General features: G+C 38.3%; 1 protein-coding gene across 1 annotated transcript; it reads left to right on the forward strand.

Annotated features, from left to right (window-relative positions):
- Window positions 1–19,236: 19,236 nt before the first annotated feature.
- SLC28A3 (solute carrier family 28 member 3) lies at window positions 19,237–56,973 on the forward strand. The gene is made up of 18 exons (XM_058043683.1): window positions 19,237–19,293; window positions 26,916–27,020; window positions 30,931–31,013; window positions 33,504–33,595; window positions 34,990–35,179; window positions 37,036–37,180; window positions 38,477–38,590; window positions 39,967–40,044; window positions 44,506–44,586; window positions 45,550–45,630; window positions 46,628–46,753; window positions 47,066–47,196; window positions 47,961–48,129; window positions 49,745–49,942; window positions 52,525–52,606; window positions 53,431–53,529; window positions 55,347–55,470; window positions 56,871–56,973. Exons 1-18 carry the CDS (start codon window positions 19,237–19,239, stop codon window positions 56,971–56,973), a joined length of 2,058 nt encoding a protein of 685 aa, XP_057899666.1.
- The last annotated feature ends 7,612 nt before the right edge of the window (window positions 56,974–64,585 follow it).

Raw genomic sequence — 64,585 nt, forward strand, 5'->3', positions numbered from 1 at the left:
TCCATGGTGGCAAGGATGTCAATGACTTCCAGCTCCTCCTGCTTGCTGTCCATGCTGTGTGCATTGGTGTACGTGCAATTCAGTTGAGTTATCAGTGCTGTCACTTTGGAGAGGGGAGAAGCCCTAACTCCTATGTGAATATAAAATTAAATCTATGCCACCTTAATCTGGTCTTTCTATAGCAGCTACCAGGATAGAGCAAAAAAACACAACAGGAAAAGGTAAAAAATTGTTTTTCTTAAGGTAACTTTTTGGGGGTTTTTTTCCCCTGGCAGGGTAAAGTTTCTGATATAGTCAGGATTCTCTCAGACACCAGTAAATTGCACAAATCTAGAAACTCAGTCAATTTCTCAGTTTGGTTAGAAAAATATGGTGCTGTGCTCTCTGAGCTGTGCTCTCTGAGCTTGCAAGTGTTTTTACTTGGATGTTTTATGTTCTGCTCTCCTGTGCCTCCATAAATAAGACTCTAGAAGCCCATTTACTTCATTTGAGACATTTTAACAGAATATTGAACAAAGCATTATCTCCTCAAAGAGAACTGTTACATAATATATTTATGGATTTAAAAACTGATACATGCTCAGATTGTATAGATTTATGTGCTTGAGAAAGAAAGACCTAATGGATGTAATTTATAGTAAGTATGTGAGATTGATACCCTTGTTTATTGATGGCAATAATCTATTAATATTTGAAATACAGTTCTATTCCTATTATTTATATGTATTTTAGAACATAATTCATCTTTTTTCTATGATGGTTTATCCGTAACCTCTCCACATTTCTTCTAATTACATTTTTACAGTGACATATTTAAGGCTATACTGTATTTGTCTCCAAGTTTGAAATTCATTGGCAACCATAAATTCAGAACTTTAATACAGTGTTTTAATTTTTCTTAAGAGAGGAGAGCAGGTGTAGGTATGGAAAACCTCCAATTAAAAAAAAAAAATATGAAGCAAGGAATCAAAGGATTTTAAAGTCACGTCACACTCTTTATGGGGAGTGGGGGGAGGAGTAAAAGAGTACAATATACATTCTAGCTGCAAATATGTCTTTAAGACAAGATATCTGTACCATTTTTTTTCATCTTGCTCAGCTCAAAGTGCATAACACCAATATAAAATCAGAATTCCTTGTTGGGCTATTTGTCTTACAGATATACTTAAGCAGGATTTATAGCCAAAATCTGGGGTGAATGCATCCATATCTGAATCCATTCAGATGTGAAAATCAAGCTAGGAAAGGTATATTAACTCTCCTGCTTCACCTGAAATTTTGTAAGACATTGTTGGTTCTGTTTCTAAACTTGACCAGGATTGTTTGACTTCCACAAAAGCATGCTAGAAAGAATTCTTTGATAAGTACTGTCCAGTTGAATGTTGCAAGTACATTTTTTACACACAGACTCAAACCAAAGTTTGTTCACTGCTTTCTCTCAAAATACAGCCAAGAGAGACCACCTCATTTTTGTAAAAATAACGCAAATAAAGCAGTCACATAGGCATCAGAGAATCAGTTTGTAAGCCTCCTCTGATGAGATTCAAGCCATGAAAACACCCAATTGACCCTTTTCTATATCATCACAAGAGATATAGAGAAAATTAGGAGTATGAATTGGCATCTCTTTTTCCCACCAGCTTGAACAGTAAGCTACCTCTTTTTTGTCTGAGAAATTTTATACTTTCTCCCCAATCATGATATGTGCACAGGAGAAAACTCCTTGGAGACAAGCAAAAAGTTGAGGAGCACAGGTTGAAGACTCGTACCAGCAAGATTGTCTGCATGGAGGAGTTCTTTAAGATCAAGAATTGAGGTTAGTCTAACATATTAACATAGCCCCTACCAACTCCTCAACCCCTCTTCAAAGAGATAAAATTTCACCACATCCCTGCTGTCAGGTATTCCCTATTGATTTATTCAGGTTACAGTTTTTCTGGGGCATCACTCTGAAATACAGTGCCTTTACTTACTATAAAATGAGAGAAGGGCTTACAGCTCTAGGGATTATATTTTGGTCCTGCACCACACGTTTGACTTGCAGATGTTCATATTTATTGGTTAGAGTTGTCAATTTTAAGTGGCATCAGGTCAGCTCTTCATAGTACTCTCACAGAATATGCCAGAAGAGCACTAAACTTCAAGAGCAATCTGATGTGGACAGTTACCACCTTATATTGTACTGGTTCAGCATTTGGCTCACCTACAGTTTGTCTTTAATAAGGTGATAAGTCCTTAAATTAAAGATAAAAACTGTAGAGAGACCTTTGCTCTTCATAGATGTGCTACTTAGAGATTTCTCTTTTTCCATACCCCAGGTGCTAGCAACTGCTTTCTTGCTGTAGGTTGCTACCATTGCAATGCAGTGTGTGTGGATGATTCTTATTTCCCTGCCAGCAAACCAGCTGCATTAACTTCAACAGTTCATGTAATAATTTGAATTAACTTAGTTTATTTTGCCTGGTCTGAATTAGGAAGTATTCCAAGACCAGTTTAACAAGACACAATAGTGGGAGGTGGAAATTTCAAACAATCCAAGAAAGATACCCACAGGGAGTGAACAGTAACATCTTTAGCTGATGCTGCTGCACTCAAAAGGGAGCATCTGTCCATTATATAAAATGCGGTTTCAGAGTCAGTAATACTGGTGCTTTAAACTAGTGAATTACCAGACATTATCAATTTGATTTGAATCAGGTGTAGATATATAATTGTATTTTTATCAAATTAACCATAGCAAGCAATCCCCGATCCAATAGAAAGTTATGGCAAATTATGTTTGTTCCAAAATAAAATTTGCCTGCAGTACCACAAGCAAAATACATTAAAACCATTTTGTGAGGGGAAGGTAAACATATTATTTTGGTAGGTTTTATCATAGTACTGCAGCTTTTTTGATCCATATACGAGTACTGCACATCAAAATGACATCTCATGGAATCACAGTTTGAGAGAAGATTTTTCCAACCTGTTTTGGTTTGGTATTTTGGTTTTTTTCTTACTTATTTTAGGAGGATTCATGCCTCCTAGATTTTGAAGAGATCCCCTTACATGGAAGCAAAGGGAATTTCATAGAAAAAAAAGGGGAGAGGTGATCCCTGTGTGTCAATGAAGGTATGGAATCCATAGGAAAGATTTGGGTACCATTTATAGGAAATTCCTACAAATCATAGAAAAACTTGCAACAGCCTTGTTCATATGAAATATTGCCTTGTTTCTTAGGTAAGCCCATGATAATTAAACATGTTGAGATCACTGGGACCAGAGTCACAATGATCAGAGTTAGAAAGATCTCATAATGCGGTAATGGGCCACAGTCTCACACAAGGAAATTTTTGCACATTGCTTTGATTTTTATATTCTTGAGACTTGAATATTCTAAAAGCTTTCTCCTGAAGTTCAAGCCAAGAGCAAATTCTATTGCTGATGTCTTTATGAGTTTCATTGTTGATGGCATATGCAAGTAATGCAGTGATTGAGCACTGCTTCAAGAATTTTTGAAATTACACTGTGAAGATCAAACATTTCAACACTTCTATTATCAACATTATAATGCTGTATGGGGCAGATGACTGTACAGAAGACTTAGACTTACCTTAAATATTATTTGTCTTAACTGCTATCATTAGATTAAAATATCAGCTGAGGATGAGTCTAAATCAAAGCAATCAAGCCTATTGTTCTTGATGTAGAATGGAAACAAAACCCTGATTAGAATTTTGAATGATCACTGTAAAGTTAGAAAAATGTCTAGGATGAACAACTCTTGAACTACGCATGGTTTAAAATCCTGGCCAAGTTTCAGATCAATATTTTATCTCAACATTTAGACCAGACATTTAGACCATTTCAACAATATTGCAGCTCCTTTAACATCTAAGATTAAGGAAACTGATAAAACTAAATTAATCAGACTACTAAAGTGAAGTCAAGTGAATTCTGTATATGGAGAAAAGCCCTGCCCTTGTCATTTGTATAGATGTGCTGATGAACAGGTGAGTGGGTGGTTGCAAGAACACAAGTCTTCTCTGCTCATCCAAACCAGTTTTTAATTGACAAGGGAGACAAAGCTTTCTGCTTTCTGGCTGCTGGTTTTGGTCCTCTGTGCAAATTCTAAAGCTAAAAAAAAACCCCAAGCCAAAACCAAAACCAAAACCCAAAACTAGAACCCAGTGCACATTTAAAAACCTCCAAAACTCATAGCATCACTACCACCACCACCACCACTACTAATAATTTAAAAAAATAATCACAAAAAACCAAACAAACCGCTCACAAAAATTTGCAATCCAAAATCAACCCTATAATTTTAAATCTGTAGATTATTTTCTGTTTGTAAAACTGGGAAAACAAAGAACTAGTTTAGGACTGATATTTGCACTGCTAATATTCTAGCCTCTATTCTCTGAATTGTTTCTGTTTGCACTGTTTTTTTGGTTTTTTGTTCTATTGTTTGGGCAATGTGCGCTCAATTGTTTATTTCTATTTTTATTTCTGTATTTCCTAGAGGCACTAAGAGAATCTGGTTTGAGTAAATTAAGTTATCCAAGACGTTTAAAAACTTGCAGCCATTTTTTATGAGTCGGTTTTGCACTTTTAGTTTAAATTATTGGGAGATGCATACAGTGGACATCTTTTCAAATGAAGTCATTATCCTGTGTGTACTCAAGAAGATAATGGGACACTCCCTCAAGAAGATAATGGGACAGTCCCTCCAAAAATCCCTTTTACCATAAAATTGCAATGAATTTTTTCTGTTTGGATAATGCAACAAATAGTATTACATACTCTGGAGCACCATCTCCACCTGACTAATTCTTTATTCACTAGAGCAATTACTTTTTTTCCCTCAGTGAGCAGCTTTGTATCTTCTATGATTTGGAGTCTTAAGGAGGGTGGGGGCATCAGAGCTGGGGGGAGAGTTCCTGTTTTACTAGAAAGTGGAGAAGCTGACTAAATTGAAAAAAGAACTGTATTTCACAAAAATATTCCTGTCACCCACAGCAAATACATTACAAACCAATCTCAGTTTTTACAGCTCATTTTTGGAATGCATCAGTACTTTGGAATGCACAGTTCAGGACCTGCAACAACCCAGCTTTTACCCATGCAACCCAGGGCAACAGAGGCTTGGCTATATAGACCCACTTGGGAGGAGAGCAAGAAAAGATTACATGAGATACCAGGGTATAAATATATAATGGCTCTTAATAAATTATGTGGGTTTGTCTCACAATGGCCATAGTCATTACAGTTCCAGTATGAAGCAATAATCCACTCTCTAGAAGTGGTGCCTTGGGAGACAACAGCAACCACTGTTTCTGTGTTGTCGTTCTAGTATCCCAAATATTGACCTGTCTATGGAAAACAGTTGGCCAGGAGTTTCCATGGGAAATAGATTTTCACATAATTTTTTTAACTGTACTCTGTGAAAACTGAGTACAGTTTTCACAGAGTACAGTTTAAAAAAATACTGTATAATAACTGTAAAAACTAATATTATTCTTCATTAACAGAGTTCAACAAAACAGGCATATCCTCTCTGGACTCTAACAGCTAGCTCAGGGAAGGCACTAGAATCACCATGGGCTGCAGTTGCGGGATGGTATCATGTTCCTACCTCTTCAGAGCTGGAGAGAGCCGCAACTGTACATTTCAGAACACCTAGCTTCTCCCTGGGAGACCTGGAGCCAAGTTGAGAATGTGGATTCCCAAAGGAAATCATAAAAGAACTCTACAACTATACCCTAAATAAATTATTTGAATCACTGCTAACTGAAGGTCCTCAAATTCTTCATCCCACTGAAAATGCTAGAAAATTTATTTACTTTTTCCAGAGATAAGAGAATATTTTTTGAAATTTTCATGGAGGGGAATTTCAGTTGCCAGAGTGTTCTGAGCAAGATTACTCAGTGCATTGCTGTCTTCCTAAATCCAGCAATTGCTAGTCATTCCTTTGGGAAATGAAAAAGGGGCCAAAGCCCTCCTCTCTCTCCAAAGACACACACACACACACACACACGCACACATGCACACACACACACAAACACACACACACATACACACACACACATCTTAATACCTTCTGGAGCCGTAGTGATTTCAGTAAATGTTTTCAATGGGCCCTGTAACTTTTGAATTCTGATTAGATCAACTCCCAGCTCCCAGCAGTACTGCTTCACTTAGCATAAAATATTTATTAATTACCAAGGATTTCAAGGGGATGAGGAATAATTCAGCATGATAAAAACAACAACTACCAGAAGGAGAATGAACTTCCCATGTTGTAGGAGGGGAAAATTTCTGTTCATTGCTATTCAAATGAAAGCATATGGAAGGTTGACTTGACTGGACATGAAAATCCCCCAGCCTCATCACTACAATTATTAATAAGGGGATCAGGTTTGCAAAAGCAAGCAATATCAAATATATACTGCTTTATATCAACTAAAGACCTCTCTTAGCATTTGAGGGAGACTGAGTTGTTTTCTAAACCGATTTTTTTTAAATCTTGATGTCATTTGTTAGGAGAAAAATCCAGCATTTTAAGCATTGTGAAGAAAGCCATAATGTAATATGAATTTATTGCATATTGTAAAAACTATCTCATGAGACCAACAGGTTCACTCCTCTGAAATAAGCAGGAAAAGCAGAACTGAAACTGGGAGTAAGGGGACCTTAAAATATATTTTCATTCCAATTAACTGTAAAAAGTTGATTGCATTAAGGAAAGAAAATATCTACCCAGAATGCTTCATTGCTCAGTTTTACTGGGGCATCAGAATGCCGCTTTTACTAGTAGCATTGCTTTAATCTGCTGTTCATATGAACAAAAACAAACAAATAGACAAAACCAAAACAAAACTGAAACACAAGGATTTACACAAATTTTATTTGATAATAAGGTAGGTTTGATGCAAGTTTCAGAGCATAGAAGGGGTCAAAATTAGGTATTGGTATATATGTGCTAAGGTGGTTTCTGCATTCCTGCACACCGTAATCCTTGTATTGAGCCAAGGTGCACTTGCCAACTCCCCCTAGATGGTTTCTTGATACCTTTCTGCCTCTGCCATTTCTATGCAGCATTAGCAGGGGATTGCTTTGGTCATCTGTACAGGCTAGACACTCTCAGATAATTGCTTCCCAAAGTATCAGCAGGAAGCTGTGTAGGAGGCTGCTCATTACACCTGGGGACTGCTCTCACCTACTCACCTGTTCAGATATGAATGCAAGCATTCATATCATTCGTGTCTACAGCACCTGCAAGTTGACAAGTACTTCAGCCACTGCAGACTAATTGTAGTCCCTTGAAGACAATAATTATTAGAGGCTAATGCTGTCAAGAATCCTATCTTCACTTTAAATCAATAGAAACCAGATCAACTTTATTAGCTGTACTGTGATAGATTTCAAATCTGTTTACGTAACTTTTGTCCTGAGATCGAACAGTCAGGGTCAGTGAGAGCTCCCAAGGCAGAAAGTCAACAATAACTAGGAAAATGAAATAGTTAAAGGAAAATAGTTTTTGACAGCCGTGGCATTAGCACTGAAGAGACTAAATCATATTTATTGTCCTTCCACTCCTCTTCTGTGACTCCCTTCCGTCCTGCACCCCCTTTCCAAAATGCCTACAACTCTCCGGAGATTGCATTAAACAGAGCTAATGGAGGTACCGATGGAAGAACCCAGAGCAAATACTGCCATCAAGTGTCCAACAGACCTGTTAACAGTGCAGACTCTTCCATCTACGTCTGCTCATGGAGATGAGGGTGTTAACTCACAGCAGACATTGGTGGTGGATATTCAGATACAAATTCTCTCTGGTAAAAAGTCAAACGGTTAACAAATCTGACAGTACACGTCAATGGAAACCTATTCTCCTGGGGACAACAGAGATACATTAGAGTCCAGAAAGTGTAGCCAGGATGGGAAATCATTTTCCCTGTGTCTGGGCTTCTGTAGCTGTACAGTCTATTCTATTTCCTGGAATGCCTCAAAATTGAATTTAAGTGTTTTCTCTTGGTTCAGAACTTAGGTGTGCTATCAAGATCTTCAGCAGAAAGTGCACTTAAGCATGTGGGATCACTGCTGCCACCCTCATGGGCTGCCATTAATGTGGGTGTCCTAGTCAATGCACTGACCACAGTGCAACAACACCCTACAACATCCAAAACGATCTCCCAGCCCAAAAGACACCCCCAGGGCACTATTCACCCAAAGTCAGGAACCAGCTCCTGGGCCTTATCCCTTCTTCCCTCCTATTTACTTGGGAGGTCACATCACACTGCCTGCCTGGCTCTCTGACTCACTGGCAACAAACTTTTTTCCCCTCTTTATCTTTTGATCTTACTGCTCAATTGCAACAAAATCTAACTGAATGTATGTAGTTTTTGAAAATTGGTGATTTCCAGTGATAAAGAGAAACACTAGCTGAGTTTTATTAATCTTGTGAGATGGTTGATTCATAAAAATGGCAGGGAACACATGCTTTCTCATTAAAAATATTTATACTTCAATTTTTCACTGTTTATCATTTTAAGCAGGTAATGTACAAAGAGTTCTTCGCATTCATCAAAAAAAAGTGTTTCCTCCAATGATGTTAATTTCCACTGTGTAACTTACTATATGAACGATGTAAATAAAAGCTTTGAGGGAATTGTGTTCAAGCAATATTATTCGACAATAATCAGTCCAAAAAGCAGGAGCCAGAAAGTTTTCTGGTTAAACTGTCTTCAGAGAGGCTTGAAGGAGACTGATGGTGAACAGAAATTGTGCAGCTTCTTAAATCTTAGGAAGAACCAGGCAGAGTCTAGGAAGTTTAAAGGAAGAGAAAGAGATTAAAGAAATTGTGACATTAAAGGATTAGGAAAGCCAACTGAATTTATCAGGAATTTACAACAAATAAAGCTATAGATTAAAGCAAAACATGACTATATGGAGTAACCAAGGTAAAAACATAGAAGAGATTAATTAGAATACATAGCTTCAATATTACATGTGGCATAAAGGTGAAAACTGAAAGCCTGAATATGACATAGGAAGATAATCAGATAATCAATGTCTCTAAATGGAATCCAAGACTCTTAACAAGAATATAATTTTATGGGCAGCAGTGGGTTAATTATTCTGTGTGTATTCACTATCTGTACGATAGTAATTAGTACTACTGGCCATAGTTTGGGATCCTTATATTGACAAAGAGAGGAAATCCTTACTTAGGAAGGCTAGATATAAACAAGATAGGATTGATTAAATATAAGTGGTGAAAAAAGGAAGATTACAGTTAATCCAAGTAGTATAGATACCACAGCAAAACAAAAGGTGGGATTTCAATGTCACTGGAGAATGTGGGCAGGGAGCTGGCTGTTCCTCTGTCTCTATGAAGGATCTGGGACCAAGGATGACCTCTCTATTTGGGAGCTCTCACAAGCAGCAGGGGAATCTAGCACTCTCTTTCGAGTCAAACTTTGACTCTTGGCAGGAAAACGGATATGAATGTACACTAAAGAATGCACGTGTCAATATGCATGGACCAGATACTTTTTCATTATTTCGTCAGGGAATCGGTGTATACATATGAATCACGAGAAATAAGGAGAATAATGCTTGCATTCACGATTCAGACCTGAAAGACACCTCAAAAGACCGGTGCTTGCTAACACTGTCACTTTAGAATAAACAAACTTCCTGCTCTGACAGTTTCTGGTGTGTGGCCTATCTGGTGAACCTCACATATATTGTATTTCTACTACCAAGAAATGTTACTCCTCTGCTTAAAATTACATAATTTATTAGAGCTTGTTTCCCCTTTCCAAGAAAGAAAGGGGTCAGGAAGTGCACCTAGCCTTTCATAGTTCTGCACATCAATCACTACGAGGACTGTAATATGATTCCCACACAGTGTGGTATGGTGCTGCCTAACAATCTTATATACAGCTAGTGCAAGACAACTCTGCAAGGCAATTTGCTTCCAGTGGAATTTTCGAATATACTTTAAAGCACTTAAGTGTAATGCTTTGTAAAATGAATAATCCATCACAAATAATTAGAGCTGTCCTTAGAGGACTTGGCTAGTCAGGAACAGATGTGTTGTGTTTATCTTACTGGTTATGCATGGCCTGAAGAGTCAGTTTTTCTGAGAGAGAGTCTGACTGGGATGGTAGTTAGCAGTTCCAGAGGGTGTCAATGGACAGCCTGTTTAATGTGAAAGAAATCCACAAAGAAGGCAAGATTCGAAAAAGAAGTAGCAAGTACTTTTTCAGTGGTTAAAGGGACTTGTGACAAGCTGTTTACTTTCTTCCCCATGTGGTATTCACTATTGAACTGGCAATTGCTAGTTTTCTGCAACACAATATCTTTTCTCTCATTATGCTCTGCACCCGGTTCCATAATTAACTAGAACATCTTGCCCTCAGGTTGCAATTCCTTCCTGCTTTTAAACTAATTATGTACTTTTTAGTCCAACGGTAAACAAATTATTTTCCCCTTCGCTACTTTTAAGCTAGGTTTGACTCTTCATACATTCTGAATATGCCTGATTCACTCTACTATGTTGTGTTTGGATACTCAACAGAGGTTTGGAAATGGATCCTGAATGATTAGAATTTCACTTTCTTCATGGTACACTCTCACTTCTTAAAAAGGTCCCATTTATCCACCAGTAACATTCAAGGATCTCATAGACCTGTACAGGACAAAACACACGAAATTTAAAGACATGGAGAAATTGCAACCTGCATGAGGTCTGCCAAAATTCAAAGGAACTATATGGGAAATAAGAAGACTAAAGTGAACAGAATCTTCTGTGTAGAAGCTTTGTGCATATGTATCACTAAATTTCTAAAGTGTTTTTAGTTCAAGCTAGATAAACAAGCAAGTGTCATCAATCTTTGGATCTAGGTCACACAAGTCTGCTAGACAGCACTCTGTTGTTGAAAAATCTGGAAGAAAAATGACACTAGTGATAGGGTGAAATGAGATAGATTACTTTTTTCTGTCAGCAACATAATGAAAAATGTCTTTAGGATATGCTGTGTCGGTTTCATGAACAGATTACTCTATAAAGCAGTATTTTTTAAAAGACTCAAAAGGTCATTAGGTCAGGAAATATTTAGATGAAAGTGTACTAATGAACCAGCAGTACATACAGCCTGCAGTACAGAAACATTATAATAAGCTTTGGAGGTTTTTCTTTTTATGCACAGGCAAACGAGAGCTGCAAAAATGAGACTGCAAATCCAGATTTCCCACTGACAGATTAGTTTCACAAACACAGGATCCACTGGTGAAAGGAGGAATAATTCGCAGTACTGGCTGTCCAAATCCACTTATGCCCTGTTAAGCCCTTTGCGTTGACAGACAAGATGTAGTTTTCTGTCTCTTGAACCTTAAATGAATATCCCAAATTTCTTAGTGAGGAGTGGGAGATTAGAACACATGTTCTTAGGTATAATTCCAGGCTGGCTGTCTTGCAAGACAAGTTTGACTGTTTCCAAGATAAGCCAAACAGTGCAGGGGGTGGGTGAAACGGTCCTGCTGGGATGACACAGGGCACAAACACCTCCAGACTTCAATAGTCAGTAGATTTCAGCTGGAAGAACTGGTCTGGGAAGCTCTGCTGTGACGCTGGGGCAACCCAGAGATTTCCATATTGTTCTCTAAGCCGGGTCCTGCCTGAATGCAATCAGGATGATAACAGTTTATCTGTGTTAACAGCAGTATGTCAAGAGTGCTATTTAGCCACTGTTGACCTATTCTCATAACACTTCTCAGCTGCTACAAAGGCTTGAACTTCTAAGTATCCATTAACAATTCAAAAGATCATTTTAAATTGTGCTTCTCCCTCCCCTGGAGGCAGCAATTTTGAAAAATGCAGTGGAGTTCAAACCCAGTGCACATATTGTCCTTAGATGGTGTAGTATTTCAGAACCCTGGAATATATTTTCTATTCTGAAGCATATTTTACTCTGACTTCTGCATGTGGTCAATAAATTCAAAATACACAGATAGAAAAAATATTAAAAGGGTGTTTAATCATATTTATGTATTTCAACTAACCAACTTCTTAATATTCAAAGGGAAGAATTCTTTCTTGTAAAAGGTTTTAATGCTTCTATTCCTTTCAAATTGCATTCAGCACTCAAGAAATGACCTTTAATAGAATCATGCTGGGTGTTCCCATTGCATCAAGCAGAGAGATGCTGTATCATCTCTAGTGCACCTAGGGAACCAGTATGAGGGAGAGATTTAGTACAGTAACTTAGAGTTCAACCTCATTTTTCTTCAAGACTTTATCCTCCATGCTGGTCTCATTTTGGAAGATTTGCTCTTGCTGTAGACCTCTGGAATATTAGATCAAAACCTCAGTGTGTGCTTGCACCACTTTCAAGTCATCCACTCCACCAGAATTTATGTATGTAATTAAAGTAGTATTGTTTAGTGGAACTGTATGAGTATTTGCCATTCTCTCAGAGGAAGTATCAGCATCACACAAGCAAAAAAAATAAAATAAAATAAAATAAAACTCAACCAAAGCAAACACACAAACGAAAAGTAAAAATTAGTAAGAAATTTGCTCAAAAAGATTTTGTATTGTATAGCATTGCATGTCCTTGGCTAGGCCTTGTTACCTGTCCTATATAAAAAGTACTTCTAGTACTAGTACACCAAATTAAAGCTACTCAGACTAGCAGGTATCCTCTACCTCCCATGACGCTTTTGTGTTCTTAAGGAGCCCCTGACGCTAGAGATGCTGTAAATTAGAGCATAACCCTTAGCTCTGTTATTCCAAAAATAGAAACTTGCTGAACTGCCAGTGTGACGAGGTGATGATTTTTAATACAGGAAAAATAGGGCCATTTGCTGGCAGTTAAGACAGTCTTACAGAGACTTCAAGGTTAAATCTCTCATCAATGCTGCTGTTTTTCAAATCTAAGCAACCTGGACTGCAGTTGAAGGTACAGTGCTGTATAAAAATTCTCTAACTCACTTCGATGGTTCCAGCTCTATAAACTGTGCCGGTCGCCATTTTGACAGCAGTGAATCTTTGTTGTCTGCATAATGAGTGTCTCCGTAGAGAACCACACTGAGCACTGTATAATCACAGCAAATTACCTTGGATCCAATAACAATGAGCGATTTATCATTAAATGTAAGGAAAGTGAGTACAGAATTTTTTTACTCTCTCTTCATTCCCCAGCCAGTGATGGTTCCCACTGCCTGATTTAAGCTTCTACTTATCATCCTCTTGTAGTTCCAAGCTCCAGAAACCCTATTAAATGCGCAAAGAAAGCAATAATCACACAGAAGAATAAGTTTTGTGTTATGAATATAGCTTTTCTTGTAGACAGACATGTAAACACTTTCAGAACTTTTGCTAGGTTTTTCTGTTTTCTGATCTATGGCTGTCCTCTTTTTACTCCTTTTTAAATTCTTTATCCTAAGGAAAATGTTAATTTGTGCTGCTAAAGCTTAAAAATTGATACTACACTTGTGCTTATACTGCATGGCAGGATAACTACTTACATAGAAAACAGTTCAAGAAGTAGGTAAGTAGCATTGTTTGGATTGTAACAGTAACAAACAAATACACAACAGGTACTGAAGAAAAAAACAAACCACCAAATTCTCAGATTCTCACTTCACTTTTAAACAAGTAGTAATAGTTTATGTTGGTTTATACCAAATTGTTTTGTTTTAGGAACACTCTCAGACCTGTATGCACATTCACAGACCGAGTGCTAGTTACAAAAATGATTTCCTGTGATCTTTTGCACTGATAATGTAATGCTTTCATGGAGAACCAAATCTCTCAAACAGGACCCTCAGCCACTATGAAGATGGTGCAGGACTCCCCATTGCAAGCATTGCAATGGCATCTTCACTGGATCAGATCAGACTCCTGAATTGTGTAATTGAGAAATTTTTACAAGCCTAGTGATCCTGCTAGATTCTAGTCCTGTAAGCAGGATAATTACCCTAATAAGGGCACAATAAATTCCTATGGGCTAATTTTAAGTACCTACAAAACATAATTATCTTGGCAGTGGAGAAAAGATTTTATTATTCCTACATATGCTGGAACAGTTTCTAGTCGTTATTCAAATTGTCTTATCTATGCACATTTTGGCCCAGAGGAGCTCCCAGATTACTCAGTTCCTCCACCTAGGATATCCATTGACACCTTTCAATGTGCAGGTAGCGCCTGTAAACGTGTCTCAGCCTCATATGGAGGCTGCCAGAATAACGCTCTGGGAATCCAGCACCTGGGGAGATCCAGTGTCAACTAGGCAGTTGCTTTGAGACAAAGCAAGCTAGGAACTTGGTGAAGCAATTTGTCACAAACGAGTCCACTCTCTCACCCGCACAGAAACAAGCTGGGAAGTTCCCGCCAAGCACTACAGGTACACCCAGAGGCACACCTTTGTATACGCAGTCCTTGCAAATGCCACCTACACTACCCCTAGAATCACAGAAAGAATTTGAATTTCTTCCTTATATCACGATTATAAATTGACTTCCTGACGGGGTTGGTCATACCTGCCTTTGCAGGAAGTGCAACAAGTGATTGTACCTGTAATTCATTTTGCTCCTCAGAGGTCTAGTTTTCACAACAGGAGTGATTGGTTCTCTTGTTGACTCACTGTAGCATTTCATCCCACTGGGATGGAAATTTTGCAGAAAGGTAAATTTATTATAAAGTAAAAATAAACACCTGCCTAGGATTCCTTTTTTTTTTTTTTTTTTTTTTTTTTTTTTTTTTTTTTAACTTTACACAAGTATTTGCCACAAGGTCAAACACAATAGCCCTCAAAGCCCTTGACTTTCCTCTGAGAAGTCTTTCCCCCCAAATTCATTGCTTTTGTTAAACATGCACCTCTTTTGCAGTGCTTTCGTTCTGTGAAGGGGCAGCTTTAGTTCAGCTGGAAAGTATGCAAATGCTTCATTTCTACTGTCACAGAAAAACGAGGAAGTGAAAAAACCCAAGAGAAACCAGGAAGAAAGTAAGTCTGCTCAAATTCATACTGATTTCAAAAGATCTCAAAGGGGAGCTGCAAGACAGAGTAAGAGCTGGAGATTTACTGGGCCAGAGTTTATGACAAGTAAGAATCAAAAACTGAACTCAGAGCAGAGCCTGGGAGAAATGGAGGCAGCACCCGGCCACTCAGCCACCTCATTTACAGTCACTTTGTACAAACAAAACGATTTTTTAAAATGGAGATGCAGGGGTTTGTGTCCACATCTCATCGAACTTGGCACCATTTTGATTTTTTTAAACTGCTTTTATCTTATTAAGAGCTTTTCACTGTCTGCTTTTCCCTTAAAAATGTAAGAACAGTAGCTGAGAAAATGAAGGGGAAATGCCCTTTTCATAAAAACAAGTTCCAAAGTCACACTCTCCAAGAAAAGTTTGTGTTGAGGGACAATTTTACCCATAAAAAATTGTGTTTCCTGTCCCCAAGAGAGTAGTTTCTTCCCTTCACCCTTTATTCTCAAGATGATGTGGAGGTTGTAGTTTATCTTTGACACTGGTATGATAATATTTCTAAAAATTCAATAAGCCATACTGCAAACACCTGAAGCTTGTAGGTTATAGACATCAACAAAAAAAAAGTTTTTGGCCCAAGTTTTTTCAAATATGGAAGGCACCTTTTTCACTCAGAGAAGTCAGAAGAGGGATAAGCGGGACTGGCTAGATAAATAGCAAAATGTAACTACTTGCCAACAATTTGTCAATGGTAACCATGGTCTTTTTCATTCACCTTTCCTCTGAGGTGCAGTTTACTCAGAGCATATATGAAAAATTGGGATTTGATTAGCTCAATGCTTTTGAAATTTTTAACTGAAATGTTCTTGAAATCACAGCTGAGTAATATTAACAAAACTATACATAATGAATATGATCAATTAAGAATGTAAAAATTTTGAATTTTTGAACTTTGCAAGTTCTAACTATGAAAAAATGTTCAACAACGAAAAAAACCCAGCATGAATTTACTTTTTTAGATACCTTACTCATTTCTTCATAGCCCTGCTCATCTTCTCTATGCACCTAGCAAATTATTAAGAATCCTGTTGCTATATATTTGCCTGCTGTGTGTACAGTAAGCTGTGCTGTTGGTCAATATTTTTATATTACCCAAAAAACCTTTCTGGCTTTCACCAGTTTGTGTGCCAATTTCAGAGCAAATTGAGCATTGTGCTCTTACTTGAAGAACAAAGAGGTTCTGAATGCTTTACCATGTGACTAGGGTTTCATGGCGGAGTCATATAGCAGCGGTAAGGTTTCATTTCCTAGCAAAATATTTTATTTACTTGACACAGTATTCCATATCTTTGCCACTCAGACCTCTAAGCAAAAAGCTCAGCTGAAACCTCTCCTACTAACAAGATTTCTTGTTTCCTTCACCTGCATTAGAATACAAGGAAAAACATTCTGAGGGTGTGATAGCATTATTCTCCCTTAAAAATTTTCCAGGGAAGGAGAGAAACCACCTTTCCCATGTTTTAAGGAAAGAATTCAAGAAAATAGCTTGTTATATTCAAAGATTTTTTAAAAACATTAATTACAAAAGTTCATTCATTTTCTACATTTTGGTCATAGGTATGATGAAATAACAGTAGTTTGCTGTGTCAGCTCTACATAATATTGTAAAAATACCCAACACATTAACATTAAATTTTCTTTAGTCTGTATATGAAAAGTAGTTTCTGCTTTTCCAGATTGTTGTTTTAATACAATAGAATGCTTCCCTAATTTCTCAGGCCTGCCAACTGAAAAAGCAGCATTCTTTCAATAAATTCATAAACTTCTACCATTAAAAATGGAAGTGAGAAGCACCCAGAAAAAGTATTCCTTCAAATGAAAATAAACTTCCTCCATGTATTTTTCACATTAGGAAAAATATAAATCTCATATATGTATGTGAAATTCAGTGAGACAACTAGGCCTTTTGATTGGTCTTCCTCTAAATAAGACAAAGAGATTCCAGAGTTTATGCAGAAATAGTGGGATGGAACATAAAGTTTCTTATCACTGTTCTTTGGAAACAACACTAAGATTATTGTAATCTTTTTTTTCTCTGCTATTTGTTTGTAGAATTTTGGCAATTCATATTTGTTTCAGCCTAGCAACTAATCCATTCTTGCAAAAGCACACTAAAAATTAAGAATGTGTGTCTTTAATACTTTCTCGCAGCCAAAAGAATCACATAAGAGAAAAACAGATGTCCAGGTTGGTTATCAGTTGAAATGGTGACATGCAATATTCCTCAGACACGTAACATATCTTGATATATAAAAAACCATATCTTCAAGTAAGTATTTAAACTAACCAGGAACAGGAAGGGTTTAATGTAAATCAAACATTAAATATAATTCTGACTGATCATGTAAAAAAATATCAGTGAGTTATCTAATTTTCTTTAAATGCATGGTCCTCTGTCCACCAAAAAATAACAATATTTCATAGTTTTTATAGTGAGTTCAGGATTTTTCTTGGAGGTGTGGGTATTTTTGTTTTAAATATGCTGTGAATTTTCTAACATAAAATAAAATTCAAAGGAGGAAACCATGCTGAAATTATCGAATCAGTGTCATTCTGAGATTTTTTTTAAATGAGAAAAACTGTTTTAAAAATTATCTAATGGGTTATCTAATGGGGACAAGGAACTGTCTTGTAATAGTTAGGATGGTAGAACTTTCTTCCATCCATGCAAATGTAGATGACAGATTTTAAGATTGCATAGACTGGATTTGAAAATTATTCATTTCATTGTTTCCTCTACCTTCTTGTGGTAAAAGCATGCTCAAACTTGGAAGGGGAGTGGTGAGAGAAGGAAAAAAGGAAGGGAAAAAGCAGCTGAGGTATGCAGAAATCAGCAGGCAATTGTATAAAATCTTGTTAAAGATATTTGCAGTTATTTCTTGCTGAAGATTATTGTGCAGAAAGAAGTAATTAGTCAAAAAATGTCCTCTACTCACAGGGCAAATACAATTAGCAATAAACAAGTTGATTTCAAAACCTGGGTCTCCAAAAATATTCTGAACACTGCAAGCCTAAAAATCATTAAAAGCCATGCACTCCTGGCCAAAAAAAACCCAGCTAGTCCTCCCTTTTGAGCAATAGTTATAATATTCAGAAAGCACATATTGCCAACAGTATGATTTATAATACTGTAAAACAGTTGGAAGATTACTCAGAAAGATGCATCATCTTATTTTTCATGTAATTGTTCATTATTTTGAATGATATATTCAATCATGCCAATCCATTCTGGTTTTTTACGTAAAACAGGGCACAGTTTTTTGCTTTTCACAAGGTGAGACATAACTCATGACATTTTCCATCTGCATGTAAAAAGTTCTGAATGTAGGCAGCTAATGAATTCATAAATATACTTTGCTGTATTTCCAAGAAACAGAACACTGTCATTTTTGCTGTTCTTAATGGCAAAATTTTTATCCACACAAATCTTGTCTGACATTGGTGTCTGTAATAGTGCTAGTGTTTTCAGGACTTACACAGAACAAGCTGTATACACAAAACTCCATAGTCAACAAAAAACATGGGTAAGAGGTCCAATTGATAGTTTTAAGAACACCTATTTTCAATACTGCAAATAGCAAGCCTGAAAAGTATCATAAATACTCTTCAGTTAAAGGGGAGTAATCTGTGGACAGATAATCAAAAGACTCTCTGCAATGAAATACAAGATGCCAACTGAGCGTGGCTTTACCAGACTTGTCAGAGTTTTGAGTGTTATTCACATTCTCGTTTTTTTCTCCTGCTAGGTGAAGTCCCCAGCTACTATGAAAAATAAAGGTACCATAATGTCACAAAAATAATGGCTTGAGAGTACCTGTTAAAAAAGGACAAAAATTTGTTGGCCTTTCAAAATCTGTATATGGACGTTTTCATCCCACACAAGTGAGGAAAGACAGAAGTCATATAAGTACACACATTTGCCTGTGTAAACTCTGTTTTTTGGGCCTGCAGGTGTCCTCCATTCTTGTCTCTGAAGGCAGTTTTCCAGGCCGGCCAAAAGGGGCTGCGCTAGCAGAGCGAGAAGGTGGAGCTAAGTGGGAGTAAGGGTAACCTGAGAACGCCTCCAGCTAACTTGACTTTAAGTAGTACCGGTCCTGGGGATGGATTAACCAGGTCCTGGCTGATTCTGTCCTGTGCTGCAAGTAGCTTCCAGTATTCCAACGTTCACCCAAAAACTACATACCAGGCACATGGAGCTGACGGAGACCAACCGTGATCACCCAGGAGTGCACAATTTGGCCTTCCAGGTAAGTTTGGTTTCCTTTGCTTTCTGGGGAAGAGGAAGGAGTTAAAATCATTGAGCAATATTGAATTCAAACCCCGAACAAAGAAAAAGCATTTTCTGCCCTCTGCCTGCAGGTATTTTGCAACATTCTACGTGCTGATACCCTGCCAAAGTACTCTGCTTTTGTGAAAAAAAAGCTGAGCACAATTGACTTATTCAGGAATACGCTCTCCTCCGTGGTGTACAGCTAGTTTTGAAAAGTGTCCTGACTTGGTAACATTTCATAGGCTGGTGGATCTCTCAGCTGGCTCCCGTCTGCTCTATCAGTTGCTGATTTTTTCTGAGGATAGGTCATTTACAGTTCTGTTGAAGAGAAGGTCAGCATTATGCAGCAGACGCATAACTCATCAAAGCAATGTATTTCAATAATATGAGAAAAATTATAAAGTAATAATGTAACATAGTGGGGCATAACATTCTTCCATGCATAAAGTATTCACAATTGTCTTCTGCTCTTGAGAAGAGCGCAAAGAGAAGGAGCCCACCCAGATGATTTTTGCATTTTCTAGGCATAAAGTAATATTAACAGGCGTTTAAAAAATGCAGATTTCATAAGCGGAAGCACAACCCCCCGCAAACAAACAAACACCACAAAAAAAAAAAAAGAAAAAAACAACAACAACAAAGGTATTATTTATTTATTGTTTCCTGGTGGCCAGCATCCCTGTGCTTTCACTTGAATTAGAGCAGACACAAACAAAAACTTGCGAACCCGCAGCCGGGCTGGCTCTCTGTACTTTTTGCTGAAAGTAGAATAAGTCGGGGAGAGACAGTGGCTGTGAAATACTCTGAAGAGGGCTATATGAACAAAGCAGCTCCTTGCTCTCCTTTGCAGTCTCCGATCCTTACGCTGCTCCTGATCTCATCTAGCAGGAAGTGTGTTGCTGATGTGGGTATCTGCCGGCGCTATCCAAATAACACAGAAGCTTTGCAGATGCTAAGCATGTGAACTATTACATAACATCACCGACATTCAGCTGCTCTGTATATTTATTCATTGCGTATTCGGACAGAGAAGCCTGTCAGGGAATATTTACAGAATGTAGGCAAGAGAATTAACTCTTAAAACACGATAGCCCAGGGTTAGGCCTTTCTCCTGAGTAATCAGAGCGCTCTCAACTCATCTGTGCTTCGGAGCAGATGGATAAGAAATTTGAACTTGGGTCTCCATCAGTTCAAGTGAGCGAGATAAGAGGTTTTATCCTGTGTTTTCACACAAAATAAGTGACTAAACTAGTGTCGTCCGCTTCCTAAATCTGTACTTACAAACTCAAAAAGGAGAAGTCCCTAGCTGCAAAAGCTCGGTGTTAAACTCTCTTAAATGGCATAAGCTGAAAATCACCTTTTTCCTCTGAGATCTGTGTAGCACAGTATAGTAACCCGGGTTAACCCTCTGCCTTACGCAGCTAGCTTACCTGGGCCATTTTTATTTACTTCTACACTGTCTTATCTCTGTTTAAATATGTAAGTCACTCCCTAGAAAAAATAAGACACAGAAGGAAATAGGTAAAGTTCTGTATGTAAACAAATCACAGTAAAAGCCACTGTGAACTACCTAAAAACTGAACAGTCTCATCATGTCCCACTATTTCTTGTGTTTAAGCTTTCCTTGCACAAAGAGTGAACATTTAATTCCCCCGAAATAAATAGGTCTTTATGTATTAAGCCATGAGTATCTTACCTAAACCACAAAATAAAAAAGTGTTCTGGAAAAGGTTTAATTTAAACAATTTTAAGTATCTGTGTAGGTACCATTTTAAGTATCCATAGGTACCTTCAGATACACCTGAACCACTTAATGATTAATGCACATAGGGATAAAGTAACAGACAAGTAAATCCGAGTTAGACGATTTGTAAAGTAGACTAAGTTAGTATAACAGCTCTGAATGCAATACAAAGCAGCTCAAAGCTAAAAAATGATCGATAAAGGATCACATATCAGACCTTTATTAAGTCAAGAATGAGAAGCACTGTTCTTTCTGTTGAAAAGGGATGCTTAAGGGATGAAGAAGTTGTAATATAGAGTAGTCTGCTTTTTGATTTGCACAAATGGTCAAAGAGTGATAACTATGAGCTCTTCTCAAAATCTCGGTTGCTATTGATATGTAAACACACACATTCATTTGTACTGTTGTAGGATTTTCACTGCATCACCATTTTCAATGGTAGTGTAGTACACCCTCATTTAACAAATGTTAAATTTCAGACAGGATTGCATCCATGCAGCATGAAGTTACATTAATACCATTAATTGCATTTTTTAAAATGCCTGGTTCTGCAAAATACCAGCTACTTCTTTTATGCACTATGCAGTTTCCACTTGAGCATAATGTTGAAATTGCAGGTCCTGCATTGTTACTTTGTGATAATGCCAGTACCTGGGAGACTCAGAAGCAACTTTCCTCCTTATTAACGGCTCAAAATGATATCAAAAGACAACAGACGATAAATCCCAAACGTACACCTCTGCTGTTTCCCTCTTTGTCCCTCTCTTTTTGATATTAGGAGTATCTCAATTACCCACAGCCATCTTGGTGTAATACAATGGGTGAGATTTTTCTATGCGTTTTAAGAAGATACATAGCTTTCTTTACCCATACTGCCAGTTTTCCCTACCATGTTCCTACCCTTCAGCAATAAAGTATTTAACTTAATAAAATCCAATGCAGTTGTTAAGGCCTACATGCTAAAGTTGCCTGCTCTGGATGCTGCCTCATAGGTACAATCTATAGATTGCTGCACTGTTTATAATTCAGATTGTTAATTTTTTTACATCTTAAAAATGTTGTGTAATTTCAGGAACTTAGATCAATCATTATCCTCAATTCAGAAAATTGTTCCTGCTAAGTGTCTATGTACCAGCGTAACAGATTGTGTATCTATAGCTACAATAATGTCATACATAATGTGTGGAAATGCTGCTGTGTCTCTTGCCTTCAAGGTGGTTCAGTCAACCTCTCATACATGGCACTGGCTGGCTGGAGGACCACTACACGTGCCCACAGCTTCCTGCTCCAAAACTGTATCACTAATAATAACCCTAAAACTGAGATTGCACTTACCTAGCTTGTCTTTAGCCCTCAGTAAAGAGGCAAAACTTTTATCTAATCAGTTCTGATGATTCAGATCTCTGATAACATAAAACATCAAGGCACACTTACTCCATAAAGAATTATAAAAGATGCATCTTAAAAAGGAACAGTTGGTGGGATGAATAAACTGCCCTACAGTTAAAAGCAACACAGAGGGAAACATAAATACAGGGCAAAGGGAAGATAACAGCTAATAAATATTTATTGTTCACTGGCCTCCTATCCCTAGTGCATTAAACAGCTGTACCTGTTTCTGTATAAGGTACAGAAACACTCTTAAGAAATTGACTTGGCACTCTTTAAGAAGTTGACTTGAGGAAGGAGCCCCTTTAATATTCCGTCCTTTGCTCACAGTGAATAGGACATTTGTATTGCCATAAGGCGTGCATCCATTTAATTCAAACAAGCTTAAAGCATATCCTAAAAAGTACAATTTCTGTTTATTGCTATTTTTCACCGTTTCCTAGATACTCTTGTGTGGTTGGTTAATTAAGACTATAGATGTTATTCAGAACTTATATTCATGAGCATCCCTGTTATGTTTACCCTTAGAAATGAAGGTGGCATTGCACTGCATTATTCAACCAGATCCAGACAGGAAATTATGTAATCCTTTCCCACATTTTCAAAACTTGATTTCCAAAGCCATACTTTTTAAAATTTGTTTGGTTTTGGTTTTTTGTTTGTTTGTTTGTTTGTTTGTTTTTTGTTTAAAAAGCCCTGCATTTCAGGATAATAGCCAACTATCCTACCCTGAAAACCTAAAATTTTTTAAGGAAACAACAATGTACTCAGAGGTGGGGAGTTCTATTTACAGTCCTTTTCAAAACAGCCCACGATGATGTAGCCTGCTAAATTTATATCTGGCAGAACCTTTATCTTATCTGTTGTTTATACAACTCATTTGCTGTAGTTTAGTACATGGATAATGAACATTCATCCTTCCTGCCTTGTAGACTGAGTTTTATAATTCGACAGGTATTTATGAGTGCTGTGATTATTAATTTAAATAAATTCTTCCTCAATATTTAAAATGAGTTTAAACTCCAGAATCATGGCACTGGCTAACAAAAGATAGTACATTAGGGAAAACCTAGATGAATTGTGTTCAGAGTAGCTGAATGTTAAAGAAAAGCAAGTTTTAAACTGTAAACTAGATGGCTTCGCTTCTGCTGGGCAAATACAATAAAAAAATCTCTTGAGATGCAGCAGAATCTGACATTAGAACTTGAACTATTTTCTTTTGAAGCATCTGTTTTCCAGTCAGTTCCTTGAGTATCTTGATTCTAATCTCCAACATAACGTAAGAACCCACCCTTAAACCATAAACAGTTTAAGCAGCTGACTCAATGTCATGTTGGCCATCCTATTTTCCTCCCTAACTAGCATGAGCTAACATAACACCATCTACTCCAGAGTGTCTACTGTTGTTAAAAACACAATAGAAGTTCACAGCCCTTTGCAAAATCCATCCTACTTCAAAATCAAGGAGGAGATGGCAGGGAAGATCAATGAATGTAGTTGTGCAATTAGGTGAATGAATGTAGTTGTGAATGTAGGTGAATTAACAGCTCGTCAAGAGGGAACTAAACAAATATTGAAAGAGCATAGCAGTTGACACAGCTATGTCCTTGTAATTTAATCAAGTATTTTACAAGAGGGGAATCCAAGCTCTTAAAGTAAAGCAGTTTGTGAAAGCAGAAACAAGGTTTCAAAACAGTTGTCATATTACAAGCGTTCAAAATAGATGGGCCAATTCTGTAATCCTTCAACTGTGTACTAAAGCAAAGAGAATTTTCTGAGGCTTCTCTGTGAACTTCCTGCTCTCTCATGTCACCTGGAGGTTGAGCAGGTTCAGAAGTGAATTCACATGCTGCTGTACTGGCCTGTGCTCATAACAGGATTGTGCTAACTATAGTTCCTAAGGCCTGAACTCCCAGTTTCTCTTGCGCTGTTTTGTTCTCCAGACATTTACAGGGAGTTGAAAAGGATACTAGTAAATGAGGTAGAAGTTTTCTGCCTGTGCTGAGCTGCTTACCTATAGCAATCGGCAACAATAGGTGATAAGTCCAGACCAATATTTTGTTGAGGCGTTCCTTCAGTACCTCAGATACTAAGTAGGCAGGAAAGGGGAATAGGTAATTTTATTTGTCACTTGAATATTTCTGTTCTTATTAGAAATTAAAAATAGATTTTTTTTCTTAAAGCAGTAGGGTTAAATAAAATGTTTTCACCAAACAAAACAAAAAATTTTATAAAGGGGAGAATGAAGACACAGGTCTTAAAAAAATCACCTGTGAAATAAGGAAACTACTCAGCTTCATGGCACTCATTCAAAGACTATTCTAGTCAACAGAAATCTTACTAGAGTAAATGTGTTATCAATAGTAATTAACCAGTTTCTACTGAATCAGTAATAATCCAGAAATGTGATATAATCAGTTGAAATAGCAACTTTTAAAATTCACAGAGAAAGACACAATTCTATCAATCTGCAGCGTGGGCTACTGAGTTCCAGCAATTGTGTGATGCTCTTAATGGTTTTGTTACATTACTCATACATTCATATATTTTAATTATTCTATAAATGAAACTTCTTATGTAATTATTGCACTTGAGCAGTGGGTTCACCAAAGTGACTTCTAGAGGTGTCTTCCAATATAGATTATCCTTTACTTGTGTATTTCATGAACAGCAACTTGCATAATTATTATTTTTCACACATTTACTGAAAAAATTCTAGGAAATCTCTGCTTTTTCTACCTCAGCAACAAGTATAGAACTCTTGAAAGACAGCATTCTCAGGAGTGTGTGAGGGTGGGTGTATGTGAATTACAGAACACTTTGCATTTTGATTTTGCAATGCTGTCCTCTGTAGTTTTAATATATCTCAATGCTACAGTTAATCTCTGCTTCTTGTGACTTTGTTTTTAATTGCATGGAGTGTTCAGTAGTTCTGTTTGTTGCTGGCTGCAGGGGCAGCTATAACAAACCCCTCTGATAGTATGGTTAGCAGGCAAACAAGTGACAAGTGTTTCTGAAACAGAAATGTCTCTCTTAAGCGAAAGAAAAGATAGTCTTCACCTAGAAGTGAGGAAACTAATGTATCAAGGCCACAACACTTGAATAAAAAACCTCTTGTGACTCTCTCTTCTCTGAGACACAAAAAGTTACAAAAACACTTTGACTGAAACTGATTTTTTTTTTTTTGTGACGTTTAGAGGCAAAGTATCTTTAAGGAGAAGTGTTAGTAAGCATTGTTCTAGTTGCTTCTAAGGGCATGTTTCTGCAAAAAGGCAAAATTCAATTTATTTCTAGTAGTACTGCTTATTTCTGTCTTTAGAAGTTTTTATGAATTTACTATGATTCAGGTTATTTTGTATTGTTCATGTGAAAGTGATTGTTTTAATTGTAAATACTAATTTACTGAGTTTATTACCATGTAAATAATGAGACTTCATGCAATAAAGCCCAGTGAAATTATCATACTGTAACTGCTGCCATAAGAAACCACTGAAATACAAAACATTCACAACAATTGCAGATGTAAGTTATCTGAAGTTTTGTTTAGACAGCTTTCTTACAAAACCAGATGTTCTCAGACCATTAAAAAGAGTTAATTTATCCTTCAAAACATTAAGAAACAAGAAAATGGAGATTCAGGATTTATTTTAAAAATTAAAATTAATTGGGCTGGTTATGGCTGTCATCATCTCTCTGATAAAAGGTACAACTCAGAGGATTAATGTGATAAAGCTAACTCCTCTCTTTAAAGGTGCCCTGAGTGTTTTATTCTTTGAGTAATATAAATACACGTTCACATTTATTCCATCTGTGTAAAGAGCACAAATACTGGAGCAAAGGTACTAACAATTGGGGAAGGCCCCAAATAGTCCATTTTGCCCTTGGTGAGGAGAAGGCTTGGAATTTTATGAACTTGTTGAACCAGTCCTGAGGAAATGGGCAGGACAATTCACATGTGACTTTAGTCAAGAAAAAAGCAGATTCATTAGTTGAGCACCATTCATGGCCAAGGCACCTTTGTGCAGTCGTGCAGGGACTTGAACTGCCAAGCTTTGCACACCAAGTTTTGGGTTCCCTGTTGTGGTAAAGTAGCACAGAGAATTGTACAAAGATTTAGATACTGGAAGACCTGTAAGATCATTGATTTCAACCATTAATCTAGTACCACCATGTTCACCAATTAACCATGTCCCCAAAGTCCCACATCTACAGGTTTTGGGAAAGCTTCAGGCATGAATCTATCACTTCCCTGGGCACCCTGTGTTGCAATGCCTGACCACCCTTTCAGTGAAGAAATTTTTCCCAATATCTAATTTAAATCTTTCATGGTGCAACTTGAGGCCATTTCCTGTCACCCACTCACTTTCTTCCATGGTAGCCCAGGCCTCAGATTATAAATCAGTTCTTATTGCACACAAGAAAGGCTTTCAGCTTCTTATTTGAACCAATGTAATTTCTGGTCCTAGAATGACAGTGATGATGGTGGGGATGATACAAATCTGAAAGGCCTTGGAGACAATTCACAGACAATCAAGAATTCACAAAATAAAGGAACAGTGCATATTAATCAGGTATGTTTTTTCTTTTTTTTTTTTCTTTCTTCCAAATAACCTAATGAAAATTAGTAAACTTCAAAGTTAATGTTGGCAATGTATTAGTATATCCAAGGCAGATATTCTAACAAAATCTGAATATAATTTAAAATGTATAAACAGACAGACAAGTTCTATTCTCAAAAAATACATTAAAGAAAAAAAAAAGCATGTGTAGGGTTCAGAAAAAATGTACTCCAATGTCATAATGGCTTCATACATAATACAAAAGAGACACCAGAAATGGTAATCAAGGGGAAGACTGGATTAGGAGTTGCCCCACAGTTGCCCCATTTTCTCATAAGAAGGTGAAAAAAGAGAATCTGTAATCATTGGTTTTAGAGATGAATCCTTCAGTCAGACAAAGAATTCATATTACTAAATATCTAATAATAAATTAATATTGGATTATTAAATAAACATCCTAAATAGGGAAAATTTCAGACAAACACAAACTTGAGTAAATAGGTCCTGTGTAAAACTGACCAGAGAGGAAGAGAGCACAATGCAGATTACTGTAATAATAAGCACATTTATTTTGACTTCTTTTGACTGGATGTATGTTTAAGCCCATATACTGAGTATCCCACTATGAAAACATGAGAGTCAGGTTAAAAAAATCCACAGGTATTTCACCATTATTAGGTATTAATTATTTTCACATCCTCACTCCAGAAATAACTTGCTACTCTAAAAATTCTATTCTGTTGTAATCATATCTACTTGCCAAGTTTGGTAATGGTACTCAAATCAGCATATAAGAAATACTTGATGCAGTGGGTACTCATTTCTATCTTCTATTGTTTTCTTGAATATGGTCAGAGGCAACAAAGGCATGGTGCAAAGTAATGACTCTGCTCTCAGAGTTGAATTAATTTCAGATATACAGTGAGTGAAATAATCACTTAGACTGTCCAGATAAGCACTCCTGTAAACTAGATTGGAAGCTGAGATCCTAGGAGAGATTGGTGGTAGATAGTGTCTATACCTTCATCTTCAAAAAAGTTGGGGAAAAGGAAATTGTTGAAACAAAACAAAAAAAACCCCAACAAAAATAACTCAAAAAGGACTTTCAGAACTGATTGAAACTGTAGAAAATTGGAGAAAAGTACTGACATCTATGAAAGCTTTATTTTTATCTGAGAAACCAATTTCCCACTGAAAAAGTTCATCTGAAAACATTCTGCCACTACTTGGTGCAAGAGTATCAGAGATGTGTATATTTGCACCAGCAATTTCCCCAGTACACTGTGACAGAGGCATAAAAATTTATTTTGAGGGTCTTTACAGTATGGACTTAGCAGTGTCTCCCTTTGCTTGCAGAAGTTTACATGCTCCACATAGCCCTTCGGTAACTCTCAGCAAGGGCCAACACTCTGCATGAGCCAGACCTGGTATCATGTTTGGCCATGAAAAAAATAAAAGGGGTTTGTATCCATTCTCCAATTTCCTTTTGTATTTGCAAGTGACAACTTTCACACAAAGTTGTCTTTGATTTCAGATTTTCTCACATTTTAATGTCATTGTAGGAAAGCATTTGTGACAAGAGTGACATAGTAGTATTCTAAACATATTAAATACGTTGTGAACAATGTGAAAATATGTAGATTGATGCTTTTGTATTTTCAAAAGAAAAAATAGCTTATATTCTCAAAACAAACCATATATTTCAGAAATTCAGAGAGTCAGAATTCAGGCTGTGGGTGATCCAGGCACAGGGAGTATGTTGTGGCATGGGGAAAAGAGATAGAAGAGCATGACCTGGCCTAGGCAGTGCAAGAAGTGGTGGCAGTGGGAATGATGGTGGGGTTGAAAGCAACATCTATAGGACATGAGCTTCAAGCTGTGACCAGGAGAGTCAACACAGTGCCAAAGGGAGTGTAGCTGCCTGCAAACGTGAAAGCATGGCGCTTCCACCCAGAGGGCTGGGACTCTCTGGATTTTATAATGTAGGTTTGAAAAATCTGTGAGAAGCGCTGGTATGCAATATATTCCAAATTTAGTCTCAGGAATATTTACGTATTATCACCACTCAATGTCCTTCAGATAAGAAGCCTACCTAGTACATCCATTGAGAAGAGTACTGCCAGTTACCAAAAGTAACTTAGTAGGCATTTTTTCAGGTTTGTTTTATTTCACAGTCAAGACCAAAGAGCCAAAGAAACTGAGTTTAGTGAAGATGCAGTCATATGTTGCAGTGCAGCTCCATAGCACCCTGCAAAAACTGCAGTCAAGAGGACCAACAGACTCCTGCTGGTCTTTTGCTGAGCTTTGCCTAGGAGAACAAGCAGCAGCATCCATGTATATATTCCCCTGGTCTCACCTTGTGTTAGGTTCTGCCTTTGAGATCATTAAAGCCTGAAGATACTTGACAGGCTGAGAGAAATGTGGCTGTTCAGCTGGGAGAAGAGAAGTTCCAGGGTCCCACTGTGGTCTTTCAGCACTTACAGGGAGCTCACAAAAAATAAGGAAGAGGAACTCTTTATAGGGGCATGTAGTCATAGGACATGAGGGACTGGATTTAAATGGCAAAAGGGTAGGTCTAGATCAGATATCAGGAAGAAATTTTTTGCTGTGAGGATGATGAGATCCAGAATAATTTGCCCAGAGAAGTTGTGGATGCATCTGAAGGTGTTCAAAGTCAAATTGGTTGGGGCTTTGAGAAATCTGGTGTAGTGTGGGGTGTCCCTGCCCATGGGACTCTGATCTTTAATGATCATTAAAGTCCCTTCTAACCCAGGCCATTCCATGACTCTGTGGTTCAAGTCTCTCCCTGGCAACTAACTGAGAGTTTTCCAGGGCTTCTGGCAGCACCTGCAGCAGGACAGACAGCCAGAATGCAGGGGCCGGAGCAAGGTCTGTGGTGGGCCTTGCTTTCCACAACAGACTAGAGAATTGACTTACCATAAACTAAAGTGACAAAATAACAAAAGGTGAACTCACCTGCAGATTGTCACTGCTCCAAAAGTGGCTGAGTGCTGTGGGCCACTCTTGTGAAGAGGGTAGGACATGTCTGCCAGGCCAGGCCAGGACTGTCATCACCCTGGTCATGGCCAGACACTGCAGGCCGCTCAGCCAGTCACGGTGCTCAAAGGGAGAGGCGTGAGTGCCACATGCAGGTACGCTGCTGTCTTTGAACACAATGGTCGCCTGCCCCAGGCCCTGGCCACTCTGCAGGCCCCACCATGAGCATGGAGGTAAGTAGCCACAGGACAAGCTCCATCCTTGTGCCCCACTGGAGTGAGACGGGGGACGAGTGGCAGCGTGGGCATGACTGTCCCCACGGGTGTGCTGAGCAGCTTCGGGGCTATGCCCCTCCTGGCCCTCAAGGCAGTGCCCAGACAGGGTGCAGGGCAGCTTGTAGTCGTACAAAAGCTTTAACAGTGCCATGATTATGTGGACTTGGGCAACAATTTTTCTTAAGAATAATATTCTCAGCTTAGTTAAATTTTTAAAACACTAAGCATTGCTCAGTTTAACCAGTCTCCATATACAAAAGTTCCATCATATTCAAGTTCTGCAAAGAGACAAGCAACAAAACCTGGGGGTGTCTATAGGAGGTGCTGGGCAAGCTGGCTAATTCACAACCTATAAGCAGTACAGGGCCTCCAGCTATGAGGCCCTGCCCTCTTCAATGCTGAGTAATGCTGGTATTTTTCCCTCCTTTGTTTCCCTTTTGAAAAATGGTATGGATGGCTTGGGAAACTCCTCAGCTGGTCTAAACACTGCTCACAGATTTGGTGGCAGTGGGAGTGCTGGAGCCATGAATGCAGTGGAGGCAGGAAATTCTAGAGGCTGCTTCAGCTAGCTGCCAATGGGGATGCTTTTTTGCACCTTACCTAAGAAGCATAAACCCTTCTGACAACCTCGACACTGATCTGCTTTCCAGGGGGATGAATACATCAATATTGAGAGTGATCTGCATGAAAACAAACGTGCCTCCATGGATGATGAGCAACCGCGCCTGAAAGGGTAATGTGTTTTTGGCTGAGCACGTCTTCCACTCCATCCTGGCCTAAGCAAAAAGCTGCCAGTGTTTATGCTTCTGGAGTGACAGCTCTAAATTTCACTGCCATGCCCCTATGCTACACAGACCTTTGTATTGCCTAGCAATTTTTGTAATACAGAAACACAGCTTGTTTAAAATTATTTTACCTTACAGATGACATCTGTGATTGTGGAACTATCCTTTTAAAGCCTGGCAAATTAAGGGAGCAATATTTCTTTTCTTGTACAATAACTTCTTTTCCAATATTTCTAGAGCAGTGTCTTTTACACAGAGGTCTTAAAGAGTGGTCTCTTTTAGGAAGTTGAAGATTCACTAGTGTCTTTCATCTGCATAGCCATTTGCTCCAGCACAAAGTAGGAACAGAACAGCTGTGAAGAAAGCCATTTTAATGGAACAAAAGTTTTGCTTTGTGTTTGCTCTACTTCCAAGTGATCACAGAGTGAAAGCACACATCCACATTTTACTTGAGGATTAGGTTCTTCTGTGAAAGCTGTAAACCCTGTTTTAAGGCATTAAAAAGTTAAGACACAATTACTTAAAATCATATTAAATGTTCATGTGTGTCACTGATTTCTTTCAACAGATAGTACTGAATAGCCTGCAGTCTAAGACATGGCCCTTTTGAAAGATCAGTCTGTTGATAACACAGATTCACTGCTAGTGCAAAGTTTTAGCATTCACTTAAGTGCATGCACAACAGAAAATTGATTTCTGAGTTACAAAATGCAAGCAAGAATAGTTTTGACATATATAAATATTTTACATTAATGTGCTAAAGTGAGATCTGTTTTTTCAACATCTTCAGTTATATTTCAAGCCTATAGGATCAGCTTTTAGAAAAGAATGTTTCCTTAGTAAATTAACCAAATTTCATAAGGAACATATTTTTTCTGCCACTTTTCGGAACATTACTTTTGTGCTTAAATATTTTAAGATATTGTGGTACCAAAGTCATAAAAGCCTAAATTAATAAAGGAAAAAGGAGAGAGAGAGATGTTCGATAAAAGAAGAAATTACAAAAAATTGTAATCTGAAAGTAAGAATTTTAAATCCCAAAGGGCTCATAAGTAGCAGTAACAGTATTTTTTTCCCTTTTCTTGGGTGATGGAACCATACATTTGATAAAGTAGCTGCCTTTTTCATCTATTTGTCACTCATTTCTCCTTTTTCCTTTTCCTGTTGTATCTAATCTTTCTGCTGAGATTGGGTAGATAACCTAATGTTCTTACAAGTTAGAAAAAAAAGTGCTCTGATTTGTGAAGCTACAGGAATTCCCAGAACTGAAAATGAAGCATCAAAAGCAATCAGGATTTCTCCGAGAACCTATTACTCTCTGTACTTGTGAAGGTGTGTGCTCCTGCTCTGTTCTTCAGTGTACTGATATAATTTAAATTAATATTTCTTGTTTCTCTCAAATTTATTTTACATTAATTGAGTTTTTTTGAGTGCAGAAAATAAGAGTATTCATGCTGGATTTCAGTGTGCATCTAAGTCCAGCTGCTGTTTATTTTCCAAACAAGTACAGTCCGGATAATTAGCATCTCTAAATATAACATTGCCTTTATGGACTGGGAATGCAAGAGACTGCTTCAGAGATGTGCCTCTCTAAAGCAGTGCCTCTGAGATGAAAGAGACATAGCTGTAATTTTTTCCAGCTTGCACAATACAAAGGTGTTTTTTTAGCCACTGCTTCTGTAATTGATATAAGTCCACGTTACCAGCATATTTAGCATTGGAAACCTCTGTTGAATTAACTCCTTTAACCGCTATTTCTCTAAATTTCTACCTACTTCATGAAATCATGCTGTTACCTTTAGTGAGGAAGTGAAATATTTTATCATTGGAAGAACTGATACTAGAGCATGACATTCAAATATAATAAACCATTTTAACTTCCATGAGATGATGAGATGAAAAGTTAGTGCAATAACAACCAAATTTTAAAAGGTACAGAGACATCTATGCAGGCTGTAGTAAGGTTTTAGATAGGTACTGGTTATTTTACACACACACAAATGCAGCCTTAGGCCTTCACAGTTACAGTAATAACACTATTCCACATCATAATGCTGGGCTGGCTGTATTAACAGATTTTGTGGCTCTAGTAATGGACACTGAATCTTATAACTGCACACTCACTTTGCACCAACCCTATTAACAGATCTCTTCACAGAAGAGCTGCACTTCAGAGGGTAGCAGAACTGGCCTGCTGACTTTGGCCCTTTATGTAGATGACAGATTGTCCCATTAGATATCTGCCATATTTTCTTTTTCACCTGTCCAATATTGACCCACAGAAGTCTCTCTCAAAAGGAACTTTATATTTGGCACTTCGAGATCCAAATATAATCCTCTCCAAATTCAGTGAACTTCAGTGGAGAAATTTTAACCAATTTACACAATTTTCTTCTGGAAAAGCTTACATGTCTATTCTTTTGGGATTTTTTTCCTAGGCAATTAGAAAAAAGGTATGATGAAGTCTATGAATTTTGCAAGAAACATAAAACCAGAATTCATTATGTGGTCTACGGAATTTTAATAACAGGTACAGTATATTACCCCCAGGATTGCTGAAGCCTTATTTATTTACCTGTATGAGGTTATAGGCTGCCCTGTCTTTGTCCAGCATAAAAACTCTTGACTCTCTTTAAAGATGTATTTCAAAGTAGTTAAGAATTTAGTCACAGAGAAAATTCCAGATTGCAAAACCTTCACTCATTCTCAAACATAACAAAAGCACAAATCTTGCTAAACTGCTTCTCCAGCATGTTTAAAGTCTGACTAGCAATTACACTTGCGATAGCAGCATATTTCAGACTTTGGGTCCACTCCATTACCAGCTGACTCCAAAATTACAGTTTCAGTAACTTGCCCAAGATCATGAAATCACTTTAAAAACTGTCAGGCACCAAATAGGACCGAACTTAAGTCCTCTGGCTGGAAATGAAAGCTTTCTTTGCTCACCCATATCACTCCATATTCACTGCAATTTTTTTCTGGAGTAAATGTATGACATACTTATGACAGTATGCACTACAAAATCATTCAAATATTCTTCTTTCTCCCTTTCCTAATTAGCCTGTACGTTGTTTTGTTCCCTTCTACTTCACCAAGTTTGTTTTTGAGGTCTTCCTACTTGAACATTGAGAACACAGACACTTTAAATATGTCCATGAGTATACCAGGAGGTGGCTATAAAGTGTTGTTTGCATGTTGAGTATCCTGCCCTCATAACTAATCTTGTCTTGCTTTATCATAGAACAGACTTATTCTTGCTCCAGAAAGTGAGTGACTTCTAAGAATATGTCAGGATTTCATTAATTCCATAAAAACCAACTTGCACTACAAAAATCAGTAGTCCTTCCTCTTTATTTGCCACAGATAAAATCCAATCATTCTTTACAAGAACAGAATTTTTTTTGGCCAGCATTTAGCTGCAGTGCAGTGAACCTGTCAAATAAATAATTTCATAGATACTTTATGAAATAAGTTATTTTTAAGCTTCACAATTACTTGAGGTCATCAAATCAGTCAAATGACATATGTTTATAGTGTTTGTTTCTAGTTTTATTGGATAAACTCATCCTCTTTTGAAAAAAAAGAGCATGACTCATGGTCCTAATTCATAACTTTTACACAGGAAAAAGTTCTTGTAGATGCGTTTCACTTTTCTGAGTGATTAACATGCTTCATAGGAACTTACCTTGGCAAAATAATATATTCTGCTTTGACAGAATGCAAGCCACCTTTCGTATCAATGAGCATATCATAAGTAACAAAACTATCCAAAAAATTTTTCAGTATTTAGGCTGAGAGCCAGAAAAGCACCAAAAAGATAAACACAGGCCTGACTTTGATCACCTCTTATAAATTTAAAATTTCATCCTGTTTTAAAAAAGACCAACCTAACTGACATATATGTTCTTGTTTCTGTGACAGCATACTTGGCAGTAGTTATTGCAGCCTGCACTTTGAATTTTCAGAGAGCTTTGCCACTCTTTGTCATCACTGTCCTCGCCATCTTCTTCATCTCCTGGGATTTTTTTATAGCTAAGTATGAAGACAGAATTGCTGCATTCTTTTCCCCTGGAGACCGATATCTGAAAAAACAGTGGTTTTGGCTGAAATGGTAAATATTAATTACTGTCTATTATGTAGAAGGAGAATGCACTAGTCAGGTTACCCCTATGATTTTATGTCAGCTTACTTCCCCATAAGAAGAGGGAGATGGGTAAATCACACATATCTCATAAAAATCACAGAATAATTCAGTATTTACCAGGAAATATCAGAAACACATTCAGGATTTCAATGCAGTAGCTAGGGATCAAAAGTCTTAGCAGAAAGCATAGGAGAAATACCACAAATTGAGGTGGGAAAAATTTGTGGTTGAATGAGAATATGTTCACAAAAATTCATGTGTGTTGCAGCCTTTTGCATTCATTCTGAAAACCAGAAAGTTCTTCACTGTTCACAGAGCTGTTAGTTTCATGTAAACCGTAATTCTAACATTTACAAACTGCTAAAGATTAGAGTCTATTATCTAGACACTGCTTTTCCACAGAAATTTTTACTTGACCTTCAGGAATCAAAACCTGCCAGCCAGATTTAATGTCATAATAAGATTGTATGACCTTACATATCCTTTGGGATAGTAGACATTCATCTGGTAGATATATAGTAGATAATTAGACCTGTCAGACACTTATTTCAAGTATTCCTGAGCAGTGACCGGGGATCTTGAAGTTATCCCTGGCAAAATAAGGAGAAAAAGGGGTCTCATAGACAAAAAAAAAAAAAAACATATGAAATATCATTAAAAAGAAAAACAAAATTGGCCAGCTATTTCAGCTTGGTCACCTACTAGCTGAGAAAGAAAGAGTTTTAAGGAGGAGTCATTCTCAATTCAGGATAATGTCCTAGATTGTTCTTCAGATTTAGAAATGGCTTTGCTAAGAAAGCTGTTTTAAAGATTGTGGTCCTGCTCAGCAGCCATATTACAGAGCAGTCACACAGAGGCATTTCCATTAGATGATCTGGCAGCCTCTCTGGGAGAAAGAGCAAAAGGAACAGGAGAGCCCTGAGGAACAGATGGAACAAATGGGGGCAGTGAGTGCTGTATTACCTGAGCTGCAGTCTTTAAATTGTACATATCACAGGTTAGGTGCTTAACTGTTTTCTTCCAACAGAGAGAAAGTCTCTCAGGTGTAGGAAGGGTTAGTCAGCATTGCAATGGCCAAGCCATTTTGAGGAATTCGCTTGCAATGTTTTTAATCCCCATCTAAAGATCAAACTTATGTATCTAGGTACCACCGAAATCAGAGAAACCTTACTCTTAGACAAAACTGGCATTAAAGACTTGGGACAGTGCTTCCTCTCCATATAGGGATGATGTATTGTGTTGCCTTCCAGACTGTTACAATAATTACCTTCAATAAATAAGCTTAATGTGGTTCTGGTAGTGGTAACCATAGAAACACTGAAACACAGAAATACCTGTCATTGTTTTTGAGATAGCTGAACAGTCTACAAATGGTTACAAAGAAAAGAGCTGTTCATAACCTGCTCCTCAGTAGAGTGTGTTTCATAGGCACACCAGCTAAACAGCACAGTGCAATTATAAATACCACAGCCTCTCTTGCCCAGAACTAACGATTCAACAAAGAAAAGGAAGGGAAAGGAAAGGAAGACAAAGTGAGAAAGGAAGATATCACATTTCATTTAATAGAAATACCACTCAGACTAGAGTCACTCATGGTTTTTTTGGGTTTCCTCCCATACTTTTCTTCCAGATGCCACCAAAGGATATTGCCAGAGGCACATCAGCAAAGGCAGATTCTTGCTTGTGTAGAGCTACAGTTTCAGTGCAATACATTGTGCAAAGAGTTTATTCACAAACATAGATGTAAATGTTCTGGGTATGGGAAGGGAAATGATTATCCCAAACATCTGATTCAGGATATTGTGATGCTTTTTATTTCCTAGGGCGTTGTGTGCAGCTCTTATTATAATGATCATCTGCTGGCTCATCTTTGACACGACGAAACGAGGATCCCGTCAGCTAATCTCTTTTGGTGGGCTTGTGATGTATGTCATCCTGATGCTTATCTTTTCCAAATATCCAACCCAAGTGAGTATTTATTCCATGATGCACCTTTTGGGATTTTTTTTTTATTCTGTATCTAAAAAGCTATTCCCCTACCCTAGCACCAAACCTAGTAAGAGTAACAGAATTTGGGAAAGTAAGAATATAGCCTTGCCTGAGGCCAAGCACTGTGTTTAACTTCTGAGGAAAGTAATTTTGCTGTTGAGGACCATGTATGGGGCTGTACCAACACCTGTCTCACTATTTGGGAACCTGCTGTCCACCTTCTGTTCCAGCTCTGATACAGTTCAAACTGGAAACTTCTCCATGCTTTCACCCACAGGAGCCTCACCACAGTCCTCAGCACATCACAGTCACTTATTTGAGGACATTGTTATCACATCAGTACAAATTGCCTGGAACCAGAGATATGATAGACTTATTTTCCACTGCAAATTCAGCAGCTGGGGCTAAGCTGATGTCCTCACTTTTTGCTCCTCCACTCCCATAGGATCAAAAATGCCATTTATTTTAATTTTCCATGAGAAATGTCCACTCTATTTTGCTGTAGTATTACAAAGGGCTTCATTCAGTCACCACAATTACCACTTCAGCTTTTACTTCTGTTTGCATGCCTCATATACCTCTGCATTCTTTCTTTAATCATACATACATTGTTCAGGTCACCAAGTTTTCCCAATACTTACCATGACTTCCATCAATGCTGAGACTTTCTTAACAGGTGAAGTCCTCTCAACAAGGACTAATGAACTTGCCATATCCTTTGCAACAGCTGCTGTCCCCAACTGAGGTGAAACTCATACTCTAAATGCTTTGTGCTCTCCCATGAGCCCTCATTGCAACTAATTGGTTTGTGTTACTCAAATATGATCTGATTAAATTAGAGAATGCCATCATAACTCTTTGTTTTGTAAGTGATTTGATTCAATTTTCACAAAACAAAGATGTTTTCTGAGGCAGCAGAACAGGAATCATCAGTGCAGTGAAGAGGAACTCATCATAAGCAGCCATAGTTTCTCCTATGACTGCCTTAATAAGATGGATCACAACATAAAACTGAGCAGTTCTCAAGTATCAAAAGTCTTTAAAGCTAGGGGACATAAGCAGAGTTGAAATTACCCAAGGATAAACCCTGTAGCAAAATCTCCTTATGCTTTGTCCAGATATGTGAAGATTCAAGTCCCCTACAACCTGTTTTGGCAGCTGCTCCCATTCTGCAGTATAGTCAGGCTACCCCCGCACATTATTTAAAAAAACATCCAAAGTAAACTATTATTTATTTAAATAACAAGCAGTTTCTTTATTTTTCTGTCTATCTAGGTTGCTTGGAGACCAGTATTTTCAGGAATAGGAATGCAGTTTATTCTTGGGATTCTTATTCTGAGGACCAAAGTGGGTTTTGATGTACTTAACTGGCTAGGCATTCAGATCCAGGTAAGTTATTGAGCAAAATCTTTGCTTGTTTAATGTAATTTTTTGTCTTGAGAGTCTTACATTATACAAGCAGGCTGTTCAAGGATCCATTTGTCCCTTGATTTTTTCTTCTCTTGAGAAAAAATGGATTCTCAGAAAGGTTATTGACTTCCTGAGTTCAACCTTCTCTTTTTTTTTTTTTTTTTTTGTTCAGTTAATACAATGGTCAGAGTAATACCATTTATTAATGGCTTTGCCATCATTGGCCTGAAGTTATAAATTGGCATTCTTGAAACACAAATTTCGGTTGTGTCAAGGCACTCTTAGGAACTCTTAGAAATTGCTCAACTCCAAATCATCCTTGCAATAAACACAATATGCTGAAAAGCCTTGGGATTCAGGGCACAACCCTAATTATCTTCAGAGCAGCAACATTCCTGGCAACAGAGACATTTCATAGTCCTCATGACATATAAGAAAATTAATTCAGCTATATACAGGTGGCAAAATCCAAATTTGCATGCTGGAAGAGGTCTCTAGAAACTGGACAGGATCCATTCGCAGGCAGCCCTGCAGACACAAAGTTTTTAAAAAGTCAGTTACTGTAAGGTAGTGAATAAGCAATATCCAAAATATACATCAGAGACGTACAATTCTGAAGGACTTTCAGACTTTTCACCTCACGGATACTATTCTCACAGCTTTTCTTCACAGGTAATTAAGGACATGTAAAACCAGACAGAGCAGAATGTACTGTCTCTGTGCAGGAGTAAAGGCACAGATCTGATGTCTGTCTAATCTACAGGCAGTGGGAATCATCTGGGTTTTATCACCAGGTTCTCAGTCTCTGAGTGAAGCAGGTCTGGTGCCCCCTTTTGATAGCTTCATGTTATCAAGTCTTACAGTCTATCCTGTCAGAACTAATTACTGTAGCTATTATAAACTGTACTTTAACTCCATTTTAAACTGTATCAGTAATGCATATATTTTCCTCAGAAGTAAAAAATTCAGAATTTGAACTAGAAGATTCCTTCAGGCTACTCTTAGCTACACCTTTCAAAATTCATTACTTCAGCTGTCAAATCTCTATTTTAAGCTATATAATTCATTGTACTTATTTGCATCAGATGGAGCATAGAACTGCACCACAGTATTGGAATTAAAAAGTGAATTTTTTTCCAGTATAGTTTATGGCCTCTATTGTGTCGGGTACTCAACAGGACAGAGCAGATACCCTCAGTTCAGCCAAATAAAGTCAGCAAGGCTTGGACCCCTACAAATCAGAGCTCAAGCTTCTGGGACCTCACCATATTTCTGCAAGATAACTAGCAGTACTTTGTATGGTTTTGGCAGGTACCCAGAGCTTATGGCTAATTTACTTTGCTTTCTGTCCCCAGACTTTTCTGGAGTACTCTGATGCAGGTGCCAAGTTTGTGTTTGGTGACAAATACACGGATCATTTCTTTGCTTTTAAGGTAAGATGGTTGCTATACACCCTATGTGGCAGATAAACAATGGTAAGAGGAACAGTATAGCTGGGAAATAAATTGTGTGGCTTGTGATACCTATGTAGTCACCTGAGAAATCAACAGGTAAACTATTCCTTATTATGTGATACTCTGAATAGAAAATTTGGGAACACTTTAATTCGCTGCCAAACACTGAGTTAGATTGCACTTATTTAGTCTAATTATAACAAAATGTATTGCATGTTTACAGAACTTCAGAATATTTTTCTACAAGGAATAGTTTAAAAGGCTTGTTCCTGGCCACTGACAGAAATACTACCTCCTGCCTATCTTCTCCATCTCTCCATGACTAAAAGTGCTCTGCCATGCCACACTGTTGTACCCTTAAGTGCTGTACAGATCACTGCTTCACAGACTTTCCCCTGAAGAAGTGGAGAGGCCAGATGTGTATTTATTCATGCCTGGGGGAAGAGCTGGAAGCTGCATAAGCAGGAAGAATTATATGATATTACTAAGATCACAGAGGAATTTCCCATCTCTCTCTTAAGAGACCTTATTGGGAAATAGCTGGAATACAGTTTATCTGCTCTGTGCTCTGTAATCTGCTCTAGCATCTTTCCTGGTTTTGCTCTCAGAAGTTCATGCCACTATGCCTGCTTAGGCTGGAATCATGAACATACAAAGCAAAAGGAACCCCAAACCAATGCAAATAGCAAATAAAGAAACATCAAATAAATATGAGAAATGTATTAGGACTTACTTGAAGATCATTCTTTTGATATTTCAGATATCTGACCATGGGTTTACATGCCTTTTCTTATTTTTTTCTTGTGGTGATATTCCAACCTAGATGCTCTGCAAACTTCGCTCTTTCATTACTTGAGAGAGAAGGTGCCATCTGTAAAATGGCTTGCTACTAAGAACAGTCAGGACAGTTTAGAAGGGAAAAAAATTTAGGCATTTTGTCAATAAATATGAATTATATTTTAAGAGTAGTTCTTTTGTACCTTTTGTTTCACTTTCCAGGTGTTCCTACCTTTACTTTGGGAGGTATTTATTTTACTTATTTGAGTGCTTAAATATTTGTTTCTCTACTACATGTTTTAGGGATTAAATTATTTAATTCCATCCCCCTCCCTTGCCTCCCTCTTCCCCCCCACCCCTCGTAATTTTTCTCATGGTTTTTAGCAATGCTTTTTGAATGTGATCTTTTCAAGGTGGTTCTGAGTACTCACTGATAATGCAAAATACTTTGCGTACTAAAGCCATTACTAGGGACTAGACAGCCAAAAGTTTGCTTCTGTGTAGGAAAACATATATCAGTCTTATCCTATGGTTCAAGCCAGCAAAACCATGGAATTCCTAGACCTTGTTTCTATAACAAGTACAAGTAGATTATTCTTATATTGAAAAACAAGAAAACCAGTTGGTTTCCAGAGCTGCATGTATATAAGAATATATGTATAGTAAATGAAATATAAATATGGTAAATGGAATTGCAGACAAGTGTACAGCAATATCAACGTGCTCTATCTCCTTCCTCTCTAGACAGGGAATTCCCTCTTCCAAAAACAGTGAGTGACATCAGCCTGTTCTCTCTTGAAACACTTGTTATTTATTTATTTAGTTGGTCCAAAGTGCTTTTTTTTGTCTTTTAGATATTTTATGGGTTTGCACGTAGTGATGAGCTCTTCGAATCTTGCCCCAAGATATTTCAAAGCATCGTCCATAAGACAATGCTTAGCTCCTCAGGGATTAGATGAGGGACAGGATATGTCTGTCGGAGTCCAGTTGTATCCATACTGCATCCTCAGCAATATGCAGGGACACATCAGTTTTCTGCCAGGTGAAGTGGACACGTTACCAGAGTGGACACATCCCAGTTGTGCATATGCACACTCGTGTATATGTTCTAACAAGTTCTGTCAGTCCCAGAGTGTCTTTGAGCACACGGCTCTGGAAGCACTAGTTAGTAAAAAATGCACATATTTGCATGCATAAACCAGTTTTATTTTAAATATGTATTTGGGCAGGCAGATGCAGAGTTTCAGAGTTCTGAAAAAATACTCACTTGCCCACATAAATAAGCACTTCCAAGTACTTAAGTAAATGGAAAAGACCTTTTGGTATTAAGTCTTCTATCCTGTTGACTACAAAAGACAAAGTTTGCTTTGAGCAAGAATGAAATTAGGCTTCTGTTAAATTTCTAGCTTCTTTTTTACACCAGGAGAACTATGGTTTCCTGAGAAAAGCTTTGCTTTCAAGGTCAAAATTTAGGAGTGTATGAAAAAGCAGGATATTTCTTAAACTTCAATAGCAACTTATTTAAGGGAAAATAGGGAAAAAGTTAAACATCAAGCCACAAATAGGAAGGGAGTTAAGAGCAGCCAACAATTTTAACTTCCTCCTCTGTATGGTAATAACAAAAGAAAAGGCAGAGGAGAAAGATACTAATTTTACTACACTAAACTGTCTGCTGTTACTGCATGGCAAACTGTCCCTGCAGAATTGAAAAAGGTTCAAGGAACCAAGCCAGAGAAAGCAGCATTATATTAACTTGTTGAACAGCACGACAGTATTGGTTAATTGCACTCTGTCCTTTCAGTGAAAGGCTCTGATCATCAAAATTGAGTTTCTAAATGTTTATCAAAATTGTTTATAGGACCAACTCTCCTCTAGAAAGACACAGAGTCTATGTATTGAAAAGATCTGAACTAACAAAGTGGTTTGTTGTTTTCCATTCTGTTACTTGATTTTATTTATAATGCATTATGTCATTAGTGAACACACATGAAAGCTTCCTAGTGTTCGTGGTTGTGGGAAAATGACTGCGGGCCCTGTGCACTGGTAACTGGGGATACACTTAGACGAAACTGAGGGGTTATATTCGCATTTGAGCAGGAGTTGTATTATAGGGTAAATCACAATTGCTGCTTTCTGGATGGAATATGGTTGATGCATTACTTGAAACCCTTCCAGAATGATTCCCCATCATCTGTTGAGGGGGATGGAATGGAAGGTGGAGTGGAGTGGAGGCACCACAGCCAGATTCTGTGGAAATCCTTGCAGGGAAGGGAAGTCGGTTGTACTTTGTAGCTGATAAACCACATATCAGCTTATAAACAGCATACCAGGGAAAGAGGGGAAGATGTCCCACTGCTGAGCCAGCAACTGTGGCAAAATCCCTCTCCTTGGACAAACTTTCTTCATTAATGCCTAATAATAATATTAATGTACATCTCCATGTCAAAGTTACCTGCTCCTGATGTACAAACACCCTCGCAGGAATGCACCCTACATTCTTTTTCACTGTATCTTTAAAAGCAACGGGAGAGAATTTTATGCTAATCAGTAACAAATGTATGTATGACTAGAGTCACTCAAACTCCACATAAACATAAAGAAATAATATATAAGTAAGTTGAGAACAGGGGAAAGTTAAGGAAAACTCCATCTTAACTGCTGGGATCAGTCAATGGGCTGAACCTGTCTTCTTCCCCGTAGGGACACCTGTAAACTTGTAAGAACCAGGCTCTATGTGCCCTGAATATTTAACTTGGGATTAGAGCCTACCTGTGTATTCCTTCAAGTATATTTTGGCAGCCAGTTACAATCAGCAAAAATCTTCTAACCTAAACATGTCACAATCTTATATTAATAAGAGTGTTATTCCTGAAATTATATTATTTATGGGTGCTGGCAGTTGGTAGTGGGTAATACACTCTAGTAAAGGGCAAGACCTACTGAGAGGACTCCCTCACGCTGGAGGTGTGTTTCTCCAAGACAGTCACACCACTTTCCAATCCAGCAGGACTGCTCAGTTAAGGGTCTCCCTAAAGGGATGCTGAAAAACTGGTCAGCTACAAGGGTCTCAACTTTCCTGGGACACTGACAGACAAATTAAATGCTATGGGGCAAATAAGTCTCTCCACACTAAGGGTCTAGGAAGCCTCCCCTTTTCACAGGACAGTGGTACTGTTTTATTTGTAACTAATCTGTCTGACTATTTTGGACCTTTTGGGGACAGATTTTTCTTTTTGTTGTATACTAGGACAGAAGTGGTGGTGTCCTGTGTATTTCACATACCTGAGAATCAGGTCATATTGATTTTATTCAGGGTGAAACCCAGTCAGAGTGGTTTTTGATAGCCCATCAGAGAGTGGGTTAGGCCCATCAGAGAGTAGGTTAGTTTTTCAGTATCCACTGTGAGAGACCTATATTCACTTTTTGTATTTAGTAAATATATACCTTTAAATAGATTCTTTTTAAAGGATGTAAATGTTTAAATTGACTTAAACATGGCTATAAACTCAGGTATATTATGCTAAGCAAAACAGTTTCTAAACAATCGCAGTTGTGTTAGAAAGCTATGCAGATAAATGAAGTTTATTTAATTATAACACAAACAGGAAGGTCAGGAAGGAAACAACTGTAGAAGTTTTAATGATCTTCTGTCTTTGTCATCAGGTATTGCCAATTGTGGTTTTCTTCAGTACGGTTATGTCTATGCTTTACCACATTGGATTCATGCAGTGGCTTGTTGGAAAGGTACGCAATTTTGCCAATTAGATGCTCATTTGGCTGGTGTGGAAAATATTTTGAACACATGCAGAGGAGCCATAGCCTGGAAATATTTCCAAATGTTACCATTGCAAAATCTTGATTGGCACTCTCAGTCTGGTTTCATTGATTATGTCATATTAATTGTTAGATTTGCCTGATTAGCTTTAGCGTTACTCAGATGCTATGTTTGCTTAAATCTTCCTTTCTGCCTGCCCTTCTCCCAGCCCTTAAAGTGCAGGATGGAGATTAAATCACAGGGAATATATTTCTGCTAAGTATTTCAGTAGCAATTGCATATACCTTCCTATCACAGATAAGATCAAAGCAGGTTCTTCACCTCACTCTCTAAGTGTTCATTTCTGTCAGCATCTATGTCTTGTGCTACTTTCTACTAATATAAGATCATGTCCACTTTCTGTCGTCTCTGTCCAATAAACCCGTCATATGAGGGAAAAGATCTTCCTCTATGGTGGTAGTTAAACCTAATTTGAAGATATTCTTAAATTAACAGTTCTTTGCCTTTTACATTCACACAATTGTTATAAAGGCATCATGAACATCGCCTAGCTGACATTAGTGTGCTAAAATTGTAATGAGGCATTTTTAGCCTTAATCTAAGTTTCACATTTTTTCCTTTCATATGATCCAAGTATTTTTGGACAAGAATATAAGTAATAAGAACACATCAAAATATCTGCTTTGTTTAATTTAGTTTAACATTTTTATGCCCAGAGGAGCCTGGAGTACTTTCAGTTCTGTTAAATTACTTCTCTTTTGTCTTATTTTAACATGTACCAATTACATGAATGTGCTGTACCTTTAAGCTGAAATCATTAACTGGGAAAGTATTGTAACATGTCTCTGAACTCTTAGATTGATATGGTTAACTGGAGAAAGGCATGGAACAGGCAGAACAAATTTTTGTTTCTTTTTTTAAAATAATTTTAGGTTGGTTGGATAATGCATGTCTTCATGGGAACAACTCCTGTTGAGTCTCTGGTAGCTGCGGGTAACATATTTGTGGGACAGGTGAGCTGGAGCACACAGAAACATGCTAACATGTAACAATATTACAGAATTTAGGGAAATAATGCTGCTCATTGAACAGTTGTGTATTAAGAAAAACAATCTCTTTCAAAGCTAGGGTTCCACTACATCAAGTCTGATGATCGGTTTCCAAAATTGCAGTATGTTCATATATTGGCAGTGATGCACAGTGGAAAGGCTTTGGGAAGCAATAGGTTTTCCCAAGAGAAGTTCAAGCATAAATGTAGATAATAGATCTCCCTGCTAGACTACTCCAAAGCTATGAACCAATAACAATTTCAGGGGGTTTTCTTGGTTGAAAAGGCAAGCGGTATGAAGAGATGGCATACAAAGCAGGCAAGGGCAGGAGAGAGAGGCAATGAGGAAAACTAAGGTCCAGGGCTAGCAGTATAAAGCCTTGTTCACAAAAAGAGTGGTCAGCATCTAACAGTTCGCTTTAATGGGAAATATTAAACCCACATTTACAATAATGTCTGTCCCAAGCTTAGAAGAAATGCAGAAAATCAACAATTAACATCCAGGCCCAAATGCACTATTAACATGATATTTAGCAGTGGTGCATCACCACATCACACTGCTTCAAGATTTAGAGTGGCACCATTGCATGACAGTGCCTCCAGGATGTGCGTACACACATGCCAGAGGAGCGTGTTTCACTTGACTAACAGCCTTGTCTGTGCTCAGACCTGTAGCTGTCCCTAAGTCACTCAGAATTGGAATAGAATTTCTTGGCAGCTTCATTGTGCTTTTTAGGGAGACAGCAGAACGAACCAGCCAGAATTGTCTTCAGACGTTCTCTTTCTTGGGATAAAAAAGCCCCAGTCTATTGAAATTGGAGTACTTGCTAGCACTAGGATTAACTTAGTCAAAGATACCCAAGAAAGTATGATTCAGACACTCATTTTTCTGCCCTTAATAAAAGAAATATTTGGGCTTTTATTAAGGATTTCTTAATTTGGTGCTTGTTTTTCACTTCCAGACAGAGTCTCCTCTCCTGGTACGGCCCTACTTACCATATATCACCAAATCTGAACTCCATGCAGTCATGACAGCAGGATTCTCAACTATTGCTGGAAGTGTCTTAGGAGCATATATTTCTTTTGGGGTAAGACAGGGGAAAAGAACTAGAAAATAAATGGTTTATTGAAATCTTCTACATATTTCACCCAGCTGCAATGCTTTGAAAGTATCCCTCAATCATTCCCACTGTTTGGGTTTTTTTGTCCCTGAAGGAATTAGCCACAAAAATCCTTGGTCTTCTGACAGCTCATTCTCTTCATTTCCTTATGAGCAATATGAACTTTTAATGACATCCTGTAGAGAAATCATACAAACAACTAAAAAAATTAATTGCATTCCTACGTGTTTGTGCATACTATGGTTATCATGGAGTACTTTCTTTCCCCTGGAATTCTAGGTTTCCTCCTCCCACCTACTGACTGCTTCTGTTATGTCAGCACCAGCATCATTAGCTGTCTCCAAATTATTCTGGCCTGAAACTGAAAAGCCCCTGGTAACTCTGAGGAGTGGCATACAAATGGCAAAAAGGTAAGCTGATCTAGGTACTAGTTAATACCACTGCAAAAATGAGGTCTGGATAATAACTGCTCACACATAAATTTTAGGAGCATTATGTGGTAGATGTTCAAGCAAGAAATTAATTAAAGACTAAATGCTGCAAATGGTTGATTTATGAATTCAGGTGAGTGTGCCCCATTAAAATCTAACATATGCCAAGGACCTGGGCCAAACTGTAAACTCCAAAGAAAGAGGGAAATGCCTACTTGAGGTGACCTGCCAGGAGGTTTTCCCTTTTGTAATGTTATTGTCTTTTTTCTGTAATGAATCTGCAAATGCAAACATGTAAAAAGCAAAGACAAAGCAATAATTTCACAATAGCAGCAAATATTTTGCCCATCTGCAGGCACACTTCTCTTGGCAATGACAGGCAAAGCAAAAAGGCTTCTAAGGATGTGCTTCTGAATGACCCAAGCATTTCTGCAAGGGCTGTGTGGGAGAAGAGCAGTGTCCATTGCCTAGTACGAGCAGTGCTACAGTTTTGACATCTTGCTCAACCCTGAATGTACCACAATTGATCCTCAGGGCACCACAAGCATATGCTTCAAGTGTCTGCCATGAGGATTGACAGGAAAAGCCTACTTCACATCATCATTCCTCTTCATTATTTTCTCTATGAGTGTACAGACGGCTTTAGTACTAGAATTCTAATCAAGTGCGTGTACGTTTTAGTTCTGTTATTTGTTCTTGAATTTAAAGATGTTCACACTCTGGTTTTCTCTTCCTTGGCAAAGTGAATCAAAGAATCTGCTAGAAGCAGCCAGCCAGGGTGCCTCTACCTCCATCGGGCTGGTAGCAAACATCGCCGTGAACGTGATCTCCTTCCTGGCCCTGCTGAGCTTCCTTGACTCAGCCCTTTCTTGGGTGGGCAACTTGTTTGACTATCCACAGCTGACCTTTGAGGTATGATCTCCAAGTTATTCATGCAGCTGACATACACGCATAATTTGTGTTTCTCAAATTTAAGTGCTTGTGTGGTTTGTTTGTTGTTGTTTCTTGTACTCATTTTGTATTTTAACATGATCTAAATCCATCTTTTATTTGCATGTTCTGAACAATTTCTTAACAGTTAAAGTAAAATTGTTGCCATTTAAGTATTTCTGTTTCTATTAGTCCACCTGCTGTTTCCCTCTGTGGTGTTCTTGCTAACTCCCAGGGTATGTTTATACAGAGCAGGCTAGCACCTGCCTCCTCTGACTTGGCAGTGCTGCACATCTGTCAGCTACATGCTTGCCAAGCCATTAACATCTCCTGCAGCTAAACATAAAAGTGCCTTTATCTTCAAAAGGTCCCATCAATCCCTTAATGCTTGCTGTGTTCACTTATATGGGGACACTGGGGAAAGACCAGACTTGCCTGAAACCAGACTTACTCCATATCAGTTAGTTCTCAATACAATTACAAAGTGAAACCATACCCAAATCACTCAACAGAGCAAATGTTTGAACCTAGGTCAATATGTCATTTTTGACCCAATGCAATCACCTAGTTTCAGTGGTTATGGCCCTTTTTTTTTGCAAGACCCTAATAAAAGCCCTGGGAGAAACACAGATATTATTTGTGTTAAAGGTGCTGCTGAAATGAATGGCCACTCATAACAGATATGGCTTCAGCACCACTAAGTTATTACCCTGCTAATCTTTCACAGATCTCTCACTGCACCCCAGACACCCACAGCTGGGGAGAGTCACAAGTACACATGCCTTAGGCATACTCGTGCAGGGGCTGGTATTTTCATAACTGCTGGGTGGTGTAAGATTTGGACAGGCAGATAGTCCACGAGGAATTGAGGCACACAGACATGATGCATGCAGTCAATTTTCCCTTGGGAGACACTAATGCATAACCTTCTCTGAGCAGAGAAACCAGCCAGAAATAGTAACTGCTTTAAGACCTCCATTACATTCTCTGACCACAATCTGACCAAAAACTTTCACAGTTGGAGCTATTTTCTCTCATATAGAAACAATCTATACTGTGACATGGGATTACTTTTTCAATTTGCATAAAACTTATAATGCCAGGGAAAAATAGGTACAGCTTTAATTGTGTCAGATGCACAGCTTTTATGCAGAGACAACTCTTTTGTTTACAGCAGTTGGAGTCCAATAACCTGATAATTAGGCGTGTTCATTAACACATTTGATTTAATCTAGCAGAAGAATTAGAATCCTCAGTTCTCCTTTTAGTTCAATCTTCCTTCTTTTTGTCAAACACTGTGTCCAATTTGAAGCCATTATTGAGTGAAAAGATGGCACAGAAACCTTTGTTTTATTTTACATATAAAATTAGGGACATATAAATATTTTGTTATATCTAGAGTCTTGATTAATGTTTTAAAAGGTACTCAAGCATGCCTGACAATTAAAAACTCTCCCAGAGTTCATGGCAGCAAAAATTGAAGGCCAATTTTCCTCTGCTAAAATAAAACCTTCCTTATTTTAAGTTTAGAAAAGTTACTGTCTGATATTGCTTTCTGACATTTATTTTGACCTGCTTTTTCTTATACATTCTGCAGAACATTTGTGCTTATGTCTTCATGCCATTCTCTTTCATGATGGGAGTAGACTGGGAAGACAGTTTCATTGTCGGTGGACTACTAGGGTACAAAACTTTCTTCAATGAATTTTTGGCTTATGAGCGCCTTTCAAAACTGATTCAAAACCGAGAAAAGGGTGGAAGCATGTACATTAATGGTGTGAAACAGTATATGACAGTAAGTAACATTTTTCTGTCCTACAGATTTATTTGATCAAATACTTCAACGTTGAAATGACTTATTATTTAATATGGGCATAAAATGGTTGCATATTACTCTAAGGTATGTCTTTGAGCAACAGAGTTAAGTTATGAAAGTGCAGCATTGCTCTGTGCAGTTGCTGTGACTCTCATTGCCCTAGCTGTCTTGAACAAGCATAGAGACAGAAGGGCGTGGGTTTAGGGAACATGCAGTGTCCCACAGGACACCACTCTTAAGACAGAGGCTGTCTTCAAGGCAAGTTTCTTCTTACCTGATTCTCAATACTTCTCTATGAGCTACTCTCCCTGAGGAAGAACTCGAGGATCCTCCTGCCCTCAAAGGTTTGTCCAAGCATTAAACTTGAAGAGAGGCATCCAGTAAGCTCTAGCAGGGGGCATTACTGGCACACCTTTGCTGTAGGCTATTGTTCCCTCTGCAGAGGGCAGTAATAAAAGACATGTAGTACATGCCATACACCTCCCTTGCAACACTGAGTCCAACCAGTCTGTCTCAATCAAGCTTTCCAGCCTTGTCCCACCTCTCATTCACAGTTTACCCAACAGACATGTAGCTCCTACTACAGCACCCTGAGAAAGGCAATGCTAAGGGCATCTTGCATGTGTGCATGGGGCCAAAGGTCATTCAGTGATCAAAGCTGACCTTTGTGGACATGACTGCTCTACTATCTGGCATTCACACACATGGCCCATGCTGAATTCGTCTCAAGCACAGGCAACAAAAACCATGATATCCAACTTTACACATCCATTGACCCTTCTTTCTTAAACCAAGACAGATTGTCACTGTAGAGAAACCCTTTAGATCAGAAAGTATTTTGTACAGCACTTACGTGATTCTTTGAATCAGATGGGATGCTGTGGACATCTCTTATATTAAAAACCAAAAACAAATTCCTGATCATTTGCATTCCTGATTACCAGAAGATAATTCACACGTGGAGGTAGAAAGCCAAGCAGTCCAATCAAATGTTCACATCCTTGTCTGAGCATCCATTACCAGTGTTCCTGGAATTCCTGGCAATAGAACTCTGGGCTAGAATGATCTTTGATGTGCCCTGCTATAACTGTGCTTCCTTGTACTAAATGAATGACACTGAATTCCTGCATGAGTGAATAAGGGTTTATTTTAGTATGGAATGCAGCCTCAAAACACAGATCTTAGGAACTCTATTTAACTTTTTTTTTTCCTGCATAAGATATCATATAGGAGTTTCACATTCACTTCTAATACCTATAAGGAGCTGTATTAACTTCCATAGTGAAAAGCTCTGAGAAACATAAACAATTTTAATTCATAATGCTGGTAAAAATTGGCTGAAAACCATTATAATTACAGCACAACAGTTTAGGTGAAGGTGTGCTTGGCATCTGTTTTTAATTTCCCTTCAGTTTCAGAGCTCTCTAATTCATTCACACACAGATATTCTCTCAGACTGAGCAAACAAGTGTCTTCACCTGAGTCATTAATTACATGGCTTCCTGTTTTCAGAGCTAGGAGAGTGCAAATGAAAGCAGGGTACACAGAGCTTTTTCTAGGAAAAGCTGGTAGAGTGGGTACTTGAAAAACATTTTCCTGCATTTGTACAGATTGATTGAAAGTATCTACAAATTGATGTTCATAAAAGAGGAATTAAACCAGAGGAACTTCTAATAAACAGGAAACCTTCTAGAACACTCACTCATTTTAACCTAAACCACAGTAAATAGGAATTCGGAGTTGCCAGGGGGACAAAAATCCATTTGCTGAGATATGTTGCCTCCTTTCTCAAAATGTCTGAACTACATTTATCTGAAGGCTTGCAAGGTTTGTAGGCAAACCTTGCAAGCCTCCTGATTTCACCTAAAGGACCATTTTATGTCCTGTGAACGGTCCCTCCCTGGAGGCAAAGGCCAACCTTGTATCTACTCCGAGGTACAGGCTTAGTTGGTGTTACCCAAGGGGAGAAAAGTGGCAGAAGTCAGTACAGAAATAAGCTGTTAATGGGGATTCCAAATTCATAATGTCAATCTCTGCCTGTCAACACGCGCTTCCTAGGAGACAAATTTGTCTTCTTTGCACGGCGTGGAGAATGCACAAAGTAGCTTTGTACAGAGCCCTCTGCTTCTTCAGGGTCAAAGAATTCAGGGATGCATACCAAAACTTGAGGTTTCAAAAGAGTTTTATAGAGGCATCCAGCTGTGAAAAACAAGTTGAGTTATTGCTCTCTGACTCATACTTTCAGAAAATAGCAGTTAAATTGCCACTAGTAAGATAAGATTTTTTTGTCTTTAATTACTACTACTCACTTCAAAAAGGCACAACAATATATGTGAAAGATAAAATCATTGCATAGTTTGTCATTCCTCACATGGGTAGTGGGTATCAAAGCCTGTGACATTCAACAAGGGAACAAGTCTACCTTTCTGAAAGCCACACCTTGGGCAGCAACCAAGCAAAACAGTTATTTTTGTACTCAGAGCCACAGCGCCATGTTTTTAGACCTTTAAATTACAATGAACTGTTTCAAACCACTCAGAGGGTGTGTCTTTGTTTTTCAGGTTCGCTCTGAAGTCATTGCCACCTATGCTCTCTGTGGATTTGCCAACTTTGGCTCCCTGGGACTGGTAATAGGAGGCCTGAGTAAGAACCACTCTCACAGACAATTTGTTTGTTGAGCAAATCCCAAAGAAAGCACCAAAAGGAAAAGGCTGGGGGTGAAGCTTAGCAGCATTAGGGGCTGAGCAGTTGCTCTGCCAAAACCTAGCCCTCAATTGTGAATGTAAGGGCACCCAGAGGGGGGGTACAGGATTTGGTGGGAAGTACTGGGAGAAGCGCTGAAGACAAGGGGAAGGAACCAAGCCCTTTTCATAGCCTTCCCTCTTTAGACCTCAAACACGAACCTGAGCCACTACTGCCCATGAGCTTCAGGAGGAGCAGGTCAACTCCATAGCATGCTGGTGTGACAGATGAATTTGGTTATTTTCTGTAAAAATATCACATATATGCAGTAAGCTTACAGGGAAAGAATTTTAAAAGAAGGTTTTCAGATCTCAGCGGAAAAAGAAAAATTGAAAAACCATCTGAGTTCCTCACCAGGCAGCCAGAATTGCTGGCAGTCATCTTTGCCCTGGAGCCACAGTGGGCTCAGCAGTGGGGCAGTGTAGAGCAGCAAAACCCAGCTATGGGGCCAGACTCTTCTGAAGGGCGCAATCATCCAGCACTGACATGCAAACTGCCAAAGAAAACAAAAGTTACCATTTTGAATATAAGCAATCCTGTTAACAGCGAGAGCCAACACTGGCACTTGGCCTTCAAAGAACCCACTAAAAAATGTCCCATTTTCCCTCCATGTTTCCCTTAGTTTAAACTGCAGGGTGGAAAATTACTCCTGCAGGGGCAGAAGCTGGTAGATTCACCTTCCTTATATGTATTTCTGTTTGACATACGCTTTGTATTTCTTCTAGCAAGCATTGCTCCCTCAAAAAAGAAGGAAATAGCTGACGGTGCTTTCAGAGCGATGATTGCAGGAACGGTGGCCTGTTTCATGACGGCCTGTGTGGCAGGTACAGTGCTCAGGTTTGGTGTCCCCTACGGCCAGTGACCACCATGGGGCACTGCACCAGCACCATACTATATCCTCCTAGGCTGCCTCAGACACAAGTTTTTTTTTTTGCTTGGCAGGATTAAAAGTTGATATGAGACAAAAGTTTCTTGAAAACTAGAATTTGAAAAGATGTGAATATTTCAGTTCTTCTATTATGTCTGTGTTATTAGGAGAGGGGTATGGTGTTTTAATGGGGGAGTTTTTTGGGGTTTTTTGTTGGTCTTTGTTGTTGTTGTTTTGTGGTTTTTTTGTTGATTTATTTGTCTGTGCAGAATATGTGACTTATAAACAAAGCAATTTGTAGATGAATTGCAATCCCTCCTCTGCACCACTAGATACAGGAATAGAGAACCAATTTTGGAAAGTTTTGAACTAAATTTGGAAAAGAAACAGGAAAATGGAATGAAAGAGTGTAAAAGAGTAACAAAGGAGAACAACTCTTTGTCATAATGTTAAGTCAATATTTTGAGGGGACAATATTTCCACAGAGCACTTAGGCTTGTGAAACAGTCCTAAAATGGGACTCCACAGCTGATCATTATTTTCAAAACTTCAGCTTTAATTTGAGTGAAAAGTCACAATGCAACAGACATTTAAGGGAGTAAATTAAAAAGAACGAAGTAATTATTCAGAAGATTAATTCATTTATATGTTTCAGTAGATTATAAATTTATCCTCAGTACTTCACAATCCCTTTTCCAGCTCTCTTTCCTGAGCATGTGATATACAAAATTAGTATGACATGGAATGATGAAGGTTAAAGGTCATATTTCAACAGTGAAGAAAGATCTTGGTATTTTATGTAGCTAAAACCACTATGTTCGTTTCTACCCCAACTTCTCTATGCCTTGGTGTTCATGGTAGCAACAGAAACATACAGATTTTAAAGCTGAGCCCACACTATTTTCTGAAGGCTACAGAACAAACTTGAAATAACATTAGTCTCATAGCCGTCCATAATATTTTAATACATGACACTACTCTGCATAACTGAGGAACCAGGAAGCTCTACTAAAATATGTCATTTCACAATACTGATCTTAAGAATAATATTGTGAACAGCCACTGAGAAAATCTCTCTAAAATAATAGAATCTGCTTTGGAATGAAAATTGCATTCCACCCACTCCTGCCACGGCAAATGCTTTTCTTATGCTCAGGAGAAAGTAGAAAAGCCAAGCAATTTCTATTATCCCAGTTAAGATAAGAATGTATTAAAAACATATCCAAGTTCTACAACATTACATATAGAAGGAGGTATCACTTTCATACTTTTGTGTTTCCATTATTCCAGTGACTGATGACATTAGTATTAGTAGGAAATTTTAAAGAATATGTAGCAAAGCAAACTCAATTTAAAACAAAATAAGAAGTTCTGTATTTACTTGCACTTCTATAAATGCAGCATAGCTTCTTCTTAGTTAATGAAAACACACTGGCCCAGCAATGAGAAAGGCTCTACTACACAATATTAATATCATTAAAGGAGGCAGAAAACCAAAATGTATCCAAGTGTGTATCCATTGCTGTACTTTAATTCCTACATATAAAAAGTAGATAAATTGTTATGGTTGCTACTTAATTCAGTTTTTAAAAATGATTCAGATTAGAAGTCCTGCAGTTCAAAGGTTTTGACCTTGTACCTTTACATAACCACCTCAAATGGTGATTTTGCGTCAGACAGAATGGTTTTTTTGATCATGGCTTCATGACTCACATTCTCAAATCTTATCTTCCTCTTCATTATTTATTAAGAAAATTGTAACTTACTTCACAGGAATGCTGACTGTCCCTAGTCTGGAAGCTTCTTGCCACATCTTGTTAGGAAATGCTTCCAACTTCACAGATTTCCCTGCCAACAGCACAGAGCTAGTTGAATGCTGCCAGCAACTCTTCACCAGGTATTGAGAACCCTTTATCCTCTGGGAGTAAAATTTAGGAAGCTCATATCTTCTCTGAAAACCTAATGTTATTTTTATTTTTTGTATTTGGCTTTTTTTCTTTGGCATCTGCTTTCAGTGAATTAGTGTCTTTTAGAGGAATGGCTATTTTAGTGCTTTTGAATTGTCTTCCTCTTCTGGGGCATTTTTCCATTGCATGACAAACACCTGCACAATCAACAGAAAATTCAAAATATCTTTGAATTTTGAAATTTTCTCCTCATGAGAGGAGGGTCAAGCACTGATCTCTCCTCTTTGGTGTGACCAGTTACAGGACCTGAGGGAATGGCCTGAAGCTGTGTCAGGGGAGGGTTAGGTTGAGTATTAGAAAGAGGTTCTTCCCCCAGAGGGTGTTTGGGCACAGAACAGGATCCCCAATGAAATGGTCACAGCACCAGCCTGACGGAGTTCAAGGAGCATTTGGACAATGCTCTCAGACTCTTGGAGATTATGCTCTGTGCAGGGCCAGGAGTTGGCCCTCGATGATTCTTGGTTTATCTCAAACACTAAGAAAATAAATCAAATATTTGAACTAATATCAAGGTAACCTAGTATTTGAGGTTAGCAATAGCTGAAAAAAAGTGAGGAGCCTTTCCCTTCCTTCCCTCTTCTGTCTATAGTGTGACTAAAGATAATAATAATCAGGCTTGTTTATGTTGAAAACTTTACATGCATTTAAAGTAGAAAAATATTTCAAGATAAAGTATTTAGGTTATGGCAAGAACCTTTCAAATTGTCCTAGTATGCTTCCTTTTTTTCTTTCTTCTCCTTTTTTTTTCTTTTTTCAAAACTAATTACTTTAGAAATAAATGCTCTTAATTCATCATTTTTTCTTGCTATTGAAAATAGAAGAACTTACACAACAGATATCATGTCTGGGTACATTCAATCATTGTTATTTCTTCATTACTACAGCTTTTCCTCATAACACTAATTTCATATCTACCATGTTGCTACAAAGACAAGAACCTGCTCTATTTTTAGCAGAATCAGTGTTAAGCAGATGCTTTGAAAATGTAAAAATATTGAATAGGGAAATGAAGGACTCAATCATTTCAGTTATCTAGGTAGATGTACCAGAGGCATGAGGACTTGCTACAAAAAACCAAAAGTTATTCTGATAGAAAGGCAGAACATCTGGATGTGGCACTTGGCTGGAGTTGGGAAAGTCTTCTCTCTATTTTGTTTCTCAGGAAAATTTTAATACATCTAAAGTTGCTTTGGAGAAAGCGTGTGTTGCCGTGTGTGTGTGTGTGTGTGTGTGTGTACATACATATACTGCAGAGAGAGATTCTCATGACAAAATTCTGTGATTCTGTGAAAAGGAGTTTTATCTGATTTCTGCTTTATTTCTCCCGCAGTGCAAATCATTCAGAGGAGATCTTTCCCAGAGGAAACTACAGTCTCAATTCCTGGAAAGTGTGTTGCCAAATACTCAGTCAACCTGCTTTTCATTGCACTTAGGTTAAGTTTGAATCTTTTTGACAGGATTGATCATAAATAAGAACTGTGTTCCTTGGAAGAGAGGAAATAAAAAAATTGCTTTACTACAATGAATGTGAATTTTCCCCATGCAATCTTTATTTTTCATCTCTTACCAGCCCAATTCCTCTACTTGGCTGGAATTATTTATAAATTAAACTGGCATAAATGGAAGACACCTCTTGCTGCAGAACTCTTCTCCCACTACAAAACAGAATAGAAGAACATTTCTAAGTCTGAGTCTCCTGCTTTTATTTCTACCCCGAAACTAACTAATTTGCCAGATTAAATTGCTATAAGCATGAAGAAAGTCACATTCAGAAGATTTGGCTGCCACTTACAGATAGCTATGAACTAGAAATAATATTCAGAGTTACCATCAATTTCTAATACTATTTCTGCCCTTTTTGATGGCAAAGAAGTCTTTACTGTTTACTGCATGAAGAGAAATGACTTTTCTGCAAAAGAAAATGCAGAGAAATTACTTTTCTGCAGAGAGATCTGCATTTTGTGCAGACATAATTCTATACATCCACATATATAGATATATACATATATATATATATATATATATATATATATATATATATATATATATATATATATATATATATATATATATATATATATATATATATTCCTACCAATACCTAGGTGGCTATAGCTGCACATGAACTGAGCTGCAGACCTGTCCTACCTCATCAGCTTGGCCACTGAAGCACCCAAACCGGGAGCTAGCAACCCTGCCACAGTCCTCCTTCTGCCCACAGGAGTGCAGGAAGTTGGTCACTCTTTACAGTTAACTCATATGAATGAAAATGTCCAGCCTCCAAGTTTCCTATATTAATTCTTTTAAATCTATGTTTTTAACCATTGTGAAAATTGATCATGAAGTCACCAACAAGGAACTTTTATACACATTTGACCTCTGTCAAATGCAGGAAAAATCAGGTCCATACCATGACTATTCCCTGTCAAGCAAGCTTAATGTAGGACACCTCCACAGGATCCCTTTGAAGAAGAAAGTGTGTTATGATTTTAAGCTTCAGAACTTTCATGGACTCAAAAACTGGTAAGTCCTGTGCAGAGGTAGGGAGAGAGAGTGATTACTAGCCTATGATGTTGTTAATGCTAAAGGCTTGGGAATAAAGGTCAGAACTAAATTACAGGAACATCGGAAAATTCTGACACATTCTGCAAATAAAAATTGTGCAGATGGTCTATTCAGGAAAAGCAATTACTAATTTTTTGAGCTTTCATTAATTACTGCAGAATCTTTTCCAGGAAATCCAAGTTCATTAGCTTAGACAGCTGCCAGTACAGTTATTTCCAGGGGGTATTTTTTTGAACTTGCTGTGAAAGTGCTAGTTTCCTGTAAAGCTAAGTTTATTAACTTAACCCCCAGAAAAGTTATAAATGTCAGCATTGCTACTACTTGTGATTTTTTATCTCTGGTTTTATATTGTTAGGTGTTTTTCTTTGGCCTCATCCACCTAGGAATGTCATCCTTAATTTTCAGTGGTTTTTAAGGATGCTGATAATGCTGATTAGGACAGATATATGCTCATATATTTAATGTGAATCCATCCTAAAGAAAATGCATGGATTTCGTCCATGAGTTTTATCCAGCATGCTGGTTAGAGCAGAGTTTGGATTTCAAGTAAGTTTAGAGTCTGAAGCCAAGTAATATATTATTTCAAGGAAAATTAATCAGAAACATTAGTTCTCGCTGTCAAAAAGAGCACACCCCATGTGCTCTCTTTACAAACCATCACGGGCACTCTTCTTCTTTGCTACTCCCTACCATATCCTACTTAATATCAGTCTTTTGAAATGGCTGCTCTTTCCATTTCACAATTGTATGCTGGGTAAAAGGGCTGCTTGTGCTAGTAAATACAATCGTGTATAAACTGCTAAAAAAGCTTTTCATAGAGCTGAAGCCTTCCTCCCACAGAAGAGGTGTGGTGTTTTTCTTTTCCTTTTTAAGACTCCTCTATAGATGGATTAGATGGAAGGCAATTTTTGCAGAATATATATGATAGTTCTCTACACCTGCTCAAAGAGATTGCCCACCTGGTTTGATGATGGCTTGATCTAAAGACAATATATGTGGGACATTACATCTTAGGTGTAGCAAAAACAGCAGTGAAAGCAGGAGGGAATTGCTACCAAGTACCATCATGTGTTCTGGTGACTATTTTCTCTCTGTCCTTCTGATGGTGCTAGGAGTCCAGTGTAGAACTCTTTGTGTTTCTCTCAACAAAAAAAGCAGAATAGTGCAGTTCACCAGCTTGGAGTTACCCTGGCAGCTTGGACCCTGAACTATCAGTGCCCAGGAACACATTTCTGACAATACCAGCAGCAACAAATCTGCATCATGGACCTCAAAAGAAACATTTGATTTAATCAAATGCTTGCTAGCACATGTGATGGGTTTACCTTGTGGTGAGATGGATGCCAGGTGCCACTAAAGTTGCTCTATTCTTCTCTTCTGCTGTACAGGTGAAAGAATATCCAATGAAAGGTCTATGGCTTGAAATAAGGACAGGGAGAGATCACTCACCAAGTACCATCATAGGCAAAACTGACTCCTCTTGGGGAAGATTAATTTAGTTTATTGATCAGTTCAGAGTAGGATACAGAGAAACAAAACCAAATCTTAAAAACACTCTCCCTGACCTCCCTCTGTGCCTTGTGATCAGTTTTACTCATGATTTTCTCTGCCTCCATCCCCACCACCCAGCAGCCCACAGTAATGAAGAATCGGGATTGTGGTGAGTTCATCACATGTCTCTACCCTTTCTTCTTCAGGAAGAGGAATCCTCACAGTCCTCCCCTGTTCCACTGTGGAATCCCTACTATAGCAGACAATCCTCCACAAACTTCTCCAATGTGAGTCCTTTGAGTCCTTCCATGGGCTGCAGTTTTTCATTAACTGCTCTAGCATGTGTCTCTTCCATGGGGTGCAGCCCTTCAGGAACAGGCTGTTTCATTGTTAGTCCCCAACAGGATCATATGTCCTGTCAGCAAACCTGCTCCAGTGTGGGCTCCTCTCTCCACATACCTACCAGGACCCTGCTCCAGCATCAACTCCTCTTTCCACGGGGCCATGGATCTTGCCAGGAGCTCTCCAATATGGGCTTCCCACAGGATCACAGCTTCCTTTGAGCATCCACTTGGTCTTGGGTGGATCTTTTCTGCATGCGTCAGGTGGATCTCTGCATCCCCACGGACATCCCTGGGCTGCAGGGGCACAGCTGCCTCACCCTGGGCTGCACCATGGCCTGCAGGGGAATCTCAGCTCTCTATCTGGACCAGCTCCTGGCCCTTCTTCTCCACTAACCTGGGAGACTTATCCTCTCATTTTCTCATTCGTCTCTTTTGCCTGGGAGAAGAATCTCATCTGTTTGAGATTCTTTCCCATCTCTTAGATAGTTATCACAGAGGCACTACCACTGTCATTGATGGGCTCGGCTTTGGCCAGTGGCAAGTCCATCTCTGAGCCAGCTGGCATTGGCTCCATTGGACATGAAGGAAGCTTACAGTAATTTCTCAAAGAAGCCACCCTGTAGCATACTTCCCTCTCCTCCTCCACTACCCAAACCTGGCCTCACAAACCCAGCACACACACTACATCTAGAGGCTCTAAGATGGAAATGAATATTTTGTCAATTCATAAATAATGAAGTCTATGTGGAGGTAGCTCTGTTTCAAAGGTCTTGCAAAAAAGGAGTTTAACTTCCCTTAAAATTATCAGAATGGCAGTGCACAATAGGATGGAACTAATGAAGGTGACAAGTGAATGAAGCATTAGTGTCATGACTCAATTTCTCACCCTCACAAGCTACCCACTGCATGTCAGTACATACCTAATAGCTTTGTGCTGTAGCTTTCACAGGATGTTAGTCACTAAAAGTCACTGGTAATAATTCCAGGAAAACTTACGCAGTTTTGTGTGCAACAGTTCCAGGAAATCTACTGTATAGCCTTTATCATGCTCAGAACATGTAACATCAATGAAAATTACCCTTAAAGTAAGACTGAGTTCTCTCTCGAACCAATTTAGAAAAGTTCTGAAATATGTAAATTAGGGATGTCTGGCAGGTAACATGAATATTTCTATTTTAATTGGCTAAGATAAGGGGAAGATGGAAAAAACAAGGACATTTTAGAAACAACCTTTTTCCAATTCCACATATCACAGCAGCCGTTGCAACCTATGTACCTTTTTGAACAAGTGAGTAGTTGACTGTATGTTGTGATTTAACTGGCAGGCAGCTAAACAACACGCAGTCACCTGTTCATTCTTTGCTGCTACCTGGGACAGGGAAGAGAATTCAAAGCAAAAAAAAAGGTAAAAATTGTGGGTTGAGGTAAAGACAGCTTTAGGCAGTACTAATAATAATAATAATAATAATAATAATAATAATAATAAGTAGTACAGAAGAAGTAACACATAAGGCAATTGTTTTCTATCCACTAACTAGTGGCTACTCAGTCCCTAGCCTGCAGCCCCCAGCCAGCCTTCTCCCCAGTTTGTAAACTGAGCATGACACCATATGATATGGAATAACCTTTCAAACAGCTTGAGTCAATTGTTCTGGCTCTGTGTGTGGCTCATGGTTCAGGAATGGTACTCCTCAATGTAGTGCTCTCACTGAGACCCTCCAAAGCACACCACAAATTACTTGCTTCCCTTCCTGCTTCCCCTCCACAAATTTCCCCTTCTCCCTGTGAGTGGCTGAAGAGAATTGGAGGCACAAAAGGTGAAGATCACAGTTGAGATAAAAGCAACTTACTGGAAACAGCAATGAGATAAGAAAACAAACAGTAACAGCAGCAATATGAAGAGCAAAATTGTACGAAAGGAGGGAGTGATTCCCGTGCAAAAATACCATTACTACAGAGCTCAACCTGCGTGCAGGTACACTACCCCAACTGCTCCGTCAGTGTCAGAAGCAGAACCACCCAACTTTTCCCTCTGTGTGGAAATCAGCATTACCCTACTGCTCCTCACTTACTCCCACATTTACTCAACACCTCAGCAGAGACTCCCTTCCTCTGTCCCTCTGCAGTCATGTGAGGTGGTATAAAATAAGGTGGTACAGAGTAAGTTGGTATAGAGTAACCACCAGGTCCTGGAGACACCCTCTCCTGGCTACAGCAAAAATGAACTCTCTCCTGTCTGGAACCAGGACTGTTTTCTTCCAAATTCTTGTGCTCCCTCACAGCCTCTTCACTGTTGGGGTGATAAGAGAAGCTAAAGTCCTTGACTTGGGGTAAGCACTTCTTAAAAACAACTAAAACATCAGTGTGTTATCAATATAATTTTCATCCTAAATCCAAAATACTTCACTTTATCACCTGCTGGGAAGAGAAATATCCTAGCCAAAACAAGGACACAGTCGAAGAGGCATGTTATACACAGCAAGTTATGAAGCCAAATCAGTGTTCTCCAAAATAAGTACCACGTGTTTCTTACAAAAGTCATTAATAGGATGAGGCAAGATGCCAAGGATAGAGAATATTAATCCCTGTTCTTCTACAGACTGAAACTTTTTGCTATGCAGCAGTCTGCTTCTCTCTGTACAGTGCCATAAATTCATTGGTGCTAGAAACTGAGTCTGTAGATTACTGACAGACTTCCAGATTTCAACTACAAACAGCTTTCATTAAATGCTTAGCATTGCCATAGAGATGTGAAGGTGTCTGTGAACCTCAGCCCCACCAGCTCTTGCAGGAGACAAATGTGTGTCAAGGGCATTGGTGCAGGGCAAGGGAAGCTCCCTGTCCTTGTGAGGTACATGGCATGGGGACCCAGCCCTCTTTGCAGTCACCAGCACAGCTGGATTTGCCCTGGGAGCAGCTGGTGTGTGACAATTGTGGCCACAGTTCATCCATGTGAGACCATCTCAATTCTGCAAGCAGACCCACAAAATATTTAGGTCTGCTGCAACCATAGGCTGTTTTCTGGTATCAACATAAAAACAAGCATCAGGTCACAAAACTTTCATATATGAGAGGCTGAATCAAATTTTCTTCTCATTTGTGTGGGTCTAAACTTGGTGGATCTTCACTGAAGCTGGAGTTATCATACCCTTATGACAACATAAATCAGACAGGAGTTGTTTCCCCAATGAAAGTGCTTCATAAAATATTGTGTATTGTATGTGTACAGCTTCTGTTTTGCTTTGTGAAGCTATGCATCTGAAGCATGAGAATACAAAACTAGAAAATGTAACTAGTGAAAACCAGTTCACTCTTTGGATCTTAATGGTTTTCTAGACGGGGGGAGGAAATCAAAGCATTTTCTTGTTGCTACGGTATACTGCAGCATAGGGATTCACTGTAGCTACCAGTGCATTACATCATAAGACATTGATCAGAATACATGTGTTGCCATGGTTGCCACATTTCATTTTTGCTATATTGATTGATGCCTTTGATGTCAGGTGGCTAGAAATATGAGGGAGATGGGAGCACCCTACATGACAATCTGCTTGCTCCCTGACAGCAAATATAGATGGCAGCTAAGGATCACATTTGTCTAGATGAAATGAGCAAATTTTGAAATTTTATATGCAAAATCTTGCTTGTTACCAGAGTTAAACACAGGTAAGAAATATCAAATTTGGGTTTTCTTGTTAACTTCTTTTCCACTTGCTAGGGAGGTGTTCCCACCTCAACACCAATTGCATTACAATGTTTGGAATCCCCATGTTAGGGAGAATAGCCCTATACCTAATATAATAAAGCTGAATTTGTGTCCACTTGTGAGTTTTGTACCCCAGATTCACTTGGGAAAGTTTCTCATCTCTGCTCCTGACTGTAAAATGAAGCAGTTACCTGGGTGTATTGCTGTAAGTTGTGTTAAAACAAAAGTTGTTATCAGAAATGAGAGTGGAATTTTGCAGGTGTGGGATTATACACCCAGAAAATTCATCTGCCTGACTCTATGCTGGAAAACAAGGAGAAACTATATATTACATGCTTAGTTTCTGTCTCTTATACATGAAACAGATAATTTCACCAGCAGGGTACTTTGCCTGAGCTAACAGCTGTTGTTTCTCGTTCAGAGACAAGACCATGGATAGGTTCATACGAGTGTTATTTCCTCTCTCTGAAGAAGACCTCTCAGACTGCTGCAGCATCTTAGCTCAAGCAACAGCAGGGACACAAATTTGGTGTCCATACCAAACAATTAGCTACATCACAAAATCTCACCTGTCTTCCACCTTGTTCATAGCCCTAAATAATCCAAGTTTCATTAACTGCTGACAGAAATTGTCTTACAAAACTGTCATTTGACTCTAGCTGGCTATGTGGCCATATTACAATAATTATTACATAAGAAAAGTCTGAAGTATCTTGTGTCTTTATTTGGAATACTTTTTTTTTTGTTAAAGGTATTTCCCCAAAGAGCCACTAAAAAAAGACCTTCTCTATTTTCAGTCCAGGAATACCACATGGAAGACATTCACCCTGAACAGTTTTTTGAACAACCGTGCTCAGGCGTTTCGGAAAAGGAACTGATCCTTGCAGCTATGTGCTATTCTTGCAGACTGCTCAGCTGAAGTCAGCTAAGGTACCCTCT

Source organism: Melospiza georgiana, chromosome Z (genome assembly GCF_028018845.1).
Source record: "Melospiza georgiana isolate bMelGeo1 chromosome Z, bMelGeo1.pri, whole genome shotgun sequence".
NCBI lineage: Eukaryota > Metazoa > Chordata > Aves > Passeriformes > Passerellidae > Melospiza > Melospiza georgiana.

Excerpts from the sequence above, each read along its gene's own strand:
- SLC28A3 (XM_058043683.1), top strand. The coding sequence starts at position 19,237 with ATGGAGCTGACGGAGACCAACCGTGATCACCCAGGAGTGCACAATTTG. Across the intron at positions 37,181-38,476 it reads TTTCCAAATATCCAACCCAA|GTTGCTTGGAGACCAGTATT; the intron begins GTGAGTATTTAT and ends CTGTCTATCTAG. Across the intron at positions 48,130-49,744 it reads ATCCACAGCTGACCTTTGAG|AACATTTGTGCTTATGTCTT; the intron begins GTATGATCTCCA and ends TACATTCTGCAG.